This window comes from Parasteatoda tepidariorum, chromosome 1 (assembly GCF_982258835.1).
Source record: "Parasteatoda tepidariorum strain Cologne lab strain chromosome 1, Ptep-v5.0, whole genome shotgun sequence".
In the NCBI taxonomy this organism is placed as follows: Eukaryota; Metazoa; Arthropoda; class Arachnida; order Araneae; family Theridiidae; genus Parasteatoda; species Parasteatoda tepidariorum.
In genome coordinates, this window is record NC_141755.1 from 27,919,850 (window position 1) to 27,978,059 (window position 58,210).

The 58,210-nt window shown below is 28.3% G+C and overlaps 2 protein-coding genes across 3 annotated transcripts; both read left to right on the forward strand.

Annotated features, from left to right (window-relative positions):
• Nucleotides 1-16,058: 16,058 nt before the first annotated feature.
• On the forward strand, nt 16,059-19,649 carry Cpsf73 (cleavage and polyadenylation specificity factor 73). The gene has a single exon (XM_016048282.5). The coding sequence runs from the start codon at nt 16,299-16,301 to the stop codon at nt 18,399-18,401; it is 2,103 nt and encodes a 700-aa protein (XP_015903768.1). The 5' UTR covers nt 16,059-16,298; the 3' UTR covers nt 18,402-19,649.
• A 5,949-nt stretch (nt 19,650-25,598) lies between these two features.
• Nucleotides 25,599-53,593, forward strand: LOC107436522 (uncharacterized). 2 transcript variants are annotated; one of them, XM_016048280.5, is made up of 4 exons: nt 25,599-25,973; nt 34,575-34,766; nt 38,110-38,183; nt 49,605-53,593. In XM_016048280.5, exons 1-4 carry the CDS (start codon nt 25,730-25,732, stop codon nt 50,016-50,018), a joined length of 924 nt encoding a protein of 307 aa, XP_015903766.1. In that variant the 5' UTR covers nt 25,599-25,729; the 3' UTR covers nt 50,019-53,593. The 2 variants fall into 2 exon arrangements, with proteins under 2 accessions (XP_015903766.1, XP_015903767.1); XM_016048281.5 differs by having other exon boundaries at nt 34,575-34,742.
• Nucleotides 53,594-58,210: the final 4,617 nt, after the last annotated feature.

Below are 58,210 nucleotides of genomic sequence, written 5' to 3' on the forward strand. Positions count from 1 at the left end.
GGCAATCTGCTTAACTTTCCTTTCTAATTCCTGAAAAATGCAGGATGCTGTAAATACATACAGCCAGCAAACTGACGTTAGTTGAAAACCTAGGAAATTTCTCATATTATTTGAAACCATTGAAGATGAAAACGGAATAAAATCAGTATTTTCAATAAAAAATGTACCTTATCATATATTTCTTTTACTTAATTCATTTACATGCGTTTCAGAAATTATAGCATTAAAAATGATTGTCAAAATTAATTTCATTTCATTCAGCATTCTGCTGTGTGAAACATTCAGCCAATTTTATTTACATTTAAGAAATCAAAATGTGTGCATTAAATACTTCATTTAATCTTCAGTTTTTAAAGTAGCTAATTCAAAAAAAAAAGTGTTGTTGCATTGTATTGTATTATAATTATTATTTCCCTCCTTCGGATACCAAACTGGTTACCTTTCAAAATTTCCTGGTACAACATATAAATGTAAATGGTAACCAACCAGAATGCCCATCACAAATGTATTTAAATATTTTAATTCTTCAACCCCTTCCCCAATTTTAACATCTCAATTAGTTCTCAACAATATAACTACAAAACTTTTTTTTCACTGTCTAGCTCAGGGGTTTCCAACTTATATGAGGCCGGGGCCACAATTAAAAGCACAAATCAAATGGCGGGCCGCAACTTAATCAAAATTTTATGTAGAACTCTTTTATGTTTGAAGGAACATTAAATATTACTGACAGATTTCTACCAAGTTGTACAAAACAAAAGTATTGAATTACAAATTAAAATAAGAAGTAGATTTTTAAAAATATTTAATTGCATGTTAAAAAAATCGAGCCACAATAACTTTAATGTGCACCCATGTATTAAACAATTAATGTGCAACAGATATCGAAATGCTAAGATATAAAACTTTAAAAAGGTTGGTATTAAAACTTACATAGTAGCACACAAAATGTTCAATGACAAAATTGAGGTTTGTCTGCTGCAACCACCAGAGAATAGATATTTACATTTTAAATTTACAAATGTGTGTGTAAATATTTTTGCCCAAAATGAGTGGTTTCAAAAAGTTAAATCGGAGAATTTCTTCGAGAAAATTTCTGATGCACACATGCTAAATTATTTTCACAAAATACAAAAAAAAAAATGAAATAAAAAAGAGCAACATACACGATTATTTTTGTATTTGAATAAATATTTTCTTGGATGCAAAACCTGACAAATAAATTTTTTTGCACTGTTGGTATGATAAATTTCACAGAAATGAAGAAATTAGGTTTTTATTAACGAGAAAAGTATTTTAAACCCAGATAGATTTTTTACGAAAATTGTCCGCAAGAGAATGACAATATATTTTAGTTCGCGGGCCACAAAAAAAAGGCTTCACGGGCCGGATTCGGACCCCGGGCCGCCAGTTGGAAACCACTGGTCTAGCTGTTGCCCGAGTGGGAATACTTTTATTTCAATTTTAACTTCGTTCAAGAGATTTTGCGATATTGTCAAAAAATTTTATGCGTTGAATTTTCATAATAATATAAATAAAATCTGCATTCTTTGATAGACTTAATTTGATTCTTAAAAACTTTTTCAAATGACAAATTAAAGTTACAAGAAATAAATTATTGCAGTTGAATTAGCCACTAATAGTAAACTGATTGAAATCATTGATTCCTAACTGTTAATAAAAGTCACTGATTGATTACAAATAAAAAATGAGTTATTAAATAAACTCGAACAGGGAATCGAATATCGGTTAATTGAATGGATTATTTTGAATCAACGGTTACAATTGCTCTTTTAGAATTGTGTTTGAAATTGCTTGAGAATTTCTCACATAATTTTGATAATTCTTTTTGCCTAAATTAAAATTGTTTGTGATTTCCGAAATTCGAGCTAATAATTCGAATATCTGCAGTTCATTTGTTTGTAAAATAGTCACTCGTTCGAAGCTATCTATTCGGATTTAATAATTAGAAAGCCACTTAAATAAAAATTCTTTAGTTTCATTCTAATTAGTAAGATTATTAGTTTTCTTCAAACTTCAATTATTAATTAGGAAAATCTCAAATAATTAGTTTAAAGACAAAGTTTTTCTTTTCTTTTTTTTTTTTTTTTTTTGTCAGCACAGTTTAAGTTCTTTTTAAAATTTATTTCTACACAGTTCATTACTTAAAATGATCTGTTCAAACTTTTTTAACAATTTAAAAAAACCAAGAATAATTTTTACGAATGTTATTGTAATGGTGCAGTAGACTATCGATTAACAGGAAGATCGGGAAGTGCTCCGTCCCGGATCGGTGAATATTCTAATCGAAACTAAGCAAATTATGATAAAAATAAATAAATAAATCAATTAAAATTTAAAGAAAACTCAAAATTATTCGAAGACATTTAATAATTCGAATAACTTAATTGGAAGAGAGGAAGCATGAACTTAAATGGTATTTTAGTATTACGCTTGAACTCCGGTGACCCTTTAAATCAGTGATTCTCAAGAAAAACATTCGGATTTGTCTTATTTAAATCACAAAATGAATTATCTAGTCGAAATTCGAACAAAATGCATTATAAAGAAAGTCATTAAGGAAAAAATTAGAACCCAATAATAAGTGTGGTATTTTCAATATTCCTTGTAAATACCTAAAAATAAGCTTTGTAAATAATTAAAAACAAATATTTTTTATTAAATATCTTTAAAAGAAATAAAAGAACTACTTCAAAATTAATACCTTTTGATAAGTTCCCTTTCAAATTCTGCGGTAAGACTATCTTTTCATAGTTATACATCTGAAGCAGTGGTCGGAGAAAACTACATTATTTTTGTAGTTTACTATAACTACAACTACTTCGTTACAAATGTAGTTAACTACAATTGCAAATACTTTTTTTTAAATATTATGACTACAAACTACTTTCGAAATGTAGTCACTAAGTTAAGGAACTGATCTTTGCTCGAAAAATTAATTTACACCTATGTTCGAAATGGTTTCGAATGAAAAATTGAATTATGTTAAACATGAAGAATTATCTAGAAATAGTTAATAGTGTTTACATGAACCAGTTTGTTATTCTAAAACATTATTTTTTTCGAATTTGTTCATTTAATTAAACTTTTTATGCCCTTCTCGATAGCGAACATTTAATGTGAGAAATGCTAAGAAATTATTGCAATTTCGACTGAAGTGTTTAATGCTCTTTTATTACTGCTAAGAAATTATGTACACGTTCCCTTTCTTTGAAATAAGATCAATGTTTGACGAGTGTACATTCGCATGCGAAAGTGTGAACAAAGTGATAAATTATACATTATTCGTAATAGCTAACTCAAATATTAGTTACACGCAACTCTAAATACGCAATTTTTGTCAACTCACAGTTATATGGGTATTTTAAATTGTGTCCGATGACAGACCCGCGAAGATTTGTAACCATCAAATTCGAACAATTAGTTATGTTAGAAGCCTGTTTCTTTACTATGCTAACGTAAAAAGTAGTTGCCAGGAATCGCTACAACCTACTGGTTTTTTGTGTCGCACGCTACACTACAAACTCCACAAAAAAAATTAGCGACTACAGTAGTTTTACTACTTGTAGAGCGTCACTTCCGACCACTGATCTGAAGTTGTAATACAACAATATTTAATATTCAATATTTTATTTTACTTATTATAATTTATTTTACGTTTTTACTACTTTGATAAACATATAAGTAGGCCAATGTGATTACAATATTAATCATCATGTAGAAGCCCATAAAGGATTTCATTCATTCTAGCGCATGTAATCATAGCCATGTAATGCGGCATTGTTTACGTTCAGTAAGGCATCAAGTGGTCTAATGCAGTGTTCCCCAACCCCAGGTCCACCCATTTCATTGAAAGTGAATTAAGATTCCTAGGTTTATACCCCAAATTAAAAATAAATCTCAAATTAAAATTCTATTTATTTTAAGAAAAGTGGCCCCCGAAGATAGTGACATAAATTTTTTAATATTTAAAAAAAAAAAAAAAAAAAAAAAAAACACTGCAATTATTTTCTCTTTTAATTAGTTTTGATAATATTCAATGATCATAACTGCAAATATCATAAATAAAACACGATAGCGCGGCGCGAATTTTACATTGGAACCAATGAAGAACTTCGTCTTCTTTCTCGATCGTGACTCATTGATTTAAGTAAGTTAAAATGTTAAATCACTTTATAATTATTTTTTGGTGTAACTGCATTTTATTTTGAAGGCATGTTTAAATGGAATTAAATTAAAATTAATAAATCAAAATAATCTAAAATATAAACAATCAACGTCGTCGTTCCCCAGCGGGCTGTGGTAAAATTATCAAACGTTGACAGGTCCGCGGTGATAAAAAGGTTGGGGAACACTGGTCTAAAGGTATGAAAAGGTTGAAAATAACTGGGGTAAACCACAAAACCATGGTGCAATCGAAAACTTCATACGTAAGATTTTTAAGCATTTTTTATTTAGAAGGGGGAGGTCATATTACGAATATTTTTATTAAAAAATTAAATTGATGAAATGTACAACAAGTATGCACAATGTCCATATCATAATGCCTTCATGCGAGGACACTAATTTTTGACTATACTGGACAAAAATTTCCAAAAACAAATTGTCTCACCACAGTCCTGGGATACTAAATGGGTTTGTAGCATATATAAGTATTTTTTCATAACCCAAATGAAAAATGCAGACATGAGAGAATTAATGGCGTTAATGAATGTAATTTTGAAGGATTGAAGTTAAGATTTTTGTCCCATTTAAAGTTTGCACAGCCATTAATCATTTATTTAGTTCTAGTAAACTTATAGCTAACATAAAAACTTCGTCTTAAAAATTTTGTGATTTTTCAAAATTATCTGCGGGATTTCTTATGGCTACAATTATGGCAATATCAGTAAATAAAAACTGTATTCGAAATACAATTACGGAACCTATAACGCATATTTTCCAAATTATTACTAAACCAGAATTTTTACAAACCTCACCATATAAGGCTTATTTTTTTCTGATTTATTCAATAACTTTCCACAGTCTCGCGAATAATTACGAGACGCAGGTAAAATTCGTGATCGTTCTGTTGACAAATCCAGCTGTCGCAATAAATCTGTACTGTCGCATTATGCAAAAATGCGGAGTATTTGCTGCGGTGAAAGAATTTTCCAAAAAGCACAATGGTTTATTGTCAGACATATCTATACAAATTTTAAAATTTTAGACAACGGAATTACTGAGGGGAGATTATGTGATTCACATCTCAAATATAATCACTAATGAATAATTCATAATCTAAATTTAATTGAGGAGGAAATAATGCCTAAAACCAATAGTTGAATTTTTATATATTTTTCTTTTCTAATACTTAATCTTATAATAAAAATTGGTATTAAAATATTTATTTCTGCACTTATTAAATTAAAAGATATTTTTTGGCATTTAACTATGCAAATCTTGTTATTTAACCCATAGAGCTCCTAAATTTAGTTTTGTAAGACAATTTCTTTAATTCTATAAAGCTTAGTTTTTCTTTATTTATATTTCTAGCGTCGTTTCACTAAGCACATATTTAATCTTGTTATTGATCCCATAGAGCGTCTAAATTCAGTTTTGTAAGACAATTTTTTTAATTCTATAAATCTTAATTTTTCTTTTCTTTTATATTTCTGGCATCGTTTCCTAAGCATATATTTAATCTTGTTATTTATCCCATAGAGCACCTAAATTCAGTTTTGTAAGACAATTTCTTTAATTCTATAAAGCTTAGTTTTTCTTTATTTATATTTCTAGCGTCGTTTCACTAAGCACATATTTAATCTTGTTATTGATCCCATAGAGCGCCTAAATTCAGTTTTGTAAGACAATTTTTTTAATTCTATAAATCTTAATTTTTCTTTTCTTTTATATTTCTGGCATCGTTTCCCTAAGCATATATTTAATCTTATTATTTATCCCATAGAGCACCTAAATTTAGTTTTGTAAGACAATTTTTTTAATTCTATAAAGCTTAGTTTTTCTTTATTTATATTTCTAGCGTCGTTTCTCTAAGCACATATTTAATCTTGTTATTGATCCCATAGAGCGCCTAAATTCAGTTTTGTAAGACAATTTTTTTAATTCTATAAATCTTAATTTTTCTTTTCTTTTATATTTCTGGCATCGTTTCCCTAAGCATATATTTAATCTTATTATTTGTCCCATAGAGCACCTAAATTCAGTTTTGTAAGACAATTTCTTTAATTCTATAAAACTTAGTTTTTCTTTATTTATATTTCTAGCGTCGTTTCACTAAGCACATATTTAATCTTGTTATTGATCCCATAGAGCGCCTAAATTCAGTTTTGTAAGACAATTTTTTTAATTCTATAAATCTTAATTTTTATTTTCTTTTATATTTCTGGCATCGTTTCCCTAAGCATATATTTAATTTTATTATTTATCCCATAGAGCACCTAAATTCAGTTTTGTAAGACAATTTTTTTAATTCTATAAATCTTAGTTTTTCTTTTCTTTTATGTTTCTAGCTTTTTACTATGCACATGTTAAATAAAATATGCATTTTGAACGAAAAGGTTTTTTTATTACAATATCTTTTTACATGTGGAAATAGGGATTGAAATAAGTTTTGCAGCGAGCGATTATTCAACCCCTATCGTTCCGGCAAATTATGCAATTTCCGAAGTTAAGGAAGTTTTCAAATATCCTCCATCATCTGATAAGAGCAGATCGGGAAGGTTGATTAGAACTGCTTTTATCCACTAGAACTGCTATGAACTTATCTCTATAGAGCGGACGCTTGAGAAATTTGCATCCAGCGGGCCGCATCCCGTCACAAAAGGTTTTATCTTTCTCTCATTCCTGGGCAAAGTGCTTTCGTTAAATTATCACCAAGAACTATAAGATTTATCTATTTATTTACTAACTAACCCGTCTGTTCTAGAAACTTATTATTTATTCTAGAAATTTGAAAATATTCTAAGCAGCTAAAGTTTAAAGTAGAAAAATGCAAGGGAAAAGTGTGTTTATTTTTCTTTTAAATTAAAACTTATTAATAATTAATTGAATATACAGTAATTTACAATGTATATTAATTATTAATATAAAATGCAATAATTTAAGTGGCCAAGATTTCTTGCTGGTTAAGGCACTGAGCTTTCCTTGTAAAGGACCCGATTTTATGTCTAATGGCAACTTGAAGCCCACTTAGCTTTAAATTGATAGCTACCAGTTTGTTTAGAAAATAAAGACAGCTGGTCCGTAACGCTGCCCCCCCCCCTCTTTCAGATATGTTACTGTTGGTTTCTGAATATTGTCTGATAAAAAAGACGATTCAACTTTTGAAATTAGCGTTCAGTTTCGAATAAATTTTTTTTTAAAATTGAAAGTCTGTTGGATTTGGAATTATTTAAAGTGAAAATTTCATGGTAATTCTAAGGTAAATCCTTCAAATTCAGTTTATTTTTAATAACTTTACCAACATGCGTAAAAATTACATCGGATTGAAAAAATTAAAAAGAATTTTTAATAAGATTAATCACAGCAATTACCTTCGCATAAATAAAAATAAAGTTTCCAACATTTCCTCGAAATAAGTATTGAACTTAACTAAGATGACGAAGAAATTCAATTCCTATTTTCTAACAATTGGTAATAATTAAAAAGGCTAATTCCTGAAAGCTCTGACGTCACAAGAAGTAACACGTTTTGCGAAAAATATGCTATTTTCTTAACTGCTGTGAGTTAACAACAGTATAACTGTTAGGTCAAATTTAACCTATCTTTAGCCAGTGCCGTCTATGATAATTATGGAAATGATGCAAAATGTCAATAACATAGAAGGTTTTGTGTTATGAGACAGAAAAAAGGGTTTGTGATATATTTTTTAATATTTGAAAAACTACTCCAACGTTGAATTATCTGGGCTCATAAAAATTAATTTGATAATTTTTATCTAGGTGGAAAAATCTCACTGAACGGCAATTTTTAAAAAAGTTCGAAACTTTTAAAATCTTTAAGTTACTTACCTGTTCGAAAGCCATTCATTCATTCTTTTTCTAGGCTCATTCTTTACATTCTTTGGTGTAAAGAATAAGCCTAGAGAAGTTCATGCCTTTACAGCTAGAATAAAATTATAGAATAAACAGTAAATTAAAATTATAAATTATATATTTAAAATTATTGTTTGACCTCGAGTCAGAGCCATTAAAATGTGGCTTTTTAAATTTTTCCAAGAAAGGGATTCGAAAATCGCAGTTAAATGACTTAAATATCTAATTTTTGAACTAATAAACTCTAATAAATAGATTTGAAAATCAGAAACAAATCAATTTTTAAACTGAATAAATCATAAAAAAGAATCAAATCATCGACACGAATAACCAATTTAGCATCATATTCTATTTAGAGTAAACCCATATCAAATTTATTTGAATGAGACGAACTAATTTGAATCTCGATTTTAATGAAGTGATTAGAATCGTAGTCTTGAATTAATCTACTCGATTAATCGACATTTGAGTCAATGTTCGATGAGGCTGATTAATTAAATCAGTTGATTAGAAGCAGTCGCGAAGTCTAATCAACTGATTAAGACAAGTGATCAGAATTAGTTAACGTTCAGTTACGGGATTTATTCGCATCAGAATTAGAAACGGTTAATTACGGATCAGAATTAGAAACAGCCAGCTGGCAAACTAACTGATGTGGATTTGCTTTACTTAACAATAATTAAATACTTGTAAATTTCTTTTGCATTATAGCATTAATTTGAATACAATTAAAATGTTAAAGTTTCCAAACCAAATAATTTTAAAAAGCTATTAAAAACTATTAGTGAAAATGCGTAAATTCTATAAGTTTTTGAAAATTTATAAGCACTATAAACTTTCAAAAAATAGTTTCAAAACAGTTTTTGAAACAATTTTAAAAAATTGTTCAGGTGATTTTTTTTCTGGTGACGTATTATTATAGTTAGTAACAGAGATTTTAGTTTAACCAAATCTAAAAAAAAATCTGATTTTGATGTATGAAAACTGATTTTTTTTAATCTAATCTTTATAATTAATCTAAATAATTTAATGCTAAGTCTCCCTTGACATTTTAGTATTAATTTGCAGAAAATGAAATTTGCACGAAAGTTCATACCAAATAATTTTCCGAATTTGTTCTAAACATTTTTTAAAAACAATGCATTTTTAAAAACAATTTTCAAAATTGAACAAAATTCATTTTTTTTTTCGGTAAATATATCTGAGATAAAATATGAACTCTGAAACTTAAAAATTTTATTTAAACTTATTCTATCATTTTGGCAGATTTAACGAAATAAACTGTACAATACAGACGAACAACCCTTCAATTATTGGTAATGTTTGACGTTAATTTCTTCAGATAAAAGAAAATATATATAATACATAGAAATTGATCATAAATAGCTTTTGGTGAAAGATCCTAGAATTTCTAAAACAGAAAAAAAAAACAATAATTATGAATATCATGATTCCAAATTCCCATAGAAATCACATGAACTGTGAGAGTTAATATGATGATTGTTAATTTAAAATAAGAATGGTTTATTAGACTATAAAGAAAAAAAATTTTAAATTTTTTTTCTATAACTTAAAAAAGAAAAAAAACAATTTAAATTTAGTTACTATATTTAGTTTTATATGTTTTAATTTATTAAAAATTTTGAGTTATTTATTAATGAAGGAAGTGAATTGAAAATTATTTTAGAAAGATTCGTAATTACTAAAAATCATTACAGGTGTTTTAGTTACAAATTTTGATATCTTAGTGAAACATGGAACTTTTATTGGAAAAACAGGAAGTGATTGAATCATAAAATGATCTAAGATAAATTAAAACCGATTACTCAGACCCAATGCAATGATAATTCTCATTCCTAGAACCTTTTTTATTGAAAAGTTATAAATCCATTTTTTTATAAATATTTTAGTAAGTTTCGAATAAGTTGCTACTTTTTGTATGAACAGTTTTTTAAAAGTATAAAAATTTAATAAAGTTTCACTAAAAAATATTTTTTCCTTCTTGAAATAATCAAAAAAATTATATCATAATTATCAGCAGTTGAAATGACTTAAAATCCTGACAGCGTGATTGCTTAAGAGGCTCCAAGTTAGAATGCTTTAAATAAGCAATTAAATAAATTTTAATTTTGGTAGTTTTCACTATAGTCAGCCCGAGCTATAAGCACTAATGAGTTGGGAAAATGGTATGTTTATCGTATTTTGAGTCGAATATCACTACACATTTTAAGTGAGGCCGTCGAATCATTAGGAATGTGACATAGCAAGTGTAAATGCGATCATTAGTTCAAAAGTTATTCAGGGTGTGCCCTTTTACTTTTTTTTTGCACACTGAACAGCTATTGTTACGAATTATGTTTCATACATTCATTCCTGAAGGTATCCTCACATAAAAGCTGTTTTATTTACAGCTAAGAAATTTTTAGTTTTAGTTAGTAAATAGGTACTACTTCTGTTAAGAAGCATCTCTTACATTCCTGATAGTCTCGGTCTCCCTAAAAGCTATTTTATGACCAGTTAAAAAAAAAAAATTCGAAAACATCTGCTCAATTCAATTACTACACGATGATATCGCGGGGAATGATTTCAGGAGACTTTCAGCGAAATCTAATAAAAATTGGGAGAATTAAATTTCTTTATAGTCTGCTACTTAAAAAGAAGCCAAATACAGTTGTTTATAACCTGCAGCAACCATATGGCAGAAGATTTACGTCATATTTTATACCGCGAATTTACGTGACAAAACTAGTCAAGAATTCACTTGTGATGTCGCCGCACGTTTGTAACCGGTTTTATGGACATTAAAAACAATACGAGCTGTGACGTAAGTTTTGACTAACAAAAATAAGTTTCGTATTTCGAAAAAAGAAAAAGCATATAGTAATTGTATTCCAAAACTTTCAAGGAAATGAGTTTAAATTATCGCTTGCTATCCTATCGAAAAACGTATATTGGAAGAATGGCAATTTTTAGTTAGTTCATATGTTCCAGAATTCGTAAAACTGCGGATCATAAGTTTTGTTTTCAGAATAAACTTGCAGTAGTTCCTTAAATAGTTCATTTGAATCTAAGTAGAAATTCGATATTATTTATGAGCTTTTTTTCTTCTTTTTTTTATGGTATAATTTTATCTTTGTGGTTTTCTTAAATTATTTGCAGTAAATTAGTTGCCCTAGTTATATGACAGAAATAAACTGTCGTCTATCTGAGATTTTGAACTCGTTTAATTTGTTGTAAGCAATTTTAATTTTTTATGCTCTTTGTCGCTAAATACGCACAATCCGAAAGCAGATTTAAACTGTATTGCTTAAGATAAATCTGATGCCTATTAAAAATCTAATAAAATTTTCTCGAATCATCTGCTCTAAAAAAGTACCAAACAGAATTTCCAACCAACATTTATGGGACAAAAAACAGGCGTACTATTAAAAATTTTAACCCCTTCCCCAATTTTTATGCTAAACGGATTATTTTGGAGCTTGTGTAATTACTTAAAATGTTCACAAAAAAAAAAAGAGAGAGAGTTTGGAATGTAGAATTTACGAAAGAATTTGTGAACCATTAAAAAATTAAACACAATAAATTACTTTTTGGTCATCTTGCGTACGGATAAGAGTGACCAATTCGTAAACCTAGCATGCGTACAGAGTTCCTTAATCGTCGCCCGTTATTTATCTTTGTAGAATCTTTATCGAAAATTAAGATCTCATTGTATATGTTATCCTCAAAGTATGAAACGCCGGCATTGTATAGAATGCCGGATGTTTTTAGGCAAAGTATGAAATGTGAGAATTATTACATACTTTCCCTAAGCATTATATATAATGCCTCCACGCATTCTATAGAATGGCAAATGCTATTTAGGCAAAGTATGAAACAAACGTCCTGATGCGGTTATTATGTAAATGATGTGCATGTTACTGTGAATGACCGAAATCGGTGGTTGTTGACTTTCACTGGTAAATGTTGACAATCACATAGTCGCTTTGGTGGATGTTCGAAATATGGCACTTGACCGAAATATGGCACTTGACCTTAAAAAACATCAGTGTAGGGTATACCGGGCAAATGTATACCGGACAGTGGCACTGAACCTTAAAAAACATCAGTATAGGGTACACATTTGCCCGGTATACCCTACACTGATGTTTTTTAAGGTCAAGTGCCATTGCCCGGTATATATTTGCACGATACTCCAAACACTGATGTTTCTTCTAATCTATCGTCAGTAAGTATTAAAAAATCGAATATATGTAATCTATCGTCAGTAAGTATTAAAATATTAAATAAATATAAATATATCCACGAAGAAATTAATATCAAATCGGATGACGTTTTGAATTTGTCATTTTTGAATGACATTTTGACGAATCGGAGATGTATTTTATACTTTTGGCATTCTATAAAATGGCTAGAAAATGTGTGAAATTTAAATCATTTTATACTTTGTCTTCCAATTTTAGGCATTCTATACAATGCCGGTAACATATATACATTAAAGGTCATTAAAATATACTTAAACTAGAAAAAAATAATAATAAGGTGTTGAAACGTAAAAAATCATTACTGAGGAAAGCGAATTAAAAACATCAAAACCTATTTAATATCTGGATGAAGCTTGAAGCCTTATAATAATCGCCTTTTCAACTCCTCTCTGTTCCTCTGGCAATCAAACATGCTTTGGTGGCTGTGATTGAGGGCTATAATTTGCAGAACAGCCGGTGATTATGAAAATGTAATAAGCGTTTCTTTTAAAAATTAAAATCAATTTCATTATTTTTCATTACAATTTGAAAAGAGACGATATGACTTAGTGAATTGAGACTGATTTGTGGGTTAGTGTTAGTGTCTCGTTGCATTCAGGGTAACCGAGGATGGTTTTTGTGCTTTTCCTCTTAATTTAATGCAGATAGAAGAACATTTCATTGAAGAAAAATACTGCAAGAAGACGTAGCTGTCCCATTGCTTGATCTAGACGTACCTTTGTCTTCTAGGTTCGATTTAAAATTACAAGTAATAAGGAATTAAACTTCGATAGCCTCAAAAAAAAAAAAAACCTCGATTGCTTAACACCAATGAGAAAATTAAATAAAAAAATTTAACTTTTAGAACATTGAAATTTTTTTTAAAGGAAGTAATGAATTATTTTTAAATTAAAAATGAATATTTTATTATTATTGATTAAAAGTTCAGCAAAATATGAACATTTAAGATAATAATTTCATGCTATCGATGCGTATTGTTGAAAGAAGAAAACATTTTTTTCCTTATAATTTGATAGACCAGATTCCTCATAATTTAATCAGAAAGATCTTGACTTATACTAAATTTCGTGATATACTAAAAAAATTTGAATGAGAATGACTCAATTTCAAATTCTCCTTTCTGGATCATAAAATAATATATTAAACTAAAAAAATTTCAAATACTCTCAACAAAATTTTATAAAGATTTTGTTGAGTTGAAATAGTGCAGTTGAAATATTTACGACACAAACATTAAAAAAAATTATTTTTAAGAATTTTGTGTATAAAAATTAATTACCGATTGCATCATAGTCTGAGGAGCTATTATTTCTTAATAAATCACTTGGCTCAAATGATTGATTACTGGATACCCAATGAACAATTTGAATTTCAAGATATTTTACTTTGAGCTCCTATATACAAGCAATGCCATTTAATTTTATAAAGTTCCGATTTGCAGGTTTTGAAAAACAATTTTGTGATTCGAGATACTAGCTAAGAAGATAAAGCTGATTTGTAGTTGTAGTTCATTTACGTCGAACTAGAGCTGCACAATAGGCTATTGGCGACGGTCTGGGAAGCATCCCTGAGGATGATCCGAAGACATGCCATCAAAATTTTGATCCTCTGCAGAGGGGATGGCACCCCGCTTCGGTAGCCCGATGAGCACACGAAGTCGAGCACTTTACGGTGTAAAACAGTTTAACGAGGAGGCATACCGCACACCCTCGGTCTCTACGCAGACTGAACCAAGTGTTCACCCACCAGCACACTGACCGCAGCCAGTGATGCTTGACTTCATTGATCTGTTGGGAATCGTGTCTTAACGATCAGTCCACTGCGGGAGGAAGATAAAGCGGAGAAGATGAATCTCAAAGATAGTATCCGATGAAATATACGATTAAACTACGTAAGTATAATTAATTAATCGTTACTGCATCTTTTTGTAAATCTTACTACTGATGTAGTGTCATTTAATATATTGGTTACTTGTCGAATAAATTTTAGCTTGATATGAATTATCTGACGACCACAGATATTTTTATGAAAATCAAAATACCGATAAACTTAACATTAGAGGTGGATAGCCCTTTCTTAAGCAGAATTGAATTTTCAGCCCGGAAATAGTCAAAATGTTGATGATTCATCGCAAGAACGATTTGCTAAACATATGATTTATGTGTCTTATGCAGCTCAAAAATCGTCAAAACCTGGATATGAAAAAAAAGTGACAAACCAAGTGGCTAACTGTTAAAAAGCATTTTCATCTTAGTAAGTGGTAAATATGTAGTTGCACGACTTTGCTCTTATTAGGGTTTTCTTGAGAGGGGGTTCTGTTGTTTTCTCGGTATTTTTTACGTGAAACGAATGAGACCAAGTTCGAGAAAATAGGATTAATATTTCAAAAGTTAAAAAGGTTATATATTCAAAAGGTATAATGCTTGACTTGTATATACTTCCGTATCTCACATTCTGTAGACAAATGAAGCATTGTTTTCTATACTTTTTTTTTACGCTGAATCAAATGAAATCAAACACGTGAAAATAAGACTAACAGTTCATAGTTCATTTTTTTATCTATAAAAAGTACTATTTACAGATAAATGTGGATGAATAGTGACGAAAACGATGAATGGATAGGAAAAATAGAACAATGAGCAGAATTCGCATCAACCAGCCATCGTTGGGATTCGAACCCGGTTCACCTCATTCGAAGGCGAACGCTCTATCCCCTGAGCCACAACGGCTTCAATAAGTTCTTTTGATATGTTTCTTCCTGTATCTGATTTCCCTCCATGCATGTGCACATTTCTTTGGATCCTCCGAAGGGATGTTTCCCAGACCGTCTCCAATACTCCATTGTGCAACTCTAGTGCAACGTAAATGAAATGCCTACCTACTATGTGAGTGAGAATTTTTAGAAATTACACGTAAGAAGAGCTCGCACAAGCGTAAATTGAAAGCCCTTCGTGCGATTGTCTCCCGTTGTCCTAGATACTCGTGCGAATGTTTAGAAACTACATGTAAGACGAAGTGCTTGCGCATCATCGAATCGCATTTACATTCGAGTGCATAAGTAAATCGCATGCAGTGAGAACGCTCCGCTACGAGTAATATTCTGGAAATCAAGGATCTTATTCGCATAAATTGATTGGCATGCAGTCAGAACTGGAATTCTTTTTCAATTCAATACCCTCTTAATTTTTTTCCTACGCGCAGGCATGCAGTGGGAAGGACCAAATATACGCACTTGCGGGGACAACATTCGTGTCAGGGAAGAACACTTTGTGAAACCATGAAATTTCATTGTCTTATTTACGGAAAAATCAAACTAATTACACTCATTTAATCATGTTGGTTAAAAAGATGTTGCAGTTTCAATTGGCTTCTTTTGAACATACAAACAAATATAATTAGGATTTTAATGATGTCGGGAACGTTCACGCTGTATGTGAAGACTTCGCCTAAGCGAATTTGATTGGTGAACTATATTCACTCGAGAAATACTCATCAATCGGGTTCTTTTTTCGTCTTCCGGTGATTGGAAATGCGTAAACCGCATTTAGTAAGACTGACTCTTGACTCCGGGAGAATTCTCTCTACATATACTTCTTGGTGAAATGAAAAGCTGGATTGGTGGTTTTCAGGATAAAATATATTTCATCAATCGGGCTTGCCAATCAGGTTCTCATAAGTGCATGAACCGCATGAAGTGAGAATTGCTTTTCTGTATCAACGGATGTTAGTTGTTCAGAAGGGAAAAAGCGCTATTTCGTAATTCAAAGAATGCATATTATTATAATTAAGAATTGAGAAAGGGATCCATTCCCTAAAATGAAAACAAAAAGTAAAACTATTTTGAGCTACATTGCAAACTTCAAAAGTCTTAACGACATATTAATTATTTTTCGGTTTGGCAACGTTACGATGCAAATTTGTAAACAAAAAATTGCAAAAAGAGTGTCAAAAGCGTCTTTTAAGTATAATTTTTATTATGGCTACAAAAGCTAAATCAGAGTCTATGGTACCGCCTGAGGAGACAGATTTATTGGTCATTAAACCTTTGGGTGCTGGACAAGAAGTGGGCAGATCATGTATTATTTTAGATTTCAAGGGGAAAAAAATAATGTTAGATTGCGGAATTCACCCCGGCTTATCCGGCATCGATGCTTTACCCTTTGTGGACAACATTGATGCTGATGAAGTTGACTTATTGCTCATTAGTCATTTTCATTTAGATCATTCTGGTGCATTACCGTGGTTTTTACTCAAGACTGCTTTCAAAGGACGATGTTTCATGACACATGCTACCAAAGCTATATACCGGTACCTTTTAGCCGATTATATTAAAGTCAGCAATATTGGTACAGAGCAGATGTTATACACCGAATCTGATCTCGAAGCGAGTATGGAAAAAATTGAAACTATCAATTTTCACGAAGAAAAAGAGGTGAATGGTGTAAGATTTTGGTGTTATAATGCCGGCCACGTTTTAGGTGCTGCTATGTTCATGATTGAAATCGCAGGTGTGAAGGTGCTTTACACTGGTGATTTTTCACGACAAGAAGATCGTCACTTGATGGCTGCCGAAATACCATCTGTTCAACCTGACGTTCTAATTATTGAATCTACATATGGTGTTCATATTCACGAAAAGCGTGATGAAAGAGAAGCCAGATTCACTGGACTTGTTCATGATATTGTGAATCGTGGGGGACGTTGTTTGATTCCTGTTTTTGCTCTAGGAAGAGCGCAAGAATTATTGTTAATATTAGATGAATATTGGTCAAATCATCCTGAATTACACGATATTCCAATATATTATGCATCTTCATTAGCAAAGAAGTGCATGGCTGTATATCAAACTTACATCAATGCCATGAATGATAAAATTAAGAGACAAATTGCAATAAACAACCCTTTTGTCTTCAAACATATATCAAACTTAAAAAGCATAGATCACTTTGACGACATTGGGCCTTGCGTTGTCATGGCTAGCCCAGGTATGATGCAAAGCGGTTTGTCTCGAGAACTATTTGAAAGTTGGTGTACAGATCCGAAAAATGGCACCATCATTGCTGGTTATTGTGTTGAGGGAACGCTTGCAAAACATATATTATCAGAACCGGAAGAAATCACTACAATGTCGGGTCAAAAGCTGCCTTTAAAAATGTCTGTTGATTATATTTCCTTTTCAGCTCATACAGATTATCAGCAAACTAGTGAATTCATTCGTATTCTTAAGCCACCTCACATTGTGCTTGTTCATGGAGAACAAAATGAAATGGCTAGGTTAAAAGCTGCAATCATTCGCGAATACGAGGATGATCCTGATGCCCATATAGAAGTGTATAATCCTAGAAATGCCCAAGGAGTGGAATTGTACTTTAGGGGTGAAAAGACTGCTAAAGTGATGGGATCTTTAGCAATGACAGTTCCCGAAGCAGGTAGTAAAATATCTGGTGTATTGGTGAAAAGGAATTTTAGTTACCACCTCTTAGCTCCATCTGATCTGTTGAAGTATACAGATATGGTTATAAGTACAGTTAGTCAGAGATTAAGTGTACCTTACACTGGCACACTACAAGTACTTCATTATTATTTGCAACAGTTAACTGGTGATGCAAAACTTATTCCAGATTTTAAAAAGTTTGGCGGAAAGCTGATACTTTTGGTGTTTGATGCTATAACGATTTTCCAGGAAGCCAAGGTTGTTGTGTTGGAATGGAATGCTAGTCCAGTCAATGATATGTATGCAGATGCTGTTGTTGCTATTATTTTAAAAGCTGAAAAATCAGACTTAACGGCTAAGACTCTTCCTACAAATATCAAAGTTGATAAAATGCATTTTACGGAATGTCTGATGGAGATGTTAGCCGAAATGTTTGGTGAGGAGTCTGTGAGTAAGATTGTTCGCAGTGATAAGTTGTCTGTTATTGTCAATGATAAATGTGCTGTGGTTAATGTTCGAACTTTAGAGGTAAAATGTGAAGAGGATGAGACTTTGCAACAAATGGTTTCTACAGCTGTTACTAAACTACATAATTGTTTGCTTCCTCAGCGACTAATAATAGATATGCCACCTGACATAGAATAGGTTAAAATATTTGGTTTTAATCTTTTGCATCGCAAGTGATAGTTATAATTTCATATATTTGGTACTTATTGATCATTGTTGTTTTTTGATGATTCTTGCTTTAGTTCCCAATAAGGTAAACCGAGGTTTTCATAATTGCTGACAAAGTTTTAAAAAAATTTTCAAATTAAGAACATTATAAGAAAGTTGGGTGCTTTGCCTAATAGAGATAAAATAATTCAAAAATTATAAATAGCAGACAAATTTTGTTGCCCGGTTTGTAAAATAAGAATAACAATAATTAAATTATGTAAAATATCAATTTAATGAAATGATAGCATAATAAAATAAGAGTTACTACTGCATAATTAACTATAATGTTGCTATAAAATTAAAGAGGTTTGCTGATAACAAAAACAGCTTTTTTATTTTATTGCTTACAGATAAGCTGATAATTCACCTGTTAACCAAACCTTATACTAAGGCCTTTCATATCAAAATTACCAAGAAAATAACTTTCATTGTTGTGTTTTGTTAAGTCTAAAAGAAGGCAATATAAATTATCTATAATTTTAAAAAACACAATTTGAGAGTGGTTGCTAAAACAAGATTTGAGAAAAGTGACTTTTTTTTTAATCTCCAAAAGATTATCCTATCAAGTTTTATGGAAGAAAAGAAGGTATTCGCAGAGATGTAAATAATTTATCCCATTTATTTAATCTTGTGTTACAATTTAAAGTGATGATAGATAGAATTTAACAATTACAGAGATTATGATATCGCTACCTAATTTCTCGTGAAGTTTTGGTGACCACTATATGGCAGTGTATAAAAATTAAAATAAAAAAAAACTGAAAAAGGGTAAACTTGAAGAGAAAAATGACTATATGTACCAGCATATAGAAAAGGTATCAGCATATATGTTTTTATTGCTAGCGCTGGCTCAAGAGCCTGGCAGTAACTTCTAAACAATTGCAGTTGGCATGAATATAAACTAATAGGTGAATAGCCCCAAATGATCTATAGTTTATATTAAATATGGTATATTTTTCGTAGTTCTGTTTTATACTACAGCTACAGTATAAATGAATGAAACTTAAACTGTGTTTTTAATTATTTAATGTTCATTATTACTTAAAGTGTATTATTTTTGGTTTATATTAAAATACATAAACTTTTTTTTTGTTACTTTTTTATTCAGAATAATCCTGAAAAGTTGGTGTTCATTTGTCTGATTTATATACACAATAAAAACATACATTACAACTATTTTGAGGGTGTTTCTTTTGTGCCTATATATCATATTCTTATTAGTTTAATCTAAATACCTTTACCTTCACTAAAAACGCATGATTAGTTTTTAATATTATCAGCAATTACTTTGGAAATTATAGTATGACATCAATTATTTTTAACTCTCATAAAAATATAAGTCTTATAGAATTTGCTTCCGATTTCATAGACAATATGATATTGTATTTTTCTTGCACTGATAACAAAATACATTTTTTTTACTGAAAGGGAAAGCCATGCTAAAAATTGCACTTGCAATTCCGAAAAGACAAAAGAAACAATAAAAATTATATATTTCAAATTTCTTAGCAAAACCAGAGCAATGATTTACAACAAGTAAAATGTACATTCATCCCTCACAATAAATGATCATTTCTATGTGATTATTCATTGTAGTAAAACTATTCCTATTTTTTTAATTATAAGAAAAGTCGTTTGTCTATTATAACAGTTTTTTCTGTGAACATTATTGCAACATAATTAGGGTTCACGCCAATATGGCGACAGTTGTTACCAAATGTCACTGAAATCATAAGTGAAAATGTTTAAAATTTACAAAATAGTAAAGAAATTTTTTTTTTTTTTTGCATCCAATTCTATACATTTAAAAAAACTTTGTTGAACTAATTCTATTGTTTTAGGCATGGTATGGAATTCAAATGTGTGATATTCAAATGAAATAGCTGAAAGTATCTAGTACAAAAATTTTTAAATATAAATGTTGAAATTTGCAATAAACATTTTGTGCTGTGCTTTGCATTCATGCACCTGACAATATAATTGTTCATCAACAAAACAATATTTTTGCTCTTCTAAAATTGACTTATTTAAAATTTTGTAATTTTTAAATAATTAATTATTAATATAATACTTTATTTGTTCTTACTTTCTATGTTTTTCTTTATTTGGTTTCAGCATTTTAATTTCTACATTGAATCGAGTAACATTATTTTAGATTTTTTTTCCACTCAATTTTAGTAAATACTAATCTTTAATCATTATAAGGTAATGAACTTAATTAGATTCAGGGTATAATAGATCACCATGAATAATTTTTTATGGGTACCATAACATGATCTATGTAATTGTAATGTTTTACTTAGTAGTTTCTCAAGTTTGTCTACCATTTTATGTTTTTGGACCACTAAATTTTCATTGCTCATGTGAACCCCAAAGATAATGAATGATAATAAAAATCGTAATAAAATTAATATTTTTTAAAACCACGTTTTTGTAGTGGAGAATAATAATTAAAAAACAAAAATTTGAAAAACGTGGGGCGCATGAAATACATAACAGTAGCAGTATGTGTGTTCATGAGAATATGTGTATGTATATCTGTAATTGTATCTGAATGTGTATGTGGTTGTGCATGTGTATGAGTAAGAAAATGTGTATATGTACTGTTATGTATTTCATGCGCCCCACGTTTTTCCTTTTTCAAATTTTTGTTTTTTAATTATTATTCTCCACTACAAAAACGTGGTTTTTAAGAATATTTTTTTTTTTTGTACTCACTTCCAAAATCTCAATTTTTTCACTCACTGTACATAAAACTTTTCAACTGACATGTGTCACTAATTTAAAATAATCAAATCGACAACAAAAGAAAATCGCGAAAATATTAATTTTTCATTAATTTTATTTTACTTTGTATGTCTTTTTTCTCTTCATTTTCATGCATTGTCATCCATTTCTGAACTATGTGCCAAATTTGAAGTCTGTAGCTAGTCGGGAAGTTAGTTTAAAATCGATTACAAAATTCCACTTGAACAGACATACACGAAGGCAAGTTGATATAAACGTGGTAAAATTAGTAAATATTATACAAATTGTAAAAAAAAAAATTTCCTGATATAATTTTTTTATGAATTTCTTTTCTTATTCATTATTATTTTAAAATAGCTATGTGGTCACAAGTGAAAAAGAAGAAAACATCTTTGTTATTTTAATTGTTGATTGACCAGATTGTAAAAAAATTAAAAACTGTTGTGCTTGTTTAGTTGCCAGTTATTTTACATTTTTATTATTTATATCATGTCGCATTTTATACTTCTTGCGTGGTTGAGAATCTTCTGGTGACAGAAAAACATTTTATGTCCTGCTGCTTCACATACGACTTAAATGGTAATCATGAAAAATCTAAATAAGCCATGTTATTTTTTCCTAACCCGTTTTAAAATCATATCTTTGTAATTTATATTTTGAAAAATAATAAGAATGAAGGTATTATATGGTTCGATTTTATTTATTTAAACCATAAATTTCCTTTATTAATAAAAGTATATTTTATTCCTACCTATAATGTATTTATTTCAAACATCAATAAGAATATTTTTTGTTGTAACTTCATGCTTATATTGACAAGCATCAGTAGGGCCATACTGATTAAAAAAAAAAAAAAAAATGGTGTATGAATATTTGGCAGCTCCTAAAAGTTATGTATTTTTATAGAAATATATAGTCTTTGTGTCCATTTTCCTACGTCTTTCGACAAGATGATTCAGAAAATGTTATCTCGTTATGAAAATACAGTTCGAAGAAGAAAAAAAAATACTCTGAATAACTTTTGATATAATGATCGGATTTTCATGTACTAGGACTCAATGGTTCAAAGGGGTACCCTCAAATATGCAAATTAATCTGTGCTATTCATTCGAAGTTACGAAATCAGCTACAAAAACTTATTTTTTCTGAACAAATATACCTTTTGTCTTTGGAGGGATTCGAATTCCTTACCCTCAAAATATATTGGGTAGCCACAATCTGAGAAATATGGTACTAATAGTTTGGTCAGAAGAACGGTTCAAAGATTGGACCCCTGAGGGTAATATTACTTTTTGCTTAATTTGCAAGCGAATTGAAAAAATTTGCACCCAATCATAAAATTCGCTTATCCAAAGATAATTCGAATTAAAAAATAATTTATAATTATTTTTTATCATTTTATTTTAATAATAGTTGAACCTATGCCTGTTCAATTACATCAAAAGAAACCATCCTCCTTTCTCTACATAGGTATTTTCGAAATAGTTTGTTTCCCGCTTTGAAAGAGATATGAAAAGGATTTTTAAAAAAATGCCTGTCGAACTGTTTTGATAATATGTTCTGTTTTTGTTCTCTAAAAAAAAACAATTAGTTATAAGGTCAAATTTTCTTTGTATGAAATTCAGATAATCGAATTAATAATAAAGTAAAATACTTTTGCGGTTTCTAGAAGGGGGGGGGGTAACCCTGAAAACCCTATCCTGACTGCTCCACTGGACACAACTACGCCTCCCTAAAAAGGGAGACTTTCTATATTCCACGGAATTGTTCTAGAAATCTGAAAAGATCGTGTTTTTAAATAACTTGAATAGAACGAAAGAAATCATTGCTGAATTTCTTAAGTAAGTTAATAATTAGCGAAAATGTCATGATTGTGAAATTACACTTGTGCAGTTAAAATTTACTGTTTATCTTATAAACAATTATAGTCACTTGGAGTGTCCCCCTCGATTGCTAGAAATCGCTTAAAGTCCTCTTCAATATTTAACTCAAATAAGGAGAAAATTCCTAAATTAAAAGACTAGCATTTCTGAGATTTTCTGACTGCAAGACTAGATTTCAGAATTCCCTCATCGATTTAAATTCATCAAAGTTAAAAACGAGAAAATGATATAAATAATCGATTTTTCTACTACTATTTAGTAGACATAAGAATTTCTTTTTTCTCATGTGTGAAATTTAGAGAGCTTTTGTGAAATGTATTTTAATTTCGCGCCTCTCAAAAATTGAACCCCCGCGACGCTCATGGTTATCAAGAGGATTTTTTATCTCTAAATTTTGAGTAAATTCTATTTTGACAAAGAAACATTTTATGTACGTCGAACAAAAGTACAGTTGCCCTGCTTACAAGTATAAAAACTTTTGAGAACTAGTCATTTAAAGCTCTTAATTTTTTTTCCTTCTAAATCTATAGACGCATTAATATATAAATTTCGCTTTATTTATTATTTTTTGTAAAATTTTATTCATTGTTCATCTTATCGAAATAAAGAATGGGTTCATATTCATCTCTTGAATGCACGCTTTATAGTATAATAAATTTATAGCGTAATATTTTTTTATGGAGACATTTCTTTTCAAACAAATCCGTCGCTTAGATACCATACGCAAAATTTGGTATCGACAATAATAATAACAAAAAAATTAAACAAATAAATTCTACTTATTGTCTAACAACAAAGAAGAAAGTGATAAATTGCTCTTCAACAGTGGATTGATTCATAAGATTTCTTGAATATTCTCTTGTAAGCTCAAGAGATGAAATATTAGATAATTTCCTCTAATTTGATTTAGTGAAAAAATTTAAATTAGTCAACTGGTTGTTTACGTTAATTTTCAATTATTACGATAACAGTCAAACTTTTTTTCATGGTATTTTTTTTAGACTGTCTTTTTTTTTTAATCTTGTAAGAAGTCTCTGAAATTCTGATTTGATTTTATGACAAGAAATACATTTTTTTTTAAAAAATTTAATCATTATTGCTATGATAAAAAGTAATATTATTATAATTAAAAAGTAATAAAAATTGGGTTTACAACCTACTTGAATAATTCATACGATTTTAAATTTTACGGTGTAATATGAATACGTTGTTTTTGAATTCTGTGTTTAAGAGAACGTATTTTGGTCCATCTTAATTGTCAAAAACTTCAAACACATTATTTTTATTAATATTTTTTAAAATCTCTTTTTGGAACATAAATTTATTTTATTGGTGAATGAAAGCTCTAAAATCCAAATGCATAATTTTTTACTACTTCATTGGAACAAACTGGTTCTTTCGTTTACTTTTTATAATTTTTTGCAAATGCAGGGGCGACTTGAAATATATATACAAGAAAAAAAAGAACATTCTTTTTATGTGTAAAATTAGTAATGAGCAAGTTTAAAATGTTGATGATAAATGCATTTTTGATTGTTTTTACCGTCAAAAGACATTGTATTTCCTTATCATAATTTTTCTTGACCACTTTTTCACGTTTAAGATTCTTTCCTTTTTTATGAATATTGAAAGATAACTTTCATTCTAAGAGCATTTTGCTCGTGAATTTATCTATTTTTTAAAATTACAGTAAATTTTGCACACAATTTTGTTGTTTTAAATGTGTTTCACTTACAAGTGTATCGTAGAATGGAGTTAAGAAATACTTATCTTTAATTATTTGTTTTATACTTATCTTTATTTTATCTATTTTTTGTATTAATTTAAATACTATTTTATCCATAAATAATACATTTATTTTTATTGCTATTTTTTTTAAAGAAGAATGTTGTATAAAACACGTTTTTGAAAATCTAACTGGCGTTGTCTTTTTTTTTTTTAAGGTTAACTTTGAGAGTTTATCGAGCCTTTTTTTGCGTTTTTTAAGAATTTATAGTTCTGAATCCCAGCCTTGGTAATGAATGACTTAGTTACATTTTTCAAATATTTATAGTAATGATACTATCATGTGATCCCACGTTAGGATAACTATTTTAGAATTTTTTACTTGAAAAAAGTGTCACTTGAAACAACTTAAGTTCACATTTGAAATCGTAAGACGATTTTGAAATTGCACCTTTTATCGTATCGTTTGTGATAAAAAAGTATATTTTTAAAGATTTTACAATTTTGACTATCATTTCTTTCAAAAATAAATTAAATTTCTCTTTAATAATATTAATTCCAAAATATTTTACTCAGATCGATGTCGTTTGCGTAAAAATTAGGAAACGATTTAAGAAAACTAAATATTCTATTGTTTCGAAAAGCGGTTTTTTTTTATTTAAGAACATTTTTAAACTAAATTCTTTATTTTCTTCTTTCAATACATTTTTGGCGATTCTTCTGCTGCGTAAATTTTGAAAACAATTTGGCGAATTTCGACGATTCCCGCGTAAATGAATTTTTCTCCACGATCGAGACCAAGTACCGGCTGCAGCTATGATTTCCCATGATGCCTTTTTCCAAACACGTTTTCCCTAACCATTTTCCAGTATTCAGCTTTTGGCGTTCTGAGTTGGTGTCATGGCGGTCGCACAAGCACCAAACACAAATATGGCGATAGTTCCAATGCAAACTAATGTTGTTGTTACTCAACAACAACAAACTTATGCTCACACAACTATGGAAGATTTAAATACAATAACTGCACTTGTGCCTGCTGATGAAGTAGGACCCCCTCCTGCTAAAAAAGGTCGAGAATCAACTGGAAAATGGAAAGGGTACGACAGCAAGCGAGTCTTCAAGAAAGAATGGGAAGAACGTTATGGTAAGTATTTCAGCCGCTACTTTGGCGAGCGAGATCGATGTCGTTTCGGCACGGGTTATCGTAATGGCGGCCGGTTAGGCTTCGGGGCGACGCCCAGGACGCCAATCCTTAAGGTAACACTAAAATTACGCCAAATGAAGAAGTTGATAGCGCAATATGAAGAGTGTTATGTTTGTGCACATTGGTCATTGTTTATCACTGATTATTAGTATAATTAAATTAAATACACTATCTAAATTATGTAACAATTGGAACATTAAAATGGCGACATCGTTGTCTCTAGAAAGAATTCTTAAAGTCCACTGTATTTTAAGCAGTGATGTCAAATATTTGAAAATGCAAAATTATGGAACATTTTGGGAAATGATGTAATTGTTATTATTTTAAAAACTAAGAATTTGAGTAATTTTGATCATTTTAATTATAAATTGACCTTCAACCATTTATGATATGTTATTCCATATCAAAAGAATTACTTAAGCCTAAATTCTACACGTACATGAAAATTATTTAGAACAATTAGAGAAATTCACATTTCATTTTTATGCTTTTTAAATTTTTTTTCCCTTTTTTTTTAAATAAATTTTCTGTCACATTTTTCATAAAAAAAAGTTTTCGTAACATTGTTTAAAAATTATTTAACAAAATTCTAATTCTTTCATTTTATATTAAAATTAAATATTACATGAGCTTACAATTTAATTGAAATAGGTGTATTATACTGCTGATAACGAAATGTTGTGTTTAGTTAATTGTTGATTTTATTTTAGCATTCAACAAAATAATTATATTCAATAATTAAATTTTTTTGTTTTTAATTTTTTTATTAATTGTCTAACAAAATTAAATAAAAACAAATTGCTTAGTATCTAAATAGAAAAAGTATGAAATCGCAAAGTATGATTTGTTTTTGATTATGTATTGAATTATCTAAAATCTAAGTGTAAAAAGCAAAATTAGAGCAAATATTGGCAATGAATAGCATTTTTGTCAAAAATAATTCTAGTTTTACTCTTTAAATTTTATAATTTTTTAATAAAAATCCTTCTGCACATGTTGGTTTTAATTTAATATATATAGATATTTTAGTATCAAAATTCAAGTCACTTTAAAATTCTACCAAATCTGTATATAGTGAATGTCAGCTATCAGACCAACTTCAACACTAAAAAATAATTCATAATAGCACTTCTGTCATAATAGCACTCCTGTCATAATTGCACATAGTCTGATTTAAAATTTTGCTTTATAATAGCGAGACAAAAATCTGTAAAAAATTGTAAGTTGGGTGTTATAATTATTGTTAAGAGTTACGGAGTTACACTAAATCTTAACACTAATGTAAATAACTTCTGAACTCATTTTAAATTGTCCAACCCAGTAAGTAATCATGAAGTATCAAAATATCTTTTCAGCATTTTAAATATATTGATTTACTCTAGGTTTACCTGAACTAACTTTTCTCTAAACTTTTAAAATACCAATAACAGCATTTTTTATAAAAAGTTTCTCCTGCGGTATCAAGTCTTCTTAAGCACTGAAAGAGCGTGTTGCTTTATGTAGATAATTTTTAAAAAAGTTACAGACATAATTTTTCAAATAAATTAAAATATTAACAAAAATAAAATGTATTAAAATTAAACAACAAACAAACTTAGTAAGTTTGTTCAATGTATATATATATATGTATACATAAGCATACATACATGTAGCACAATAAGGACAAGAAGGATAAAAGAAAGAAGAACAGAGAAATTTAATAAGTTTTATTTACTGCGCATAAGCTGAAATGTATAGAACTCATAAAATAAGTTAAAAGTATAGAGAAAACATGCACAATAATAAAGATTAATGAAAATAAATATTATTAAAATAAAATATTGAAAAAAATTTTATTTAAAAAAAAATTATTAAAATAAAATATTGAAAAAAAATTTTGTTTAAAAAAAATTAAAATAAATTATTTAAAAAAAGTTTATTAAAAAGTTGGAAAACAAAATAATGAAAAGATGCAATTTCTTCATCAGCTCACACAATTATATAGTGCTCCTTTTCGCGGATATAATCGTGTGAGCTGATGAGATTATATCTTTTCATTATTTTGTTTTCTGTTTTTTAAATTTTTCTTTTTTAAAATAAAATTTTTTGAAATATTTTTAAAAATATGTTATTTTATTAATTTTTCTCTTTTCATTAATCTTTATTATTTTCCATGTTTTGTCCAGGTCAAATTTACTACATTTTAGCGGTACCTTCACAAATTCAACTTTAGGAAAAACGGTAGTTTCGCAAAATACTTTTTCTTAAAATTTTATTTTTTTATCCCTTAAGAAACAATAAATCTATATTTTTGTGTTGATTTTTTAATATATTTTTTAATTTTTCACAAATTATGTATAAATTTTCACAAAATATGTACCTTTCTGAAAATCCTAGACAGACCCTTGCTCTATATTTTTAACTAATGCATACAGGGTGTTTGAACCATCCTCAAACAATAGAAAACATGAACTCAAATATTTTTTTTTTATAAACATAATCAATATCTGCCATTATTTTAGTTGCTATTTTTATAACTATTTAAAAACATTTGAAAAATATATACAAAGTAAATATTAATACATAATATGCAAAATATTAGAATATTATAACAAAATATTAGAAAATAGAATTTTTTAATTCTTTTTAGAAGATTATTTTTGTTTTATAAACTAAACAAATGGATGTGGATTAAAATATTTTGTTAGCAGTTATATTTTAATGCTACAAAGCAGGGTTCGTGATTTTTTTGATTTAAATCAGATTTTTTTGATTTTTATTCAAATTCACTGTATGAACTTTAATTTATGATTAAAAAAAACTTTATAAATGCTTGATCAAAATTAAATTAATATTAAAACTATATTATAACAATATTTAGAACAACATTTTAACTTACTAAAATAATTTTTCATTATAATACATAGCTTTGAATCCATAGCAACCATTTTGAAACAAATGCATGATTGAAATTTAAAGACTAGTTGAAATAGAGAATTTAGAGAATACTTTATGGGTTTTTCTGAAAGATAACTATTTTGTGAAAATTCAGACATAATTTTTGAAAATTAAAAATTATATTAAAAAATCAATACAAATACGTTAAAAATTTGGATTTATCGTTTCTTACGAGATACAAAAATAAAATTTTAAGAAAAAAGTATTTTGTGAAATTATTCTACCGTTTTTCCTGAAGTTAAATTTCACTTGGACAGACCCCTGTACTTTAACTATTGAAACAAAGTTTCAATTAGCAAACTGTAATTTTAATTTAAAATTTCTTTTTTTTTTCTCTTGATTTTTAAAATGACAAAATAAATGTAACAGATTGTGTTTATAAATGTAGTCATTCATCAATAAATAAATAAATATTTAATCTATATATTTTTATATTAAAATATTCCTTTTTAATTCTATATCAAAATGATAAGTTAAGCTAAAAAAAAATTTTTTTTTTAAATCAATGTACTCATAGAAATTTTTTTCCACAAAATTTCTATCTAGAAAATCAGATGTCAAAGATACTATAAACATATTATGAGAAAAAAATACCAGTTAATAACCCTATAAAAAATATATAGGCTTTTTATACTGCTTCAACTCAGGGCTAAAGAGAATACAAGGGCTAGTTCACTCCGCTCTTAGAGCTGAAGCTACGATTTCCCTCCTCATGACGTCACTGTGTCTACAGATCTCGGAGATCGCAAGCAAAGATATGATAACTTTGCATCTTTCTCTTGTAAAAATAAGTTAGACTTTTTCTGGTTATTAGCCTTCAAACTTTACGTAATTAACACATTATTTCCGTTCATAAACATAGTTCGAAAAAAACTTTCTTGTTTATTATATTAAAAAAATACCATTTTAACTTATAAAAATGTTTTGCTAGTTGGTGAAAATGACACGATAAATACTTTATTTTAAAAAGTTCAGTTTTAACTTTAACTATTAAGAAAAATGAAGGCATATATCGACACTTTTTTTATCTACATATTCTTTTATAAAGATAAGTTAAGTTAAATTTAGAATCCCTGATTTTAAAATATGTCGTTAATAGCAATTTGTTCATACTTAATCATTAGGAGGAAACATCAACCTTAAACGCTAATTACTGAAACAAAATAATAATTTAGGTTCATAATGACATCAGAAATTTTACAATTGTTTATAGACATTTAAATTTACGATGATATAATACATAGATATTTAAATTGAAGAGAATATAATTTTTAAAAAAAAATCATAAATATTTAGAATAACTACATTAAAAAATATGTTATGAAATTAGGAGAATTTCAACTTTATACTATATATTTTATTTATACTTTTTACTTACATTTTAATTTTCTTTGACTTTATCTATTTTTTAATTCTTTTCACCTGCCTTTCTTTATGAAGTAGCGAGGCGGTTTCTATTTAGATAATGAATTTTTATAAAAGTTCTTTACGACAGAATAAACGTATTGCGGTTTTATATTAACTGTGTCATTTCGGAATCCATTCTTTACATAGTTGTTCATTTACTTTAGGGAACACGCGAAAATTTATACTTTTTCCTTTTGTTTTTATATCAGAATTTTTGCAAGTTGCAATCGCGCAAACTGGCATTTAGATAATAGTTTTAAATTCTTGTAAATTCACTGCAAAAACTGAGGAAAGTCATTATAGAAAATAACAAATGTCTTAGAATATCTCACAAAAAGAAATGATCCAATATTAGTTAAAGCTAGTAAGGCCAAACGCTCCGTTCTTGAAGTAAAAGTGCGAGCTTTGCGCCAAAGTGACGTCACTAGAGTGACGTCGGAGGATCGGCGCGGCAAGAGATACTTCAAAGGAGTGAACCAGCCCTTCTATTCTCTTTAGCCCTGGCTTCAACTGGACTTTGAAAGAGTTTGAAAGGGAAGAATGGCATTATATCTGGAAAAAAATATCTGAATTTATTGGCCTTTTTTTTTCTTTCTATTTTTGACAAATTAGGGTAATTTCTTTTTAATATAACCTCAAGTTTCAGAAATATACATTTTCCACCATTAAAATATAATGTAGATTTTAATTACACGCTTTTTCTTTCAAAGGGTATAATTTTAATTAACAATATTTACATTATTTTTTGAAAAAAATCATGTTTAATAATTACTTTCTACAGCTATGCAAGTCTATATTAAGACAGCATTAAATGTTTGTTTACTTTAATCTGTACTTTCAATCTCAAGAATCAAAAGATTTTTAAAACTGTAATTTCAAATGTGTTGGAATTTAACACACACCAAGAAAGAAAGTAATTTCGTTAACTAAAATTAATTGATGCAATAGCTTATTTAAAATAAATTTTGAAGCTAAGAAAATAAAATAATAAAAGTATCAATTTAAAACACTGTTTTTTAACTTTTATAATCAATATATATCAAAAAAAAATTAATTGATTTAAATTAAATCAATGATTTTTTAAAAAAAAATCATTTGATTTAAATCATGATTTAAATCATGATTTAAATCAAGCTGATTTAAATCAGCAAACCTTGATAATAATTTAGATATAAGAATGCATTAAATTTTAAACCTAGATAAAATATTGAATAATATGAAATTAATCTTATTAAATTAATCTTATTTTACATTATAAAATTTTATTTAATTTAACTGGTTAAAAGTTTACATGATTGATTCATTATTTTGCTGATCATAGCAAAACTAATTCTAAATACATAGTTGAAAGAGAGATTCGAAAAACTATCAATAAAATTGTTCCATAAATAGTAGTTATGTAGTTAGTTGGCCTGTAAAAGACTTTATTTTAACGTAAAAAAAAGAAGCAAAAACTTAAGTATTTAAAAACAAATAAATAAAATGGAAAACAGCATATTTCTTTGAACCCGGTATTATGCTTTTATTTCTAGTCAAAGGAAGAATTTTCCTATGTAAGTTTTCTTTTTAACTGAAATTGTTCCTTTTGAATTAAAATTTAAACCCAAAAAGTGTTTAACTAGGTAATATCTTAAAAACTCTAAACCCACGTGGGTTGGTTTTCTTTAAAAAAAAACCAGTTTTTTTTTTAAAAAAATCTGTGTAATTGTATATATATATATATATGCAGTACAGAACCCGTTATCCGGAACTCAAAAAACCGGAACGAAATTCGATAAATTTTCCCGCCATTTTCAAAAAAAAAAAAACATTTTTTTTTTCCTCATAGGATTTTAAGATTTTTCTTTCTATTTTGAAATATGTTTACCTTATCATCATTTTGGAAATAATCATTAGTGAATTACTTCATCGTTTTTTCTTTTTAAGATTATTTTCAAAATTTTTTTTTTTTAGTTGGGTTTAACAGTTAAAAAAACGGCTTTTTGTAGCGATTCAGAAAACCGGAAAAATCAGTTATCCGGAATAGCGGGGGTCCCGATCGGTCTGGATAATCGGTTCCCTACTGTGTATCTATATATAGTTGCCTAAGTTAAAGCTTCATTTTACTACCCAACTATGTTAAATTTTTCTTTAAATTTTACCAGCATTTTAGAATTTTCTTATTATTAGATTCTATTTTTACAGATTATTGGTGAATTCCAGCAGTAATGTAAGGACAGTTTATGCTTCAAAATCAATGAATTTTTGACTGTAACTAAAAATGTTACCAATTTTTTCAATGATTAACATTTAGAGTTTTATATTCTTTATAGCTAATTACTGAAAATCTCAAACCTACAAATTTTCAGTTAATAACTTTTTTTAAAAATTTAAATAAAAAAAAACTGTAACAGAAGAACATTTTTTCGACAGGATTGTGACATTTTTAATCTAAATTCAGCCGAGCTATAAAAGAAAAATTTTCGGAAAAATAAGAAAACATAAAGAAGGTTTCAATTATTATAATTTGACCTGTTTTTTTGAAAAATAATTATATTAACCATGGAAACAAGTTACTCTTTAACAGTAGCAGAAGGACATAAAGTTCGAAATTATAAACTTCATTTCAGGTATTCTGAAAGGCATGTTTTGCCATGTGCTTGTTTACTTTGATGTTTAATCCAGCCCTGAGTACAACAGGAAAATAACTTCAGTCCACTCGAGAAAATTGTATGAAAAAATACAAACTTAGTTTTATTTTTCATTGAAAATGTATTAAAACTGAATAAATAAAAAAAAATTAGACGTACAAAGTACATAACAGTATTAAAGAGAGAAAATATGAATGATTACTTTAGACTAGAGAAATTTGTCATTCATTTGGATGAAATAGGTTTTTTTCTTAAACTAAAGTAAATTTCTTTCTCCCTGTTTTGATATTTCAAAGAGTTTTAGAGGACGCCCAGTGGCTGAGTGGTAGCGCTTCGCTCTGGCGTGCCACAGGTCCTTAGCTCGAACCGGGCATGGTTGACTCAGCCTTTTATCCCTTCAGTGGGTCGATAAACTGAGTACCAAGCATGCTTGGGAATTAAGCACTGGGAATTCCGCAGTCAGCTGACCACCCAAGATTGGAGTTTTTGCAGGCAAAAAGGGGTTTTTGCTAGGACAGTGGCAAAAAAACTGGTAAATACCGGCAAAAACTAAATTATTTAAATTGCTGATTAAATTTTATTACAAAATAGTGGAAACAAATTTAAATCGATCATAAGGAATAATATTGATACATTACATGAGAAAATTATTTTTAAAAGATTGAAAGTTTTTGACCTCTTTTCATCTTAGAATCCTTAAATAGTTTTTTTATAAAATGATGAATAAAGTATTGAATTTGCGCACATTTAAAAAATTGCATTTCTACTTGTATATTTTAATTAACTACACATGTTGATAGATATTTTATGCTTTAAATTATAGTTATATTAATTTAAAATAAGTTAATTTCACTGCAAAAAAGAGAATCACTAATTTTCAATCAATAATGCTTTAAACTACTAAAATGATATATTAATGTATTATAATTTAATTATGGAATAATAATTTTGTTATTTTTTTTAATTATATATATTTATAGTATATATTTCAATTTTAGGAATAATTTTGTATCAAAAATGTGTTTTTGTCCTCTCTTCTTGGAAAATATAGGTTTTTGCCACTTTGCTTGACAAAAACCTGTTTTTGCCAGGACGGTTTTTACCATGGTTTTTTCTACCTGCAGCAAAATCTTGCCAATCCTGTGACGACCTAACTGGAACATCTGCTCTTGCACTCCAGAGCCTAAGGTCAAGAAAACTGAGATGGGTACAGTAGACCTTGGCCCTCTATGGGCTGTCGTGCCACAGTTTAGTAGTTTGGTTATAGAGTTTTGGAGTGATACGCTTAAATAAAACAGCTTGATGACTGAACAGATTGCAAACTTATTATATTTGATTTTATGTAATGTTAATCATCTTTCCCTGTACTCTTCGAATATCATTAATAATTAAAATTAATCCAACTTCACTTTTAGTTCAGTTATAATTTATTAGAACTATCTTGATTGGCTTAAATTGTTCAGAAATTGACTAAATGTAATATTAAATGTGGTTGTTCCGATTAATGTTTAAAATATTTTTTTTGAAATTATTAATTGACTTTAATTGTTTGAAAATATCTTTTCAGCATGGGTCACGGCTGTTCCCGAGGATCCAACTCTTGCATACTGCAAAATTTGTGGGAAAAAAATCAGAGCTCACAAAGGAGATATAGAAAAACATCAAAAAACGAAAAGACACTTGAAAAAACAGACAACATCAGATATCTTAGCTGACTTAATACCTATCTCATGTGGTGAGTCAGATCTTGCAATAAATGGTTTGTATTAATAACAGGAGTTATTGTTTTTGTTAGTTTTTTTTTTTAAATAGTTTTAGTTTAAATTTTTTCATTTTTGTCATGAAATTTTCTTTTTTGCCTTTTCACAAATAATTTTAATTATTTTTAAAGAAATTGTGATTTTATTTTAATAACTTAATTTATGTAGTGCATCAACTTTGTTATGTATTTGCGTTGATTGACACATTATAAATATTTGCATTATTTGTAATTATTTTTTATTATTTGTATTTTATGTTATTTTTATGTACTTTTTGTTATTTAATTTGGGTTATGTTTAGTTTTCTGTGTTTGAATTATTTAATATAAATATAACTAGTTTTTGTGCTAAAAAAATTCATATTTCAAAAATTCAATATTGAGATATTTATATAGTTGGCATTTTTGTATAATAAGCTATATATTGCTCAAAGAATTGATCAGAAATAGATTTTTTTTAAATCATATTGTTAAGTTCTAATTTAGAACAATAATGAGGGAAAGAAAATAGTTGTGAAGCAGCTTTTCTCGAAATTTAAAAAGTGGTTTTCACCTGAACAAAAAAAATTTTAAAAAACATATATGTTTTTTTAAATTTTTTTTTTATTTGAGCAGCAATTTACAATTATGATCTTTTTTTTTTTGAAAAAAAAATAATGGTAAACTGTCAAACATTCCAAAAATTAGAGAATTATTTTTTATTTTTGAAGTCTTATTAAGTAATTTTCATTATCTTTTGAGCAAGCACATAGGTATAACTTCTCCTAGGGCAGAGTTCAGAAATTCAAATTTGAGAAATTGAAGTGAAGTTATATTTAAAATTGGGGACTAATACTTATGCTCTCTCTATATATTTTAAATACGTCTTGCACTTTTTAATTGTAAATTTTGTAATTGCACTTTTTAATCAGCACTTTTTAATTGTAAAAAATTATCTGCAAATTTTTAATTGTAATGTGAATTTAGAGTTTTATTTTTTGATCCATGTATATTTGAAAACCACTGTTCTAAGAGCTGGTCAATTTTTTACTTGTATTGAAAAGAATTATTTTTGGTAGTATAATTTTGAAAGCTTCTTTCAACAACATTATCTCTTTATATTAAAAAGTCGTCTGGGTTACCGCTGTTTCGGGTGATCATCTTAACATTACATTTTTACTTTCTGCGCAAAAACTATGAGGCTTAAACATTTGAAATTACCATGGATTGCAGAAAAATACGATGTAACAGAGTACGATGAAATAAAAAAAAATTTATAATTTATACTCAAACAAAATTTTCTTGGAGTTTCATTAATCTAAAATTTAAATTCAGCATCCTCTTTTTCTTTCTAAGTTCTTATTCACAGGTGATTACGACTTTTTTTATACTGATTTGTTAGGGAGTAACTCAGTTTCAGAAAAACTTAGGGAACACAAGATGTGGAAAAAAATAAAAATCTATAATGCTTCTGCGAATCAATAAATTGAATTCCAACAAAATTTCCTTGGAATTTCCCTAATCTAAAATGTAAATTTTGCTACTTACATAAAATCTCATTAACAAGACATTTATTTTACTCTTACCAGCACCCTTTGTTTCGTCTGCAATAACGACTTTTTTTACGCAAATTTGTTAGAAAGGAATGTTACAATTAGGTTGAATCAATTTGCAGTTAATGCAATTGATGTTCTCATGGTTTTTAAAATTTTGATATTATTATGACACACAAAATTTTAAATCTCAATCTCCCATATTTGAATAATCACTTTTTGATGTGCTTTCCTACGTTTTATTGGCTATTGTTGCTACATATTTCTCAAAAAAAAAAATTCTGAATCCCTAAATTGTTTGTACATTATTATTATTGTTATGAAACGCTAACTTCAATTCATGCCTTTATTAGTCACTTTTCAACGCGATTCCACTGTTCTTTCGATCAATTTTTTACCAGTTATTGTTACTGCTATTCACATGGTTTTTAAAATCCTGATATTTTAATATATTATTAAGAAACAAATTCGATTTGCACATTTGGGTGAATGCTTTTTGACATGTTCCATTTGCACTAAATCCATATGACGTTCACTCTTTTTGTTGTTGCAGTTTTGCTGTTTTTACATGATTTTTTAAAATCCCGATATTATTATGATGTGGGAAATTCAAATCGTACACTTTTCAGCAGTTATTATTGTTGATTTTTGCATATTTTTTAAATCTTGATATTTTCAATACAATATTATTTATTACAACACTTGAATTTCGAAAGATACGTTTCATTAACCCTTTTTTGATGGGTCTGATTCGAGTGATTTCGTTCTGAATAAACGTGGTTTTATCATCAATCTCTTTTTAAACTTTTGCTGTGAATATTATGGTTTTTGAAATCCTTTTTATTGCAATGAAGGTTTTCTAAGTGTAAAAAAATAGAATGTGCGATTTTTTTTTAATAAATATATTTTATGTGTGAAAGAAAAAGATTTATAGGATAAAAAATTTTTCTTTACCTTTTAAAAGTTTAAAAATTTTACTTTTATATATAAAAATGAGTCATTTATTTATCTTGTATTTACAAAAGATATACTAAATCTAAACAAAAAAAGAAAAAAAAATACACATTGAGAAAAAAAAATCAGATAATTCCTTCATCCAGCATGTCTGTCATATACACAAACTTTTAACTAAATTCAAATTTCGTTATGTTTTATTATTATGTAATGTATAACTTAAAGACAAAATTGTATCTTAATACTAATAAAAAGTTTAACTTTGAAAGTTATTTGAAAATATTATTCTTTGAAAATAATTGTTTAGTTTTTAAAAATAGGAATGCTTTATTGTATTTAAATCACCTGATGAATTGACATTCCCCCTTTTTTTTTTGTAAAATGTAAATAAAATGTGAATTATTAAATATTCACATTTTATGTACATTGTTACAGAAAGTTTTCATTCTTATAATTATCTAATTTTTGTTTCACTAGTTGCAATATAAAATTTTTATTTAAGAGATTTTTCATTTAATGAAAATTTAATTTTTAATATTAATCAAAACTTAATTATTTTTGTTAATTCTAATACATGAACAATATAAATGTTGAAAAAACTTGCATAAATTTATTATTTAAAAATTGTTTTAGGTATATCCTCAAAAGTTCAACTACAATAATAATAAATATTTTTATGTATTGGTTTAAAATTCTATATATTCTATAATAATTCTTTTATTGTCAATAATATATTATATATTTATTACTTTATTAACTCTTTATGTTTTTTTTTATTAAGTGTTATTTGTTAAATTTTTGTTTGCTTTTTACCACCAAAATTTGTTCTTCTAACTAGAATTCTCATTTTCATATAGAAAACTTAGATGGAACCAAAAATAATGACATTGAAAGCAATGGTGATGCAAGAGTTGTACCCCCACAGGCACAAGTAAGTATTAAAATAGTGATTTTTTCCCCTAATATATCAAGTTATTTATGAAACATTGCTATTTAATACCTGGAGGTATATTATACAGAAGGACCAACTGAAATAGGATCTCAGCGTAATTTTATTAGAAGACTTACATTTAATTACCGAACAACTTGTCGAAATTTGTTATTTTAAGTATTAAGTAATAAGAATGTATCTCTAATCGAATTGAGAATTCGTAAATTATGAAAATTAAAATTTTTTGATAGAAGTAAATAATTAATTAAAAATGTTAGACATTTTGTTTATTATGTAATGAACTGTTCTTGAGATGGCAAATAATTTTTTGTAGTCTATTATAACCTTTTTTTTTTTGAAGAGTTTGAATGGTTTTGAAACTAAACTGGTTTATCAGAACAGTATGCAGTAAAACATTGTCCAAAAAATGAACTTCAAAATTAATAAAATGGAAAATTTGCATGTCTTAGTACATTAACACTGAAATTTATAACATTTTATCCAATAAACTTAAGAAAATGTAATTTTATCAGAATGTACTTAGAACATGTAGTTACATCAAATAACTGTTTTCAAATTTAAACATCCTGAAATTTATGTTAAAATAAACAACTTAATCGATACAATTATATATGTGAAAGATCATTAGCAAGCACTGTAAATTATTTATATATAATTATTTAAAAATAATTTTGATACATGAAGGCGATAAATAAAAACTACTTTATTTTGTAAATTTAACTTTTTATAACTCGAAAGGTAAATAGCAACCTTCAATTAGCAGGTTATGTTTTTTAGTGGAAGAGGTGGAATAGATGAAATAATTTTTAAGAGTTATTTAATTTTCATTAAAATATATACTTTGAACATTATCAATCAGTTTGTTTTTGAAGCGTCTAAAGAATAAAGTGTTTTAGTTCTGCCTTTTTCCAATCCTATGCGTGGAATTACGCAATTTAAATTTTGAAACTTTTGCTGAATCCTAATGAGAAGTTTACATACATGTGGTTCTGGCAGTTTCATGGATTATCACCATTTTTAATATTTGGAACTGCACCGTAATTCGGTATTATCCATATTTACCTAATTTAAAAGTTACACCTTGCAATTCGTGTTCACATGATTTAAAAACCAACATCTCGACTCAAATTCACTCGATTTAAAAATCCAATATCATGGTTCATATTCTCTCGATTTTAAAATCCAGCATTACGATTCATATTCGTGCTAGGGCTGGACGATATAGAAATTTCTTAAATCGATATAATCAACCCTTTTATATCACGATATTAGGTTATATCGATTTAACAATCTAAACGACAAAACTAAGAAATAAATCCACAGTACCCCTTCCTTTATTCAAATGTATTGTTGTTTTTTTCTTAACTCACTTACAGTCAACTCCTAGTTCACAGAAATTTTGACAAAGTTGTTCTGATTATGAATAATTTTTTGCAGATATTCAAAAGCTTATTTAAATACTACAATTTACTAATTTTACTCTGTAACTTTTCACTAAAGGCATTGGAGAATATTGTTTACCTTTTTCTTTTGCAAATACAAAATAAGAAATAACATAATATATGAATGAATTTTTAAAAGAAGTAATATTTTTAAATGTTTCACTATAAAATAAAACTGCAACATCGAAAGCCTTTCAATTTTATTATTGTAAAAACACAATTAATAAAAATTGTGGCATTGACAAAATCTTCCAGAGCAGTGACTTCATTTCCCTCCAGCATTAGGTGTTTTTTTGCTGGATAGTCTTTTAATAACTTGCACAATGGCAACTGGTTTTCTAAAAACCTTATGCACTATTTTGAGGTGCTCCACCAACGTGTGGGACATGCACTTGGCAGCTTTCTCACTTCTATCTGCAACAGTTCTTGAGCATTTTTAAAGTTTCTCGACATCTTCCAACTATGGGCAATAGTGTTTTGCAGCTTCTTCACCCTAACTACTGCTTTTTGCAGTAGTGAGTTTTGCAAAGCTCTATTCACACCTATATTTATGCTGTGTCCGAAGCAGGGCATATGTTGTATGTTTAATGCAGAAATCGCTTTCAAAATATTTGAGCCATTGTCTATCGTACAACAGTTGATCTCTTATATGTTTATATCCCAATCTAATAATTGTTCTTTTAATACCTCATTTATATTGTCAGATGTATGATTTACATCAAAATGCGGACAACTGAGGCAAGGGGATTTTAAGTTCCAATTTTTGTCTACATAGTGTGCTGTAATAGCAATACTATATAATATATATTCAAAATTTGAAATTCATATTTTTTTTCTAAGCAATGAATCAAACTATCTTACTTGATTTTATGAAGCGAATTACTATTTATAATTTGTAGTAAATGGACAATTTTTAAAAGTATCAGGAATATAGTGCTGGAGAACTTTAAATGGTATTCAGACTTTTTATTATTTCCAAAGTAATTTTAATAATAATAATAAAGATTTTATTTAGTATTCAGCATCGCCAACGACGAAAAAAATGAAAAAAATATTTTTGAACAACCAGTATAATCAAAAACTGTAAATATTTTTAACTTCTACAACATGTTATAGCTTTGATAAGAAAGTTTGGATGAATTTCAACAGAAATAGCATGTATTTTCACAAAAATATGAACATTTTTTTTTTTACTTATGTTCATTGCTATCTGTTTGTTTCAACTAAATGATTTTTTCTGAAAAAGGAGGGTGCAATTTTCTCTAGTTACCAAAACAGCAATTATGTGTTTGGGACACAGAATTTAAAATTTAATGAAGTGAACAGATTTAGTGATAGATTCACTCGGCAATGACAAAAAAGAAGTATACCAGTAATAAGATGCAATTTCCTTTTATTTCAAATTTAATTTTTTAGTAAAATACGTTTAACCCCTTAACTGCCGAGTGAAATTAACGTGATTCACTCCCCAGTGCCACCGTTTTTCGCTCAAGTGCACTTTCTTACACGGTGTTTGGAGTGGGAAAAATGATGCATGCTTTGCAATTTAAAAACAGTTTAATTTTGCAAGAAAAAGGAAAGAAAGAAAATACATAATTTAAATTAAATAATAAAAATACAATATAAAAGATGTTAAAATTTAGCTGTTGTATGATAAATCCTGAAACATGGTTGGACACATAAACCAACATCACATTCATCGCACTGATAGCGGGATTCACGACAAATTTTTTTTTCATGAACAAACAGCACATTTTCGCGATGCATTTTTCTTTGAAGACGTTGATGGAAAGAATAAAAAGAACCAAATACATACGGGAAACAAAAGCGAAAAAAGAATAAACCCGACCTTACTGAAATAAATACACACAAGCGATTAATACGATATCACTTTTCCATAACATTCTTTTCCCATTCCCCCTCCTCCGAAATTAGCAATACATTCGCAAAGCAAACACTTTCAAGGCCATTTTACTGCATTCTGAAGAAGGGGGTGTAGTTCTATTTATAGCAGAGCAATGCAAAGCATCGTACTTCGGGAAAGCGTATATATACGCCTGCGGCAGTTAACGCATCGTCTGGCCGAGACGTATATATACGCCCGCGGCAGTTAAGGGGTTAAGGTAAGATTTTCCATATCAGCTCCAAAGTAATCGCTAAGCATCGGTGACTTCCGGCAGCAGCACGCAAGAAACTAAATAAAAACTACACCACAAAAAAAAGGCTAATTTGAAAGTTAAAACTCGTTAACTTCCCCTTTTAATATTTTTTTACAATTGATTCCAAGTAAAACAAAACTGCAATTTCAGTTGACGCAAGAAAACAGGTACCGAACAATACAAAAATAGACCCGTAATACACGTGCCTTAAAAAGATAAATCTCTAAACTTAATATTATGCACGCGAGAAACTACAAAAAAATAATAATAAATTTAAAAAAAAAAAAAAATCACGATACACGTCTTATTTGAAAGGTGAAATCTTTTAACTGCGCATGCATTATGGGCCTATTTCCAAACGATATGGAAATAGCCCCGTAATGCGCCATAAAAAGATAAATCTCCCAACATTTATAAAAAACACGCGAGAAATTAACGAAAAAGAATAATAATAAATATAAAGATCACAAAAAAAGGCAGTTAAGAAAGATAAAATTAGTAAATTTCCTAAACGTTTTTTTACAATTTATTCCAATTAAAATAAAACACCAATTTTATTTAGCGACTTCAGTTAGCGCGAGCAAACAGAAACCGAACGGTACCGAAAGAATTAATGTAGCATACACGCTGAAAGAAACCCCGGTAAGATATTTAAAGATATTACGGAAAGAAACTCCGTAATGCATGTGCCTTAAAAAAGACAAATCTCTAAATTTTATACGAGTATTACACACGCGAGACACTGCAAAATGATAATAAATAAAAACATCACAGGAAGAGTTTAATTCGAAAGGTGAAACTCGTTAACTCCTTCCGGGCAAGTCACTAAATATTTTTTAACAATTTATTTTAAGTAAATCAAAACACCAATTTTATTTGGTGTTTTCAGTTAGTGCGAGCAAGCAGGTAGCGAACGATACAAAAATTACCCCGAAATTCATGTGCCATAAAAGATAAATCTCTCAATTATATAATAAATATTTTTAATAAGGATTTTATATATAATATTTGAGAAATATTAATTTTTTAACACTATATTTGTAAGAAATTTCTTTAAATAGTTTGAAATGATTAGTTTAAAAACAAAATTCTCAATGCAAAAGAGAAAAAATATAACACCTATTTCAGAAATCAGGATATGTAAAATTGAAGATGGGAATTTTCCTTCCTGCACGAGCAAGATATCCTAAAATCGGAATTCTAAAGAGAAGACAATCACATTCACTTGGTGGCAAAAAATCCTCCGCAAATATCGATATAAACTTGAAATCCTGAATGAGGAGATTCAACTGCACCGATCCCTGCTATATCGGAGTTTCTTTTTCAACCGCCAAATATCGATATAACCTAGTGAATTAGTTTTGAATGAAGAGATTCAATAGCCCATTCCGATTTAACTATACCAACCCCTGCACCAGATGTGATTTTGGCAAATAGCCAAAGAAGTTGAATGCACGTGTTACCGGGAGAATGAATTGATAGTTGGCCTTGAATCTTTCCCTTATGCTACGGCAGATTGGACTCTGTTCTGTACATTCTCGCAATGATTAAACCGGTGTTTCACTGCATCGGAGAGAGCAACGGCGATTTAGCGTTTGCTCTCATGAATAAATCGATTTAGTAGAGTCGAAATGCTAACTCCGGAATTTTGTTGAAGATGAAATGGATAAATCGGTATTACGATGTTGGAGTTAAACCGATATATTGTCTTACATCGGTATAAAGCCCAGTCCTAATTCGTGCAATATTAAAATCCAATATCGTTATTCTTATTCATGTTATTTCAAAATGCAACATTGCGATTCTTGTGGGAAATAAGATTTTTCCTTTATTAATTACTATAAAGGTGTGATATTCTTTGTTGGTAGGTAATTTAGTTATAAATCTTATTTCAAAAAATTATGTTAAATATAAAACATGTATGGTATATAGAATGATATCTTGCATGGAAAATTTTCAGGGTTTTTCACTTTGTATCACAATAACCCCAGTTTCTTCTTTGTCTTCAAAAAAGAAATTTTTTTTCTTTTTCTTATGCTATTAAATGAAAAAGTAGGGCAAAACAGGGAAATGAAATTACAGCATAACTTTTGCTCAGGAGCTCAATGTTTGGAGGGCTTATGGTTCTTACCTTTTAGCGTGCACTTCTGTGAAGAAAGAAAAGATATTTTCGTTTTAAATTTTTTACATAGCCCTATTTTAATTAACATTTGTGTAATTTTGTTAAAAGAAAGGTGGAATAGTTAATTATTAGTTTCATCGTAGCTAACACATAACCTATAACTCACAATAGTAATGCAAAAGATGACCCTTTGGCTCGGTGTTGGATATCAGTTATCAATTCTATCTCTTTTTTAATTAATTTATTATTATTTTTTATATTAGTCAGCTATTTCTACTTTGTTCTTAATATTATTTTTTAATTTTCCAATTAACATTAATTTCTCTTTATTCTTTTTTTCCAGTGAATTTTTAACATAATTTTTTAATCCGATAGTTTGTCATATTTGCTAATTCAATCTTCTTCAAAAGGGGCATAATATATTAAAAAAACATTGAAACACATGTATCATTTTTCATTTAATGGAAAATCAACAAAACTAATTTTTTTTTACTTTATCAAAATTAGTTAAATAAAGCTCCTCCCCTTTTCTTTTTAAATTTTTTTTATTAACTATTCAATTGTATCTGCAGTAAGTTTTTTCAGTAGTTTATTTTAGTAGTGTAAGTCTTGACTCAATTTTACTAATAAAACTTATGACTTTGTATCTAATCAAATCACAAATTTAAATAATTATTTCTAGCGTAACTTGTAATATAATTCTACCTCTTCTTTATCTACCACATAAACAGTGCCATTGTTCTTAAACTAATTGATTTTGAGAATTTAATTTCATCTCCCAAAAATGAACTTTTCAGATTTTTTAATACAAAATGACTTTTATTAAAATTTCAAATTTGTTTTAAAGTAAGTCATTAAATATTTTTTAATCTATTGTGTTTTTATTTTTTATCTTTAAATAGTATAAGTTTGTACAAATGTTTAATATAATTGCATAATAGTGTTTATTATTGTAATCTGAAGTATAAGGTTTAAAAATAATTTATATTGTGCTCAACATAATAACATGTGATCCATTTCACTTGCATTTGATTTTTGTTGTAAAGTGCATAATTATGGTATATTTACTCCTTGTACAACTTTCTAATTGCATTTTTAGATTAGTACCTTTTTATTGCAATTTAGCACAATTAATAAGACACTTAAATTTTTTCTTCTGTTGAATGGTTTATCATATCTATGCAAATAATTATATAATTTTCTTATGTGGTAATACAAATCAAGCCATATTACATAGTCTCTGATAGTAAAATTTTAAATTTTTTTTAAAAAGACGTTTTAATGGTGTATATTTTTAAATTTATATTTGCAATATTATTGTATTTCATTTGGGATACCTATTTTTGTATTTTCAATGTCATTTATATGCCAATGAATAAGTGAGAAGTCATTTTATGCCTTTGTGATGCTTTCAAATTATGATATTAAGTTGACTAGTTTGGAAAAGTCTAACTCAGTAAGCCTTAAGTCAAATCTTTTAAATTTTTTAACCTTGATTGAAAAATGTTCATGTTATTGAAATAAATAAAACCATTGGTAACAATAATAAAACTTTCATAATCAATAATCAAAGTGATCACATTGTTACGACTCATACGTTTTGTAGCCAAACTATCTTGTCAAAAACTTCTTTTAACTAGAAGTTCTGATAAAATGAAAATGTAGTTTCTGCAAATGATGTATACTCGGAACTAGAATAGATTTCAAAAAAAGAATAAATAATAATAATAATAACTTTGTGGAAAGGAAATCTGACTTAGCTTGCAAACCCAATCCATAAAAGATAGTTATGGGGGGCTTGAGAGTGTTAGCAAATAAGAGGCAAAGCTCAATAGTAAATTAAAATTCATAAAGTGTTTAACATATTGGAATGATTTTTTTTTGATTTTCTTCATCTTGTGTATTTAGTTAGAGTAATAACATCTGTATTAATCTCTCCTTTAAACTGATGACTTAGATTAGTACAGCTTTGGCATTCATTGTGTTTTATCAAAGAATTTACACTTTAAAAAGATGTGGTAAAGTGTGCCATTTAAAGTGTAACATGATGTGTTAATTGACTATATTTCTAATGAGATAGATTTCATTAGAGAAAAATGTTCATTTCTTTTTATGCATTGAATAATTTCATAGTTGTAAAATACAGTTAAAATTTTGACACAAAATTTGTTTTGGAAACAGATGTTAAAATCTGTTTGCATCAAAATTATTAATGAATAGGGAATTTTAAATTCACTTTTCATAGGAGCACGAAGCTTTTTGAACTGTGTGAGCTTTAATAGTCTCTCTTTCTTTCACTCTTATCTCACTTTTTAATATCAGAATTCTGTATACTGATCTTTTCTTTGTGGAACTGCCTAATTTTGTATTAATATCTAATTTTGTTTTTGAAAACAGTCCTTTATAAAAAATAAAAAAAACTGTCAGCTTACAATTTATAGATTGATTAAACTTAAGATCAGGAATTTGCAATTTGGTTTGCTTATTAGAGGATCATTTACTAATTTTTATTTTATTAAAAGTTCTGTCACTCAATCTGAGGTTTCTATGCTTAATTTTGTGGCATGCGATTCTCCCCATTAATTTACACATTTATAATAACCACTTTATTTTTATATTGTAATTTAATTTTGTAATTAAAACTTTATGTTAGTACCATTGCATTATTTTTAAATAAAATTAAAATGTTTCAACTGCATTTTTCTAATTTTTGATATGATATATGTCAATCCTCTTAATAAATGTTGTAACAACCTGTGATAACATATTATTTTTTAAAACAGGATTCATATTTGTCCTAATTTTCCTGATAAAAATATTTTTCCCCATTTATAGTTTTTTGTTTTGATATTCCTGATTTTTTTATGCGGTCAGTTTATCCCATTTTCTTCAAATAATTGATTTGAAGAATCGAACGATTTAGATTTTTATTTGACATATTTTTATTTTAATTGATAATGATTGTAATAATTGCAAAATTTGGATAAATTAAACTTAGGATTTGTCTGCTAATTTTATACATGGTTCAGGTATATAGCCTTACCTGCAGGATTTGCGGTTTCGAACTTTTTGGGAATTAAATAATTTTGTGAAGAAAAAAATTTCAATATTTAATTTTTTAATATTAATTCAAGTGTCATACACTTCTTTATTATTGTTTGTAAATGCAATTACAAATCTTATAGGGTGGAGTTTTTTAGTTTCTCAATTACTGATTAATTTCTTTCATCTAATTTTTATTATTTTTTTTTTAAAAAACAATTAATTCACATCAACAATTCAGTATTCATGTGCATTTTTAAATTGCAGAATATAGGGCTGATCCTCTAAATTACATTGGTACAAAAATGTTGAGCAGCATATTCATTGTGTTTTCGTTTTTGAGATTGTTAAAACCAGTGGTCTGTCCAGGCCGAATTTACTACCGTTTAGCGGTACCTTCACAAATTCAACTTTAAGAAAAACGGAAGAAGAACCTGCAGGTAAGGCTATATACATGGTTCAGGTATATAGCTTTACCTGCAGGATTTGCGGTTTCGAACTTTTTGGGAATTAAATAATTTTGTGAAGAAAAAAATTTCAATATTTAATTTTTTTAATATTAATTCAAGTGTCATACACTTCTTTATTATTGTTTGCAAATGCAATTACAAATCTTGTAGGGTGGAGTTTTCTAGTTTCTCAATTACTGATTAATTTCTTTCATCTAATTTTTATTTTTTGTTTTTAAAAACAATTAATTCGCATCAACAATTCAGTATTCATATGCATTTTTAAATGGCAGAATATAGGGCTGATCCTCTAAATTACATTGGTACAAAAATGTTGAGCAGCATATTCATTGTGTTTTCGTTTTTGAGATTGTTAAAACCAGTGGTCTGTCCAGGCCGAATTTACTACCGTTTAGCGGTACCTTCACAAATTCAACTTTAAGAAAAACGGAAGAAGAACCTGCAGGTAAGGCTATATACATGGTTCAGGTATATAGCTTTACCTGCAGGATTTGCGGTTTCGAACTTTTTGGGAATTAAATAATTTTGTGAAGAAAAAAATTTCAATATTTAATTTTTTTAATATTAATTCAAGTGTCATACACTTCTTTATTATTGTTTGCAAATGCAATTACAAATCTTGTAGGGTGGAGTTTTCTAGTTTCTCAATTACTGATTAATTTCTTTCATCTAATTTTTATTTTTTGTTTTTAAAAACAATTAATTCGCATCAACAATTCAGTATTCATATGCATTTTTAAATGGCAGAATATAGGGCTGATCCTCTAAATTACATTGGTACAAAAATGTTGAGCAGCATATTCATTGTGTTTTCGTTTTTGAGATTGTTGAAACCAGTGGTCTGTCCAGGCCGAATTTACTACCGTTTAGCGGTACCTTCACAAATTCAACTTAAAGAAAAACGGTCGTTTCACAATTTCAACTTAAAGAAAAACGGTTGTTTCACAAAATACCTTTTCTTAAAATTTTATTTTTGTATTCCTTAAGAAAGGATAAATCCATATTTTTGTGTTGGTTTTTTAATATAATTTATAATTTTATATATGTTATGTCTGAATTTCAATATTTAATTATGTCTCTTAGAAAATCTAGACAGATCCCTGGAAACCCTACTTTAGAATTGTTTGGTTTAAGACGTTATGAATTAGATTACAAATTTTAAATAAATGTTGGTATGAGGAAAAGAATTGACTAACTGACACTGGTTATTTTTTTTAGTTATTTATTTCTCGATACCAAACTATAAATATGAAGGAACTTTGTTAAAGATATTTACTACAGTAGGGAATCGATTATCCGGAACGGTCGGGACCATCGCTATTCCGGATAACTGGTTTTTCCGGTTTTCTGAATTGCTACAAAAAGCCGTTTTTTTTTACTGTTAAACCCAACTAAAAAAAAAAAAAAAAAAATTGGAAATAATCTTAAAAATAAAAAAAAACGATGAAGTAATACACTAATGATTATTTCCAAAATGATGGTAAGGTAAACATCTTTAAAAAAAGAAAGAAAAATCGTAAAATCTTATGAGGAAAATTTTTTTTTTTTTTAAATGGCGAGAAAATTTATCAAATTTCGATCCGGTTTTTTGGTTTTCCGGTTTTCTGATTTCCGGATAACGGGTTCTGTACTGTATCTAAATTTCCATATTCTATTCTCCCGGGTGAGGAAGGCATACAGATATATTCAAAATTTTAACTGTTTTAATGGAGAATCATATTTTATAAGCAAACATTTTTATTTATTCTTGATACTTAAGTTTGATACTTGTCTAGCTATGAAGCGTCTTTTAAGACTAATATGCATTGTTATTTGATAAATTAGTTGCTAACAAAATTATTATTTAATAAATTAACTACTTAACTGTTTTTCAAGTAATTTTTTTCAAAAAAAAAGGATTTTTAGTTCTTATGCATTTTTATTCACCCACTTCCTTTTTTTTTTCTCTATGAATTTCATGCTTGTTTAAAAATTTTAATTCAAATCTGGTTATTAAAAATACTACATAAAATAAATTCACTTTGTCACATTTAAAAAGGGGAAAAAAGTGGTAAAATTATTTTGGACATTTATTGTTTGAGACGTGAATTGCATTTGAATGTCATCTGTTCTAGATCTCGAATGATTTTAACACTGCATGTAAATAATAATAATTGTTATTACAGGTTGCTGATGGCCAGCAACAGATCATCTACTTCACAGAATCTGCTGTTGATTCAGCTCATCAAGCTGCAAACAGTGTCATTGACAAACTTGTTGAAAAATACCATCAGAGAAGATTGGACAACCTAAAAATAGAGCACGAAGCCATTCTTCAACTGTACAAAGATCAGTTACTTCTATCACAGAGAGAGACTCAATCAAAAGTAGAGGCAGATTCAGAAAAAGCTCAGTACGAGAGAGACGAGCACGAGGCTAGGTTAAGATTCATGCAAGAAGAACACAACGCTAGGTTAAAGGCCATCGAGGAAGAACATAATGCTAAATTGAGGGCCATTGAACAAGAATTAGTGTTTTCACAGCAAGAATACGAGAAGAAAATGCGCTTGCTAGATGTACAGTTATCATCGATGAAGTAGCCTCATTTGTTGTTGCCATATTATGTATACATTTTACAGACGACTGACAGTTCACCAATATTTGGTGGCATACATTTTGTACAAAAGATAAACCATATTTCCATTAAGATAATGGAGAAGATATCATTGGAGCTTAAACTTTCATGAAAAATAATGTATCTTGCCCCTTCTTTTATTCATGGTTTCTCATTGCTATCATACAGTCATTCTCCTTACAACAAAATGTGATTGCATTTATTTAACAGAGGCTATTCAGACTTATCTCCTTTTTTTAAAAAAAAAAATAACGATGACTCAAATCAGTTATATTTTCAACATAAAATATTTTTAAATATTCTTTTCTTTAAAATTTTATCACTGGCAGTATATATCAAGCTTTCAGTTGATAATGTTGCTTTCTTTAAATTTAAGTCTTGACTAAATGTAGTTCTGAAGTGTTACATTTATTAATTTTTTTTATTTTTTATGAATTGGTTAATTAGTATTCAGTTAATGTTTCAGTTTATAACGCTTACATAATTGTAAGAGTATTTTATTTATTGCAATCTCACATAGGTTTAAATTTAAATAATATTGTGTTTGTATTATTAACTTTTTGTATTAGAACTTTTTTATTTTCAAATAAAATAAAAAGTTCTGACTTTTTAAAAATATTAATTTACAACTAATTTTTTTTTTAAAAAATGTGACATGGGCATTAAGAGATTAATATTTATTTATCATAATTGACTATTTTATTTAATAAAATGAAAAATTTATATCTTATCCTAAGTATTGGACATTTTTTCATTGTTTTGCTTTTTTATTCTCCGTTGCTTACCCAGAAACAGTATAATCTTGGTCCTTCAAAAACCTTTTAAGTGAATGATGGATATGAAAGTATTGTTATTTTACCTGAATTGTGTCTAAAATTCTCTCAAAGTTATGTTCCTTGCCTCTATTAATAGATAAAAGTATATTTGTATACTTTTATCTCTTCAGCTTATATTCCCAAAACTTTTTGGTTTTGTGTGAACATATTTATCAAAAAAGCAATTACTTAATTCTTTCAATATTTCCAGTTTTGTTTTGTGACCTCAATAATTATAAATTATTTTTAGTGCTCTCTAAATATTTTAACTTATTTTCAAAAAGCAATAATTAATGATACAGAATGTCTAATACATAATTGAATCATGATTTTAATGTAAACAAACAGCATTCAAAGAAATTATTTTGCTATTAATTTAGAATAAGCAACAAAAAAAAAATCTTAAGAGTTGTATTATATTAGTAAAGCATATTAAATTAACTTTATACAATCTTACTTAGTATGTAGGTAATAGTTTTTTGCCAGTCTTTAATTGTATCTTTTAGTTAATTGAAATTTATTTTAAAAAAATTCTGAATTTGCCCTTCTTTCATTTTGTTGTATACATTTTTTTTATTATTTTTGTTTTATTGCATATTATTATTCTTAACCTCAAAAATGTATTAAATCTATCTAAGTTTTAGTTGCAAAAATCATTTAAAAAAGTATACGTTACAATTTAACAGTTTTACTTTCAATTGTTTAGAAACTTTTTAATTTATTCTTATTGAAAATATTCTTTCATTTAAATTTACCTTTAGAAAACTTGTTAAACACAAATTTATATTATATTTTTGCTTAAATCTTCTGTTAAAGCAATACATAACTGTTCATTTAAAAAAAAAACTTTTTTTTGTATATAGTTTTTCCTTTTAATTATACTTATTGATTTTTCTGTGCAATTTTATTTCAAGTGTAAAAAGTTTTCATTAAGAATTAATTATTCTCACCATTTTTTTTAGATATAGATTTTTATTCATAATTCACTGAATGCTTCATTAAAATCCTTTACTGTATTTTTCTTTGCATAAGTTTATCTTGGATTTCTATTAGATTAATATTTGTCTTATTTCTACCTGATTTAGAGTATCTTAATTGCTATTTTACTAGTTTTAATTATATGTACTGAAATTTCTCTAACTCAAATTTGATTTTGAGTGTCAAAAAATATGAATTAATCTGTTACATTTTTATTGAGTGTTCAGCCTTAAAATTCCTGAAAAATTCTTTTCCTACTTTTTAGCAAGTGTGACATTTGTTATGTGAGGTAATGAGCTAAACGATCTCGCTTCATTTAATCAAATAAGTATAAGAAAAAATAATTTAAATCAGTAGAAATATCAAAATGCAATGATGCATTACTATTCACAGCAATCATAATTGTGCAAATAACTGAAGTATGTTTTGAGCTGCAATTTTGATTGCTGTAGATATTTTCGATTTTAAGGCTGAACAATCAGTATTTGTTCTTAGGAGAATGGCTGTCTTTACTGACCCCTCTTTATTTCTTAGTGCATCATTGTATGCTGATATTTCTCAATGTTCTTGTTAGCAGACTGAGAGTTAAGTTTGAAGCGAGAGTGATAGACATTACCTTCACGAATATGTTGCACTTTCTAAAAAGCCGGAAAAGAAATAAAGCCTATTCTTGTTTATGTTGTTTCAAACTTTTATATTATGTTTTTATTTCCATTTATTTATGACATAAAACTTAAGAGTTAGTATTTAAGTTTAAATATGTATGTATATCAATTGTCCTTTTTCTTATGTGTTCTAATAGTCAGCTTAAAATATTAGTTTCTTTCTCCTTTAAAAAAAAGAAAAAAATTCCTTTAACTATTTTGAAGTGTAAATAATAATAATAAAAAATGTTGAAGGAATAAGGTAATATGTTCACTATTTTAGAAAAATATCTTTTTTTAAAAATATAATTTAGAGTATAAACCAGATTATTTTTTATTGATAAAATAAAGTTTGTAATGTGAACATTCTTGTAATATATGTATTGTAATTTTTTTAATGTTATTATTATTTATTCACAAGCATGAACTTAGAAAATATTGTTTAATATAATTTCTTATTTTTTTTTTGTCTTAGAAGAAAGAAGACAATATATTTTATAATCAAAATATAATTAACCTGATAATATAGTGAATAAAACTAGAGCCAGTTGGTATTTAGCAAATATTAGAAATATTTCTTTTTTGACCTTATGTTTTGTTTGATTTTTTTTCTATAATTTGACTGTTGCCTTATCAATAGTTTAATTCTTAAGTGCACCTAAATATTTATTCCCCCCCCTCAATTTATAGAAAGAATTTTCGTCCGCATTTTTTTTAAAAAATGTTATAAGTTCTAATAACTATATAGCTTTAGTAATTATCTAATTAAATATATGTAGCTTTCTCAGTATTTTATTTCCTACGAAAAAGTTATTTGAAGATTAAAAAGAAACATTATAACTATTATTTTTTAAAGCTTTTCATTAGTTTATTCTAGTTTGGCAGCCACTGATAATCATTCGCAAAGAAAAGTTTCTATTACACAATCTGTTATTTCTGACTAGCTTTGCCTATTGATGACAAATTTCTATTTTATGAAATACCTAAAATAAATTGTTTCATGCATTATGTTCTTGGCCTACAAATACTTGAACTATGCTAATTACCTGTTCTGTAATACTCTGGTTCACTAAATAAAACCACTATTTTTTTGCATTGTTTCATTTCAATTTTCTTATTTCTGTAAAATGTTTAAAAAAAATTATCAAAATTTTTTTCTTTTTAAATAAATACATGGTTTTCAAAATAATTTAAGATGCAACTTTTTAAAATACTTTACATACAGTATATCTTGATCTTAATAAATGTTCTTGAGGCCTTTCTTTTAACTGGAGCTATGGAGTTGGTATTTGGAATGTTGGACCTGGATTAAAATACTTACGAAATTTCCAGAGCGTATTGATATTAAAATGTAGTTAATGTTAGTTGCAAATTATATATTTCTATGTTCGGTTAGAGTTGTTGTTGTCGGTCATTAGGGCAGAGAGGGTGCGATTGTTCTTGTTTTCCACCTATGGCCAAGAATTCAACTTCTGTCACACTCATTTATAGGGCGAACCCATTCATACTTTTAACCTGAACCAGAGAACGATCAATCTGCAATTCAGTACCCTCAGAGGTATGATTTGTTATGGGAACATGGAGAACTTTGTGACCCAACAGATTTAACGTGCATCAGTAATAATTTACTACACGGGGAGTTTTTGGCCGGCTGGGTTCGAACTCACGTTTTTACAAACGCGAGTCCAGCGCCCTGCCAACCAGACTATCCCGGCCTTCATAAGAGTTCAAAGTATTTTATTTTAAGTTGCATCTTATGTTATGACTTAATTGAACAGTTGAAAATTTTAATAGACATATTAATGGAAAATAGAAATTTCAAGAATTTATTATAGGAAACGTATTGATAATTATTAACTAATATCACACAAAGATGAAGATAATTTTTATCTGAATATTAACAAGCTAGGAAACTATTACGAATGATATATTAAGAGTTCTCTTAACGCATTTGTGGTTACTTAAGTCATTGAGGGGTAAATTAGCTATTTTGCTGGGTAAATTTCTGATGCTGATTTTTTTTTGTTTTTGATTGATACTTTCTAGTTTAGTGATTTTCTTCTCAATAAGTTGCTTCATTTAGTGAAGTTATGCATCTCATATTATACAGTTTTTATTTTGAAGGTAAGTTTTTAAACAATTACTTGTATTTAAGACTAGCTAAATACCCATTCTTCGTATGTGGTGGAAAAGAACAATGTATCAGCTCTAAAAAACACTACGAATGCCTACACAATAAAGCTAAAATAATTCCAGTTTCTAACAGTTATTTTATAAGCATCGTTGAACAGCCGACCCAAATATTGGGTCGGCTACTAATGTTCAAACTCCGTAGCCTTGTAATTTTGAACCCAATTCAGAAGACAAGGGAACTTCTGGAACAGGTATTGGGAAAAATTTGCCTTCGTGGAGAACTTTTTAATGGAACAAACCCACATTTGCGTTACTTGGAGAGGAAGACCAGCACTGTGGTCGGTGCAAGCCGGATGCAGAATTCTTATCGACTGGGATTCGAACCCGGTTCTCCTCATTAGAAGGCGAACGCTCTATCCAGTGAGCACGTTATTATATTAAGCAAAACCCATTTTTATAGTTTATTCCATCAAAATAAAGATTTAGGACAGTCGAAATTTACCGCAATTAAGCGATTTTCTCCGGTACTTCTCCCTTTACAGGGACCGTAAAAATCCTCTTTCACAGTGTCTAAAATTTGCCAAAATTGATACAGATTGAAATGGTATTAAGCAAATATATAATGCATTTTATCTATATTTGTACTTTCGGGCCCATTAGAACTGCGCCACTTATCAAGCAAAATTAAGTATCATTGGTGTCATAATGTGACATGTTTTCTAAACGAATTAGTACCATTTCATTATGAATTTTGCTTTGTATTACGTAGTTATTTTTTTAAATTCCAGTTAGTACTTATTACCAAAATTAATTGAGCATCTTTGGCGTCAATAGCTGTTGATTTTTTACGCTTTTCTTTAACGGATTAGTACCATTGCTTTTAACATAGCTCATTTTTAATTTCAATGAGTAATTAATTAGTCAAATAGCGTCAATAATAATATGTCAGTTTTTTTACATTGATCTTAAGCGAATTAGTACCATTTCTTCATAAATTTTTCTTTTTTGTGAACAATTTTTTTTATTATTTCAATTTGTACATATTACCAAAATTTAAGTAATCCTCAATGTAATATTTGAAAGAAAGAAAATGGTCTGCAGCAGTTACATTTAAATCAATGGCGGGTTCTGAGCCAAGGCATAGTGTATACGGCTCTACCGAACGAACTAATAGAAAATTTCGAACTAATTTTAGGATCGGGGGTTAAACCTGATCCTCAGCCGATGTCCAAATTTCAGGATGATGGAACAAACGTTTCTTGAGTTATAAGAGGGTTTATTGAATTGAAATTACATACATTTGCTGACTTGTGTGCTCAATATAGGCTTATAAGTCATTGTCAAGTAGAAAATACAGATAGAACAATTCAGAGAAAGACAACACAAAGAATACATCCAGGGTTACGGCGGGATTCGAACCCGCTACCTCCACGCTTAACAGAGCGTTTGGACCGGCGATACCGCTCGGCCAGGGAGGCCCCCGTTATAAGAGGGACACAGACAAACTAACTCTTCATTTTATTATAATAGAAAAGTGTCTTATCGCTTCGTATGTTTTTTATACTTTCTATTATGTTTTCTATTTTTGATAGATTATTATTAATTTCTTAATATATATTATTTAATTTAATAAATAGGATCGTCCTACAGGGTCAGTAGGTCACCGAAGTAAAACATCATTGGCAATGGTCAGTGAGCGAGTGGGTGACCACTTTGATCAAACTACGAGATTGTGCGGTATCAGTGCTACAATGTTGAAATCAAAGTAGAAAATGGTACGCATAAGAAAGAAAAAACCCAATTTACATTAAGCTTGTCTTAATTTTGCACTTAATTTGCGTTGTTGATCTTAATGAAACAGGGTGCGTAGTGTTTTTAAAAAAGTGCTTAAAGGTGCTTATTTTCGTTTTTTAAAAGCCCATAAAGGTGCTTTTTTCTTTGGGTGTTTTTAAAAAGTACTTAATTTTCCCTTTTTCAAAATTAATTTTTCTTTTACCGTGTTGATTTTCACTACGAATTATGCAAAAAGACACAGTTCACATTGTTCTATTCAACGTTTTCACAATTAATTCAACTCCAATCTATTTCAGCTTATTGTCAGTCCGTATCGTATGAAAACGCCGTTCGTTTTACATGATTTAAAATTTTATGATTTTTGACAATTATCAAAAAACAATGCAAAAAGTTTTTTTTTTTTTTTTTTTTTGACATGACAGTTAAAGCAGAATAAAACCTTCAATTATCAAAAACTTATAATATTTTTTTAAAGTGCTTAAAAATATTTTTTGAGTGCTTAAAAGGTGCTTATTTTTTGTTGAATAATTTGGCTATGCACCCTGTGCTATCGATGCACAAAATATTTGTATTTTTACTTAGTTTTACTCCGAAATAATTGTGAAAAATTCTTACTAAAAATAATTATTTAAATGCACTAATATTTTTAATGGAAATTAGTGAGCATTTCTCTAAAGTTGGTAAAAATTAAATATGATAGTGAGTTTTTATCACTACATTATTATTAAATGATCGAACTTTAAAAGTTACAACTTTATTTAAAGAATTTCAAATGTTCATCCTCGTGCTCTTAATTTTGTGTATTAGGTTAGGCAAGGAATAAATCGACCTTCAATTGGGTATAATATGAAAAAAACACAACTACTTCGATTTAGTAGGAACAACATATGACGCAATGCTAAACGAATGGAATTTAGTTGTTGTTTATTTAGTTATTGTTATTAGTAGTTGTTGTTATTTGTTTTAGTTGTTGTTGTTTATTTAGTTGTATTAGTTTCAATAACTTTTCTTTAGAATGCAATAAAATCTGGCGAGCAGCTATTTAAACGATCGAACACTTCGTTTGTTTATTTGTGGCTTGAAGTTACGCTCGCAGAAAATGCCGTTCATGGGTTAAATTTAGTAGGAACAACACAACCTGTGACGTAGGCTATATTATACCCAATTTAGAGTTGGGTATTGATTCGGTGATTCGAATCATTGAATTGATTCGGTGGAGCAGCGATGAGATAGAGCGTTTGCTTTCCAATGAGGTGAACCGGGTTCGAATTCCAGCGCTGTCTGGTCGATGCGAATTCCGCATCCGGCTTGCACCGACCACATTGCTGACGTAAAATATCCTCAGTGGTAGACGGATCATGGGTTAGAGTCCCCTTACCGTCATGAAAACCATGGGAGGTTTTCGTGGCTTTCTTCTCCATGCGGATTAGTTCCATCAAAAAGTCCTCCATGAAGGCAAGTTTCTCTTAATACTTGATCCAGGAGTTTCTTTGTCTTTTGGATTGGGTTCAAAATTACTAGGCTACTTAGTTGTACATTAGTAAGCGTAAAACCAAAAATTGGGTCAGCTGTTCAACTACAATTATAAAATAAAATACAAAACTGATTAAGTGATTCAAATCAGTTATCACCGAATGAATTCAGTGATTGGAATATTTAATTGCATCCCTGAATTAATTGGTACTGATCTATCCAGTTAAAATTCGGTACTGTTCAATCAGTACCTGTATTAGTAATGTATATTAGTATCAGTAAAATACAGAATGTTTACAAAATAGTGGAAACGCTTTTAT

Bases quoted from the DNA above. Each gene is read 5' to 3' on its own strand.
- Cpsf73 (XM_016048282.5), top strand. From the start codon at position 16,299: ATGGCTACAAAAGCTAAATCAGAGTCTATGGTACCGCCTGAGGAGACA.
- LOC107436522 (XM_016048280.5), top strand. From the start codon at position 25,730: ATGGCGGTCGCACAAGCACCAAACACAAATATGGCGATAGTTCCAATG. The intron at 25,974-34,574 runs GTAAGTATTTCA...ATATCTTTTCAG, and splicing joins AGAATGGGAAGAACGTTATG to CATGGGTCACGGCTGTTCCC. The intron at 38,184-49,604 runs GTAAGTATTAAA...TTGTTATTACAG, and splicing joins TTGTACCCCCACAGGCACAA to GTTGCTGATGGCCAGCAACA.